We start from the raw sequence: 52,454 nt of genomic DNA on the forward strand, positions 1-52,454 counted from the left end.
ACACCTGTGCAAGATACTCGAACATTTTCCAGAAATGGGAGCAGTGGAGTTTAGTACCACCGCTCCCAACACCTAATGAGCACATTAGGACTTTGCCACCTGCTCAAAGAACTTGCTTTTGAATCCCTTGTGGACCTCCATGTGATCACCCTTCTCTCCTCCAGCCAGTTTCTCCACCAGCCCTTGGCTCTTGGCATGTGCTGTAATAATCTCCCAATTTTTCCACAGCAGCTCCAGATACAGAGATGTGTCTGCCAACAGTTTTTTACCCTCAGTGAGGTTCCTTATTTTGGGGAAGAAGGAACCCCATCTCCTGGTGGAGTTTAGGGAGATGCTGTCCCCTGGAAGCCCTGGACTAGGATGCTGGGGACCCAAGCTCTTGTGTTCTCGTGGGAGTCAGGAACAGGTACAAGCTGCAGAAGGATGATACCAAGACTCCAGGCATGTCTGAGCATCTCCCTGCTGGATGATGTGAGGCTGTAAGGGCTCTGTGGCCCCAAATCCAGCACCTGGAGCCACAGTGTGGCAGAGGGTGCACACAACAATACTGAGGATGGATTGCATACAGGGCAGTGCTGCATCTGACACATGCCAGATCACAAAAACATGGAGGTAATCCGGGTGCAGCTCCAGGGATGCCCATCTGTGCATCCTGGGGTGCTGCAGATCATGGGGGGCTGTGCTTCCTGTCCACTGCCCCAAGGTCAGGGTGGGTTGACTACAACTGTAGTCTGGCTGATGAGTTGTTTCAAACCTGCTCAGGACTGCCAAACCAGAAGGTTTCCAGGTACTCCATGGCCCTTTGGATGCCACGGAGATCTAAATAAAGCCTTTAAGACCCACTCTGCAAAATGCTCATGTCCAGCTCCAGGAAACTGGGCTGCTTTTTATGGCATCTAAATCAGCAGTTTCCTGCTGATGCCAGCACTGCATTTCTGCGTGTGTCTAATTGTGTGAAACAACAGAGCTTGGCACAGCCACGCCAGCTAGGGAGGAGCTGGGTTTCACACTGAAGTTTTTTCTCTCTTTTTCCCTTTTCCTTCTTAAATAACCCCATTTGGGCCTCCAATAAAAAAAACAAAACATCTGGTGCTGGGTATTTGGCTGCTGGGAAGCAGCTCCTGCTGAGCTGAAAAGCACAGCAGCAATGCAGGGATTCCTGGTATGGGTCAGTAACACTTAATGTTGAATTCAGGCATTATCCCTGTCCCTCCTGGCCTTTGAATATATGGACTGAGGACACTGAGGGAGCTGTGATGCTCTGTGCCAGCACGCAGGTAAATCATGCAAGTCAGTAAAAAGGCAATTTAATCAGTAAAAGGTCCTTCAAGACTAATTTATTGATGCTCTCATGTGAGATCTCAGCAGTGTAAGATGCTGCTGTGAGAAAGAGATAAATCAGTATATCACAGGAGCATGGTGGGCCCTTTGGCAGGGCCACTCCAAGCCCTGGATGAGCCCCCAGCATGACTCAGGGCTGTTCCCCTTCCCTAGGCCAGTGGTGAGGCCAAGTCTCTGCCCACCCAGCCTGCTAGGTCTGCATGAAGAGGTGGAAGTTGGTCCTGGTAAACTCCTGGTGGATGCTGTCGAGTAATTTGTCTGAGTCCTGGGGAACATCTGAAAGGACCTGCTGCCCTGGGATGCAGCTCTGCTCCGGGGTGTAGGTAAAAGTGAACGAGCTGGAGTAGATGAGGCCATCGTCCCTGATCAGCAGGAGTGGGACAGTGATGGGATATCGCAGCCACCTCCAGTCACTGCCGAAGGCAGAGACATCAGGGACGACACACACAAGGGACTTGGGGCTCCTGGCAACAATGCAGGAGAGGAAAATGTGCATTAACCGAGGAAGGTCCTATGCAGGAGCAGCCAGCAGTGAGTGACTGCAGTTCTCCTCCATCCTGGAGCTCAGTGTGAAGCCTCCAGCCAGCTTCCTCTCTCCTCCCAGTCTTTCATTCCTCTCTGCCAGGGTTGCTTGGTTGTTTGCAGTTCCCTGAAATCCCCGTTGTCCCCCACCCATGGCTATCCCCAGACAGCAGCCAGGGCAGAGAGCAGACACCAGACTCATCCCTGCCTCTGCTTGCAGTGTTTGTGCCTGCTCCTGCAGGATGGGCAGTGCAAGTGTCCTTGTCCCAAGGTCTGCAGCCACATCCTTCCCAGATGTGCCCAGCACACCCCACACCTGCTGCTCCCTGCCTTCTGCCCAGCTCCCTCATCCACGTTACCTGTACATCGTCTCTGCTTCCACATCTCCGAACCAGACCTTGAGGTGTGCATGGAAATACTCCCCCTGCACCTCCAGCATGGCCACATCCCCACCGCCCGTGATCTGTGATGGGCAGAGAGCGTGGCAGGGTTCTGTGGTGGAGCGAGCCAGACTCCTTCTCCCACCCCTCTCTGCCTGTGCTTCTCATTCCCACAGCATCCCAAAACTGGGAGATGCCACAGGGGAGAGAGGGCTCAGGAGCAGGGGCCAGGCAGGTGACAGAGGGGCACAGTCGGAGGCTGTGCCTACCTGCAGGGCAGCGATGAGTGGCACGGGGCTGACGGGCTCACGGACACAGGCCAGGCTCTCACTGAAGGTGTATTCCACCGTCTCCGTGCTGATGATGGTCCAGCACGAGCCGTCGTTCAGCAGCTCCCGGTTGGCTTCCTTCGGGCAGGGAGATGCCTGTGGAGAGTGTCAGAGCTCCAAACACACTGCAGTGGAGGTGGTATGAATGGGGCTGGGATGCCTGGCTTCTGCCCTCAGTGTCTAGGCTCCAGCAAGTGACTGCTCTGCTCATGGGGAAACGGCGAATGGGATTCCTTTCCAAAGACCTCAGTTTCAGTGTTCCCACCAAAGCTTTGCTTTGATTCTGGCCTTAGTTTGGATGCAAGACCCCTCCCAGTGACACACTCCCCAGCCTGCACAACCCAGGAGTTTGGACCGATGACAGCAAACACCCTGGGGTCCCCACCTGCTCCCGAGCTGCCATACCTGGAACTGGATCACTTTGTCTGTGGAGAGACACAGGTACATGCGGTCACTGCCTTGGAGCTGGAAGGCACACTTGTGGAGCTGGGAGATGGGCTCATCCACGTCCAGCATGGCATACTGCTTCATCACCTTCCGGATGATCTGGGGGGACGGAGCATTCCCGGCATGGCACCGCCGCTCGGAGCCGTGGGGCGGCCAGGTCCGTGTCCCTGACATCGTGGGGATGGAGCTTACCAGGGGTGGCAGGGTGACGCCGGTGGCCGTGCAGACCAGCTGGACCACGGAGCCATAGCGGATGTACCCTTCCCGCAGGGGGAACTCGCTCCGCGGGCAGCGCTCGTCAGCTGGCCGGGAAGGAGAGAGGCAGAGTCACCTCCAGGGGAGCAGGGTAACCTTGCCAGGCACAGGTCTGGCCGTGCTCCCGCTGCTTTCTTACTGCTTTCTCTGTTTGGAGAGACCACCATTCCCTGGGAGCCCAGCATGGGAGAGCAGGACGGGGATGCAGTACCTTGCAGGGACACTGCTGGAAGCAGTGTGGACAGGAATACTGTTGGGCTCTGGCTTTTTCCAGGCAAGTCACTTACTTGGATTTGTAAGCTTCCAGACCAGTACAGCTCTTGCTGGCCTGGTCACAGCCCCTGTGCCCTCAAAGCCAGTGGGAAACATCCAGAGACACACCAAGAAACGCGGACAGAGGTAAGTCTGAGCCACATTGCTGCATCCCCAGGCTAATTCCCGTACCTTTTGCCCCCAAGAATTGGCTTTGCAGGATGAGAGAGTCAGGGCTGGAGGAAGGCAGCCCCGGGCGTGGTGGCATCAGTGTCCCCTGAGGGTCCTTACCCAGGTGGAGGGTGAAGGCTGCCCACTGCCTGGCACTGGCGATGAAGGCTCCCCCCTCCACAGACAGGTACCGGGTGCTGACGGTCTGGGAGCGCAGGCGGTTGAACAGGGACACTTTGGAGCCTGAGGAGATGCAGACTGTGGGGAGAGGTGGCTGGGTTAGTGCTTGCCAGGACTGAATGATGGCTCTGTCAAGCCCTGGCTCCTGGAGTACCCAGCCTGGCAGCAGCCAACACCATCCCCACTGCTTTCCTCTCTGTGTGAGTGCAGGTGGGGCCCAGAGTGTGGGTACACTGGCATCAGGGCATTACACCTCGTGATGGACGAACCGTTTGGAAATGAGACATCATTGTGTCAGATACATCCTCTTTTGGGAGTTCCCATGGGCTTTGGGTCCAGCCTGGACCACTCCAGAGGCAAGCTGTGAGCAGAGAGCATCCCATCCTGGGCTGGCACCCACCTCCCTCCCCACAGAGCCATTCCCGTACTCACGGTCCGTGTTCTTCAGCGACTGCTTCTTCTGCGAGGGCTTGGAGATGACCTTGATGAGTTTGCTGTGGAAGGTGCCGATCTCCTGCCCGTTGCTGAAGAAGAGCTTCAGGACCAGGCGGAAATGCTTGCGCTTGTCCGTGTCTGAGATGTACAGGGCCTTGGCACAGCTGAACCCCTGCCAAGGGCACAGAGGGGCTGCCAGCAGCTCCAGCCCAGCCCCACCAGCTGTCCTCATCCTCCTCACCGCCCCACGAGGACATAATAGCGCCCTTTCAACCAGCCCCGAGTTCATGTAAAGGGAGAAACGACCAGAGATGTTATTACAGGTGGAATGAAGAGCTGGGGATCGGCAGAGGCTTTATTTACACTGGGGGCAGAGTATTCCTTGTGGAAATGAGTGTTCATGTGTGATTTATCCCACATAACATGAGAAATCACCCTGGGTTTATGGTTTCCCTCATCCTGGCTGATATGCTGTGCCTCAGCAGCAAGGCAAGCTCTGTGGACAAAGGCTCTTTCTGTGAGGTTCCTGGCCTGCTCAGACCCCGTGCTCTTCAGGGACTCCAGATAATGCTTTTTCTCTTTTTTTCCCCCCCTCCAATCAAAAGATGCAAGAACTCTGCTGAAGCTTTGAACTTTGGGATCAACTGGGGCTTTTTTTAAAAGCTGTTTATCTGTACATGAAGGACCAGGCTTTCATTTTATGATAAGCAGCAGTGCTGCCCATCAGGAGAAGCCAGGGCTGAGGGAGCTGAGCAGATTTTGGCAGCCACAGGGCTGTCGACCTGAAAAGATGGTTCCAGAGAAAGAAGGGGATCTTTGGGTTGCCTGGATTGCTGCACATGCCACAACAGGCTGGCAGAGTGGGAGTGGGGAGTTATGGCTAGGAAGAAAGAACTGTGACGTCCCAGGGTGTGGGGTGATGCTGGTGACAGCCCAGCCCTGCATGAGGGGGATCCCCACAGCCCCAAGGAGCCGTGGGCTTTACCTTCGCGTCTGGCTGCTCCTCAAAGCTGAGCTTCTGGGTCTCCATGAGGCTGCTACCCATGCTGTCCAGCCCCATGTACCCACACACCCGAAATCCAGCCTCTCCCAGGCCCCTGGCTGGAAGAAACAAAGAGAAGCACCCTCCAGTCCCCTGAACAGACTCAGCTTCTCCAGGAGTAGAGCATGGCCAAGCTCCAGCCCTCCCTGGGTCTGGATTTCAGGGAGCTCAGGCTTGAGCAGGAAAGGAACAAAACAACATAAACAGACTCATTGTCCCCTTAGCAGAGGCAGAGGGCAGCTCTCCATATTGCAGGAAGGGAGGGAGGAGAGGTCCAGGGCTGCTGCCCAGTGCTCACCTTTTATCTGCTCCTGCTTTAACTTCCATCCTGGCCCACTCAGGTAAACACAAGGTGGGGGGCAGAAAAACCTGCAGAGACAAGAGGGCATTTTCTCACTGCCCTTTAGCACCCTGAAAAGGTGCTCAGGAGTGGCTGGATGGCTGTTCTGGGAGCAGAGACCTTCACTGGGGATCACCAGCACTGGGGGCAACCCTGCAGCCCGGGAGGCATGTGGAGCTCAGTGAGGGGCTGGGGTCCCTCTGTCCTGCACTGCCTCCACAGCCTGGTTCCAGCTTCAACAGCTGCCACAACTGGTGGTGCCACTGGTGGCTGTGATCCTGCCAGTGACAGGATGGCCCTGGGATGGGAGGACAGGGATCCTGGCACCTGCACCTCCAGCTCCCCCAAAGACAGGGATCCATCAGACCCTGCCTCTGTCTGACTGCCACGTTGGACTTTCAGCAGGCTGGGAACAGGGTTTGCATTCACAATCAGTTTTGGAGCCCAGTGCAAATAAATCTATAGCCAGGAGTTTGGAAACGCATTTTCCTGTGTTTTATTTGTGTTTCCACTGTCTTTGCACTTGTGTGAATGATGTAAATTCGTCTTCTATTGATACTGGGTAAAGCACTAGCAGAGAAAATACCAGTGCAGTGGGTTGGATATTTTGGAGCCCTAAAGTTCTGGATACAGGTTTATTTAAACAACTTCTCCACCGCACAGGCCCCTGACTCCCACTGTAAAGGAAAATGGCAGCAGCACCTTCAAACTTTAACGTGGGAACTCCATGCAGGTTTTCTCTCTTTCTCAGGCCTGGCATGTGATTTTCATGCTCATCACTTGCACGGGGTCAGGAGCAGAGGAAAGAGGCTGTGATGAGAGGTCTCCCTCCAGGCTGAAAGATTCAGTCCTGAAATAACTTTTTTACCTGTGGACCAGCAGCCCCTGTCAGGAAACTGGATGTGGTGAGAACTTTGTAGGCACAGCCAGCCCATCCCAGAGCTGTCTCCTGGGGTCGCTGGGGTCTGGGTGGTTACGCCTTGGAGGCTGAGCTTGTCACCTCATAGCTATTCCATAGTCAGTAATAACGGAGGAGTATTTATATCACAAGGATTAATGGAGGATTAATTACATTGCAGTGCCGCAGTCTGATGTCACTGCCAGGGAGTGGCAATTTTGGAGATTCAAGCCAGAACCTCAAGGTGTTTTTGCAGTGTGGAAGGATTTTCAAAAATAGCAGCTTTTTGGAGACCACTGGCATTGACGGAAATGCCCCAGTCCCTGCTGTGGCCATGCAGATTTTAAGACAAGAGTTACAGGGCAGTTAAACCACTAGGATCTCCTTCTTGGGTGGGGGGGGGAGGGGTGTTGAGATTTGAATAGAATCTTGACTTCTTTTACTTTGTCTTTCTCTACTGCTTCATGGAAAGAACGTAGCCACTGGGGATGTCTAACTGAGATGGATACAGGTTGGAGTTAATACCTGTAATGTGACAAATACCTTTCTTGTGTTATTCAATTCATGGAGACTAAACAGTGGCTTTGGATGCAAAGGTATCATTAGTGAATGCAGAGGGGATATGTTAAATAATTTGCTTCACCACCTTAGATCAGCGAAATCCAGCAAGGCTGAAATCAAGCTTTAGGTAGCTGGGTTTAGAAATGACCATCGGGGAAGCCGGAGCTATCTCCCACCTTTTTTCGTTGCCGTAGGATTTCTGTGCGACTTTGGCATGTAGGATCAGCACGGTCTGGTCTGCTGGCAGCTGCAGGTACCTCCGCACACTGTCCTGGAGCAGGCTGGCTTGGTATGGGTTGGATCTGCAAGACAGAATTCCTCTGGCACTGTGGCACCAGGGCCAGCTCCTGCCCAGCCCTGCAGGGAACAAGGAGCTCCCTCCAAATCCAGCCTAATGGGGTGGGAAGGTAGAAACCTTTCCCATCAGAAAGCACTGCAGCTCAGCTGCTCTAAGAATGGGGCTGGCATTGAAAAAAAAATGAATTTGGATAATGGAATAACAGTTTAGTCAGTTGCCACCGAACACACACAGGGCATTTCTAAGACTTCCAGCCCCATACAATGGTGACTGTGCTCTAACTGATTATTGATTAGTTTTTCCACCTGATATGCTTGTTGCTGTATGGGTTTTTATGGCTTTTGGCTCAGCAATGCTGCTGAGCTGTGAGTGCAGCTGGGGAGCTGTCCTGCGAGGTGGAGCCACTCGTTGGTTTTTTCAAGGGATGTTGGATGAAAATAGCTGCATTTTTCTCTGATACCTAAGAAGTAGGTGGTTCTGCTGATTGTTTCTGCTCTATTAACTAGAAGGAGTTCCCAAGCACCTGGCATTTAACTCTGCTAACTTGGTAGGTTGGGTGTTAACCAGCTGGAGAGAGATGAGGTAGGTCTGAGATGCCCTGCTCTGCCACGTGGGACATGTGTGCAAGGACTGGGGAGTACAAGGGGGGAGAGGTCTGGGATGTCAGCTGTGGAGGCCTTCTCTGGTGCTGGCTTGCCATCAGAGGAGGTGAGACCACTCATTGAACAACACCAGCTAATGCCCTGCTGAAAGCCTCTAAACCCCCTGAGTCTGGGACTGGAGCATTCCCTGGGTTTGGGATATTTGACTGGATAAGATGAAATCAGAGAAGAAGGAAGAGGAGATGCCTGTGTAGGAGTCTCTCCTTGGCACATCTGTCAATGTGGCCCCTGGGAGCACTGCTCCTACCGAGGGGACCCAACCTGGCTGGTGATGACTTTCCTATCAGAGACAGAGGTGGCCAGAGAAGGCTGCTAAGCCCCAGCCACAGCAGAAATCACATTGCAGAGTAACTGTGAGAGAGCATCTGGGGGCTGTGGGCAGCACTGGGGGATGACTCAGAGGAGAAGGGGTGACAGTAGGGGCATCAGCCACGGCCAGCCAAGGAGGAACTTGCAAGAGGTATGCAGGGGAGCATTCCCATTAAACACAGTCTCTCTTCCTCTTAAATGGGCTACGAATGGAGTAAAGTTGAGAGCATATGTGATCAGATGTGTGAAGAGAGGTAAGTCTGGTCCTGCCATCACCCCAAGGCAGGCTCCTTGTGGTGAGCTCCTCTGGGCTCAGAGGCCAGAGCAAGCTCCCAGGGAGAAAAGCTGCAGCCATTGCAAGCAACCTTCTAGAAGAGTTTGCCTGTCAACTCTCTTCTTCCCAGTGCAGTACTTTTAAAAGGTCTGTGCCCCTTACAGCTTTTAGCACCCAGGTTGCAATTCACTGTAAACACATATCACTTCAGTTCCAGCTTTCTCACCTTTGGATGGAGCTGATGCTCTGCTGTTGTATGAGGAAGAAAAACACATGTCCCATACAAGTAAATATTTACCCAGTGTTTTCTCTGAGCAGTGCCATGGGGACCTGACACTTTTCACTGCACAGATGTGCTCTATTTGGTTACCAGAGGGCAATATAATCTCCTGCCCTCCTTGTCCCCAGTTCTTTATCCTAGACGTGTTAGCTGGATCACTAGTAAACATAAATCAACAGAGCCTTGCCAAAATCAGATTTACAGCCAGGGCCAGTGTCAGTGTCACCCACAGCATTAACTGCTACTCTGTGCCTGGAAAATTAATGTTTTATGGCCATTCCTGACTGCAGAGCACAGTCTGCCACCAGGCTCTGCTCTTGTGGCAGCCCTGGAGCTGCTGCCATCACAGGGCTCTGTGCTTAGCCCTGGCTCACCCCACAGCACTCATGGCAAGGCAGGAGGAGCTCCTTTGCCAAGGCTGTACCTGTCCCCTCCATCGTGGTGCTGGGAGATTCCTGCTCCAGCACGCTGAAGCAGATCTTTATCAACCAGTATCCCACCAGCAGCTGCTCCTGGGTGGGTCACTTATCCTTGCTGAAAAGTTTCACTCCACTCTCTAGCCAATGAATAGTTTATATCTTTGCACAGCCAAAGAAATCCCATAAGAAAGTTATTTAATCTTTTTCCATAATGGCAATCTGCAGCTGTTTCACTCCTCTTCTGCCAAGCAATGGTGTGATTTCAGCTTTGATCCGCCTTTCCTATTTTTCTCTTCATATAAAAGCACTATTTGGGAATCTCTCAGCAAAATGCTGAGTTGTTTTTTCTTTTTTTTTTTTTTTTTTTGGTTGGTTGGTGGTTTTTGTGTTTGTTTGTTATTTTTTTCCCCCAGACAATTGATTATGATGGGGATAAATGTGGAAATGTATCAAGGAAATTGGCCTGACCCTGGATACTCTTTTACACTAATGCAACACAGTGTTAAATGAGTAGGGAACCTTGCTGGCTCCGTTCAGTAGCATTTCACTCTCAGTTTGTCAGAGACAACGGGCACACAGCAGGGAAGAACCAGGCTGGGTGTGTGAATTTTTTCCTGGTGAGTCTCATCGTTCAGTGTGCTGTGCAAAATTAGGAGTATGGCTTTTTGTCCTTGTGTCTCAGCTGCAGAGTCACATGCTTCATCCCTGTTAGTGTCACCAATGCAGTCACCAGTGCCCATCCATATAGCTTGGGGTCTCCCTGTGGGGCTCCTCTGCCATTAACTCCTTGGCAAAGTATGAAACAGCCTGGTATGGAGGCCAGGCAGTGGCAGGGAGTGTTCAGGAGCTAATTGCCAAAACCTGTGTATTAAGACATGTGCAGACAGCGTGGGCAGCAGCAATGCCTGCTCTGCAGAGCCTCCTGTAGCACTGGCTCAGGGCAGGGCCAGGCTTGTACAGGTATCACTGCTCCCTGCCATCCGTACATAATTCCAGAGGCACGTGGATCACTGCCTGGAGCTTATTAAAGAGCCTTCTGGAACAATTACCCACATGCTACTTACTGCTTGAAGTGGGAATATGCATGCCAAAGGCAGGTAGACAGGCAGTAGCTCTTTAGATTTGATGTCCAGCTGGAGGAACAACTACCTAGAAACTTGGCTTTCTTCTCTTTGTCCGTTCTCTGCAACCCTTGCCTTCCAAATTTTGGGGCTAAATTGTGTCAGTGACGCACTTCTGAACAGCGCTTGCCATTCTGCCCACAGAGGCGACCACCCAGCATCCATCAGCTGGTTTAAATTTATCTTCAGAGAGTCAAAGGGCTATTGCTAAAGCAGCTCAGTATGCCCACTTGGCTCCTTTTGGCACCTACAGCCTCCTCAGGGTTACAGAGAATTATTCACTCCTTCTGACATTTATTATATTAAATTATTAAAATGCTTTGGTTGTAGTGCAGTGTTAGTTCAGTGTCATGTTAGCAGCACCACACGGGTCGGGCTCTTACAGCTCTCACTAAAAGCTGCCTTTTCAGAGCCTGAGCTCTTGGCTGGGGCTCAGCTGCTCTCCACACAGTTGGGCATTATGTAGAAGAAGAGGGGGGGGAGCAAGGGGGAATCCACCACCTTTCTCCCACACTGACTTCTGTAAGCCTTTCCCCTTCCCTGCTCAGCCTGGCACCACTTACCAAGGCTTTTCCTTTGCTTTAGGTCAGGATGTGCCTCAGGAGAGGGTGTGAGTGCATTTGTGGTGCATCTCTAGGGTGTCTCTGCCCTGGTGGTTGAGGTGGGAGTGACCCAGGGTACCTTGGGGGATTTGCAAGCCCTGGCTGGGTTGCTGTGCCCTCTCCCATGGGAAATGATGCAGAAAAGGAAGAATGCTCTATGTGCTTTCCACAGGAGACACACAGCTGTACCACCTTGCAAAGGCTGTTTCATGTGGGCACACAGGGAGCCCAGGCAGGCGCCGAGAGGCTTTGGTAGGGTTGGACCCCACAGTCCCATTGCTGATTTTAGGAGAACTGATGTTTAACACCACCGTTGAAAATTATCCCTCTTCCTCCACTGAAAATTATCCCTCTTCCTCCCAACAGAATGTGTTTAGGGGCATCACTGAATGCCTTATCCTGCCTCCAGCTGGGGAGTGATGCTCCCTGTGTTGAACATGCCCTGGTCCACACATTACCTTCTGTGTGTGCACCCTTGGCCCATTGCAGGAGAAGAAAAAGCCCTTTACAAACACTGGGAGAAGCAAACTGCCCTCTGCCCTGCTCCCTTTCAGTTCAATGAGCTTCACCAGCTCAGTCTGCTGAGGAAGAGATCTGATATATTTGGTCCCCAGGGAATGAAAGTACCTGACTCTGGAGACCAAAATACAATCCTGGCAGCTATTGTTTAGAAACTGTGTTTTCAAATCACCTCTTTATACAAGAACTGTAAATCGCAGTAACAGTGTCCCCAAGCGCAGGTAGCACTGAATTGAAGTGCAAAGACTTAATTTGCTGTTTTTCTCCCCCCCAGAAGCCACTGTGGTTTGCCTCGTTCAGGACACAGCTGCCCTGAAGCTTTCTGGGGACTTGCTGCCACAGAGGGCAATTGTTCTTCCCTCAGTTTAGGGAAACCAAACATCCTAACAAAAATTACCCATTTTAGAGGTCTGGGTTATATTTTGTGCAGATCAGGGGAGAAAATGCCTGCAGTGCTCTTGGGTATGGAGTCAACGCAATGTTTATGCAAAAGGAAAAGCCATTAGAAATCACAGAAATGAGAAGCCTGCAGTTTCTGGCTTCCCTCATTTTTCAATACCTCCTTTAATCCAGACCAACCCAACCCACAGCCCTTGTATATGCATGGGTATTTATAAATCATGTATTTTCCTCACTGCACACACAAGTGAAATTCAGCCTTTTCTAGGCCCGGGGGATTTATCGACCACACCAAGGGCAAACAGCGGCCGAGAGCAGGAAGCACAAAAAGCCTGTGGCAGTGAGCTCTGCAGGGAGCAGGGGCCAGCTGGGGTGGGCACCCCAGCAGCACCAACACCCCCAAAACCCCAACATTTCATTAAGCAGTATTGGCACATCTGCTAGAAAATCCAGACAGTGGGGGTGATTTACCGGAGTCTCCTTTCTGTGTTCCTCGTGCGCAAAGAGGAAGGGAAGTGCTGTTATAGCACCACAACACAGCCCCATAAAGCACTAAAGCTGCCACCACCACACTGATCTAAGTGCTGGGAGAGCTGGAGGACTGGGAAGGTCTATTCCAGGCTTTCTAAGAAACCTCTGCCGATGATCTCCAAAGCACATCAGTTGACCTTCTTTATGGAAGCTTAACTTGAGGCTCTACAGTCCTCCAAGCTCTGGTCTGCAGTTTCCTGGTTCAAACTCACCTCCCCACACTACAGCCACTACCTGCTGATATTCCTAAACTTCCAGGACACTGTAGGTCAAATGGATATTAAGCTTAAACGACTCTCCTTTTTCTATGAACTTTTGATTTATGGGGCTCCCAGGTGCACTCCCCCAGCAGGAGAAGAGACAATAAAAGGGTTAAAAAAATATAAAGCAAAGAAGAAAAGCAAAAGGAGAAAAAATAGATAAAAGAAAAAATATAAAAAGATAAAAAGAACAATAAAATAAAGAAAAAAGAGAAATAAAAATTAAGAAAAAGAAAGGGGTAAAAAGGGATAAAACAGAGAAAAAATAAAGAAAAATGAAAATAAACGACTGAAGGCAGCAGGGCCCTCCACGCCGGTGAGTCCCGGGCCGCGCACCCTCCGGTGCCGATGCCACCTGCGCGCAGCTCCCGCGGGCACGGGGCAGGTGGGACCCCCGGGTCCCCCCGCGCCGGCACAGGCGGCTGGACCCCCCCCCCCCCGCTCCCAGCGCTGCTCCGGGGCCGGGCCGTGCCCGCCCCGCTGCCTCCCCCGCTCCCCCGCCCCGTTAAATACCGGCGGGGCCCCGCCGCTGCCGCCCCGCACCGCCCGCACCGCGTACCTGAGCCAGCAGCGCGGCGGGGAGCGGCTCCGCGGCCGGCACGGGTGAGTGAGGGGCTCCGCCGGCACCGCCGCCCCTGCGGGAAGGGAGACGAGAGGAGGAGGGTGAGGAGGGTGCGGGTGAGCCCGGTCCCGGTCCCGATCCCGATCCCGATCCCGATCCCGGCTGTGCGCAGCGCCGAGCGCTGCCGCGGGGACTGGCCGCCTCCGAGGGGGCTTTTCCTTGGAGCGGGGCTGGCAGGAAGGGGAGCGGCGATCCTGGGCGTCAGGAGCAGAAAGCAAAGCCGGGAACAGAGGAAGAGCGTAAGCTTTGCCCCAAAGGATTTTTCCTCCGGTCTGTGGGCTGGAGCCATCCCGACCCTCGGCCGCACGGGCTTGGCCCCCGCGGCGGTGCCGGGGTTTGCTCGGTGGGACAGCGGGGCATGGTACCCGCTCGGTCCCTCGGTGCTGTGTGACGCGTGTGAACTCCTCCACGCTGTCGGGATGGCTCAGGCTGCCTACCCTGCTCACCTTTTGCCTACCTGTCGGGCAGGTCCCTGCTTATACAACTGAGGATCTCTTAGCAGAGAATAATAAGGTCTGGTACACCTGGGCAAGGCATACTGAGCAACAGGAGATCGAGATCCTGCAAAAAGATAAGCTCAGAAGTGTACCCTAAGTTTGTTTTGCGCTGTTTCTGCACGACTGGAAATTGGGGTATGTGTATACTCGTTTGCACGAGCAATCGCACACCTTTGGCTTATCATTCCAACTGTTCCACGGGACAAAAATTAGCTTTGGGCACTTCTGTTCCAAGCACTTAAATGGGAAAACTTGTTTGGAAAACCAGATTATTCTGCATTCATCGTGTTTATGTGGACACGCACTCGTGTGAGCCAGGTGGAGCTGAGCAGATACACGGTATGGTAGAGTGTGCTCTGCTGGGGTTTTGCTCCTCGTTCTGCAGGGACAACCTTTGCTCTGGTGCAGAGAGGTGCTGAATCCATTCAGGAGGCTGCTGAGTGGGACCTGGTGTGGCTGAGGAGGAAACGGGACTGTCCCCTGTCAATGGAAGCCACCGTATGTGTGCAGTGAGACTGAGGGGAGCAGGGGTCCATGAGAGGGTCTTGTTCTCAGCCCAAACTCTTAAGATGAGACACAGGGCTTTGTTTCTTTTGCTTAAACACACTGGATTTTTGCTTCACTAAGACCCGGCTTATTTATAAAATTGTTATGAAGTTCTTCCTTTGGGACCCCTCCCTGTGGGGCCCTCTGTAGCATCTCTTGATAGTAAAGGTTGTTTTTATTTTTTTAAGGACAGGAGCAATTAATCCCAGGCAGAGAGTGTGCAGGTTCTCAATAACACGTAGAAACTGCATTTCACAGGAAGATTCTTGCGATTTCTGCAGGAATTCATTAGGTTACTGTTGATATCAGCAAAAAGCTGTGTGTGGAGAAATCTCTTAGATTTCAGCCCTGATATTTGCCACCAGGATATGGATAAATTCGGCCTCATCCGAAATGCAAATTTCCATCTGGAAGGCACGTGGCAGATCTCGGTGTTTGCAGTAAAACAACACTTTTCATCGAAGCACACAGGGTATTGCTGCATCCAACAGGAAAAAGCTGTTGTTGATTTTTGGGGAAGTTGTAACTTTCATTTGTTGTTGAAGAATTAAAGAAACCATATGTGCTCAGTACAAGATTGGGCTCGGGAGCTGCTCTGGTTGGCGGCTGTAGCAAACAGGAGCTGTGGCCAACAAGGCAGCCCGTTGTAGGCAATCTGTGGTCACAGAAGATGTTTGTGCTCCAATTGCTCATAACATAGCGTTTCCCTTGAGGTTGGCATTAGGGGTTAAAGGTTTTCAAGAGAAGTCTTTGTTAAAACATCTTTAAAGTTTCCAATAGGGGCCCCTTTGTTCACTCTGGAGCAGCGTGCCTGCCTTGTTAAAAACTCAGGACTCATAAAATGCCATTTGCAAATGCCTGATGAATAGAGCTGAAACATGGAGGGGAGATAAGTAGCGTTTGTATCTACACACACACGGGACTTACAGACAAACCCTACCATGACTGAATAAATGGGACCTAGGAAAAAAAATGGCAAAAAAAAAATAGATGGAGTTATGCTTATAAAGAAACTTATAAAAGTCAGCTACCCCCCCCTGCACCACTTGGGCCCTTTCATGCCAAGTCTCCTCTAGCCAAGCCAGAAGGCTGAGTGGCTCCTGACACTTGTCATTACCTCTCAGTATTCATGCTTTCTCCACTTTGGGCCCAAACAGTAGGAAATTGAGCGCTTGGGCTCCATCAGGAGCTCATGCAGCTGCCTTAAGGGCTCCACTGATCTGCTGGGTACGGGGGTCCTGACTCAGTGCTCTCCATTACCTGCTGTGGGCTGGTGAGCATTGCCCCACCTGTAGGCACTCACAGCACAGATATACCTTTAGGTGCCAGGTAACGTTTTCAGCTCTTAGAAGGCTTTGGTTCTCTCCTGTCTTGGTGAAATAGGGTTTTAAACCAGCTCTGTCAAAGCAGAAGAGGGTAGAGGTGTGTGCTCAGGAGACTCCAGACACTGGTTCACAATGATGGCAGTGTTTCTATGTGGGGTGCTCCAAACTCCTGTGTCTTATCCTGTGTCTGAATCTTTCATGGTTCTCACACAGCTTGTCCTTCCTGGTGTTTTTTACTGGAGTCAGAATCCATCTTCCCCTACAATATTCTGTCTTTGCCTGTCTATCTGCAAGTTTCTGATCCTCTAGCCTTGCAACCTCCTGCTTGCCCACATGAGTCCCTAGCCTGGTCCCTCTGGTAACCCTCAGGGAAATCCATAGGGCCCATCTGTTGTCCCTCACAGAGAAGTGGAAGTACATTGGTTTCTCTCCTTCTTCAGCTTTTCTGTCTCTGGGCTGTGTTGTGCTTTGCCAGTGTTTAAGTTCAGGAGTTTTTGAGTGTAGTCATGGACCCATGGGAGTCCATGGTCTGTGGGAGGAACCAGTGGGAGCAGATGTGTTGACAGCAGAGATAACCCCCTGCACAAGAGTCTCTGAGCTGGAAAATCAGGCAAGCTCCACACGTGGAAAAACATTCCCTTTAGGAATTCAGAGCTCGTACACCTGCAGCTGGACTTGGAAGGCTTCCCCTGCTTTTCAGCCTGGGCAGAAGGGAGGCCACAGCCCACTGTGCTGCTGGTGAAGCTCTTCTTTGGTGCATCCTCTAAGGGGTGACAGCATCTCAGTCCCAGGACAGCAGATATCCTTCTTCCAGAGGAACTTGGAAGCTGTGAAGTTAGGTGTGAGACATTTCCTGTGCTACCTTTGAGGTTCTCCCTGTGAAAATTATCTACCCAAAGCTTGGTTTTCTGTTCTGAGGAGGGACAGAAAGTCCCTGCATGCCTTTCTGTAGCTGCCAAGCACTCCTCACTTTCTGCTATTTCAATTAAACACATAGCAGGATGGTTAGGATAAAGGGGAGAGGCACAAGAATATTCTCCTGGCGTGTTTTCTTATGCCAACACATTGAGTCACATCTCTAGAGTGAGAAATATGATATAAAGATTTAGAGAAGGAGGTCAGGCAATGAATCTATGATTGCTGGTCTGGAATAGCAGGCAGTCCTGTGGTTGTCTGTGCCGTGTAAACTTCCTGGAGGTCAGCTGGGGATAGTGGTCCCAGCAGATTTGGGAGACAGATGTCCTGCTAGTAACTATCAATCTCATACCAGCTCTGCTGCATCAGGAGCTCAGCTGACAGACTCTGCACCAGTCCTGTAGCTGATCTAGGCCATGACTCTTTTCCTTTGTGGTTGAACATGCATATTTCGGGGGGGAAAATTGCTCTCTAACACCTTCCTCCCAAAACAAGTACTTGGGCTTGCTTCTTCAGCTTCTGGATGGCCAGGACATCCTTCTCTCCTAAGTTTGAAGTCTCGTGGCCCAGCTCAGCTGTCCTCCAAGGACCTGTTTGCAGAAGATAATTTGCTTTTGAAAGAGAGTTAGTAAAGTGTATCCGTCACCTGTTGATCGCTCTTAATCAAAATCAGAGTATCCCAGCTTTGCTGAATATAGCACTTAGCAAGTGTAGCCTAAAGGTCTTGAGAGGGACAGAGAGGAACAGAGAAATGGCACCAGCAGTCCTGAAACAGGAGCCATCTCTGACATGATTAGTTGAACAAGGAGACTTGGCAGATGCGTTTTCCTCTAGCTGTGTTTTCCTCTTGGCTAGATCGTTAACATTTTAATTTGCAAGTGAATGTGGCTTTTATTCGTGGCAGCTGTTACCAAAGCAGCCCAGGTACACCTTGTTTCAGTGAAGGGCTGTTTGGGCAAGAGGCTGTTCACCTGCTCTGCCAGGTCAGTGGCAGAGCACTGGGAGGTCTTTCAGAGACAGACTGATGGCAGAGAAAAACCCCATGTGCTGTTGTGGAGAACATCTAGAAGGGGATGCTTTGTCCATCGCTACACCTAGCATTTCCTTTCCAAGGGGACTTCAAATGTCATGTCACAGTATAAACCTGCCAGGACTTTGAGTCCATGAGCTGTGAGTCAAAGACATCTGTTACTGCAAAAAGACCTGGTCAAGAAACCCATCTTCCTCCTGCCCTCCCTGTGAATATACAGGAGTGGGTCCCATAAAATGGGGAATAGGGTTTTATGGGGAGCAAGCAGAGCAAAAGAGAAGTTCCTTCTGCATCCAGCAAGGTTTTCCTGTTACAGCACTCCTGCTGATTTGCTGCTTGGGTTTGGAGCCTTGATGTGCTGTTGGAGAAATACAGCCTTGTTTGTCAAGCAATGAGTCCTTCCAGGTGGCACTTGGCCCAGTAAAGCTGCCATAGAGTTGTAACTGGAGACCTCTGCGATGTCCTGGAAAGAGTTTGCTCTGGTTCTCCCACATGTGTTTGGGAAAAACCAAGGACACATCAGTCCTTAAACAGAAGCAGAAAGAACCCTTTTGGGTTGGAAATTCATGCTATTTCCATGGTCTTGATGTGCTTGTGGTCCCTGAGTCTTCTTTTCTCTAAAAGCTGCATGGCTGTCCTCTCTGGTGGGATTTGCCTTTCATCATCCTGTGATGCTGTGTGTGCTGAGATTTTGGATCTGTGATTGAGTGTAAGGTCAATACTGCCTGTAAAATGGTTCTGAGGGTGGATTCAGTGCTTGTAGCACGGAGAGCTGGGCATCTGCAAGCAGAGAACACCTTGAGATTGGGGATTATGTTGGGAGAAACCAACCTTTGGGCAACTCTCCAGGATAGGGTGGATCCAGCTCCAGGGCTATCCTGGGCCTCATCCTTTCACACTGCTTGCAGGTCTTGCAAATACATGGACAATGTGCCAGCAATTAATCCATGTTTCTACAACAAATTTTGGCATCAAGAGGTGCCTCCAGGATGATATAAGTTGTCTGCATCTCTCCAGGTGGCTCTGGTTGCTTTGTTGTCCCCTGGGGCAAGACACACATCTGTCTTCCTCCCTTGATCCCACGTGCATTTTTGAGCAGCCTTTCCCTCAGGCATGGACTGGAAGGATGAGGACTTGCTGTCCTGCTGGAGACATCACAATTTTTCTCCCCATCTTCCAGCTTGAGAGTGCTCTTGCTGTCTTTCTGCTGTTGTCCTGGCAGAACTCGGGTGTCCTAAGTGAAAGGACTCAGGGTTGGGACTCCTTGCCATATTTTGATTGGGTTTTTTGAGACTTCCATCAAGTAACACTGATGGAATTGAATTTCTCAAAACTGTCTGGTTGGGTCTCTGCAAAGAAAAGCTCTGCAGAGCAAAGGAGGGTGCATGGAGAAGCAGATGAGGAGGGTGAATCTCAGCAACATCATGTCTAGGGCTGCTCTACCATTGGCCAAGGCTTCCAGCACAGGATAGGTGCTGTTAGCTGGTAGGACATGTGGCCTCAGTGCCCTGCACTCTGCCACGTGTGCCTGGACCTGCTGTGTGTGCCTCCTCCTGTTCACAGCCCTGCTGTATGTGACATCCTTCTGGCTTGGCTGGTGCTTGCTCACAGGCTCCCAGCTCTCCCCCACTCATTGAAACTCGTGGTGATCCCTTGTCCTGGCTTCTTGCAGGGTCTGGAGCCAGCACAGCTCTGTAGCATGGGTCCACTATCTGCTTTCCTCCTTGTGACGCTATGGTCAGGGCTTTTCCTGGGCTGTGAATGCATTGCCACCTCTCCCTGTTCCATCTGCTTCAACCCCTCTACAGTTCAGGACAGAAAGCCTCCATCCCTTTAACAGCAAGGAGGGCAGGGAGATGGCAGCAGTCCTCACCCTGCTACCTGCCATGCCCAAGGCAAGGTGCACCCAGGTCCAACCTGCCACCATCTGGATGAATCGGAAGGGGAATATTCAGAGTATTTCTGTTAACCTGTAGCCAGGAGAGAGCTGCCAAGGAGCCCACGCTGAAACCTGAAGCGGCTGTTTTTCCTGAGACTCAGCATTTGGCAGGGAGAGCAGACGGACAAGTGGTGGAGCAGGGAGGGAAGCAATTGCCCTGGGGAGCAGCATTGCTGGTGGAGGTGCCCAGGGCAAGTGTGCCGGCTTACCTGTTTGTCTCTGGGGATCCATCTCCATGTCCTCCTTGGCTGAGATCACGTGCAGAGTCAAGAGGAGGTGACCCTTCTGTCCTTATACCTGGCTCTCCCCTTGGTCACCCTCCTTGCAACGCGTACTGAGCATCTCCTTCAGCAGTGAGAAGCAAAAGCTGTTTCACCCATTGCGTTTCTCAGAAGTGACAGGAGTGGTCCAAGCGTCCCTCTCAGCTCATCTGCAGGGTTTGGCTGAGCCAGCCCAGGCAGCAGCACTCACCTTGCCTGGACCTTTTTTCCTTTATAACTCGGTGTTATCTCAAGGTCTGTGGCGTTGCAGCCGGCGCCGTGTTTGCCTGGCCTCGCAGCACCTGCCTGCCAGCCGCTCGCTTCCCACCCAACTCCCTCCCACTCCTGCACGGGCTTGGAGGGGTGCTGTGATCCCTCAGGGTGTGAGGAGTCCCTCCATAGGGAGGGACTTCCCTCAGGGAAGTGAGGGTAGAGGGAAATTGTCAAGTGTGGGATGGTGGGAGAGATACTGGGGGACATCGGTCCCACCGACTTTGCTTCCCCATCCCTTTGCTGTCGGTGCAGTACTGGGCATTAAACTGAATCAGGGACCAGGACACTGTCCCAGCCTGGTCTTTGCTGCCAGGACCAGCATATGACTGAGCTGCCATGCCCTGCCCTGTCCAGGCAGCATCAGCCCTTCCAGCCTTGGGGAGAGCCAAGACTTCATCCAAAAGCTGAGATGCTGTTAAAAATAGATCACTCGTGAACTGGTTTTCTCCTTCTTGGCTCCTGGCTGACAGCTCATTCCTCCCTCTGGGCTGTCTTTGAAGCTCTCTGGATGCTGTGAGACACAGGCTCCGTAGCAGCCTGCCACTGCAGGGAGGTGTGGAGAGAAGAGAGCTGCAGAAATGTTCTAGCTGTCCCAAAAATATTTAGTGGTTTGTGAGTGCTTTCTCCCAGGACAGAAGCAGTGCTGGCAAAAGAATCTGCTACGTAAATGGGGAAACAAAGCTGGGGGAGGAGCACTGTTTGCCTCTCTGCTTGCGTGTGGTGAGGGGACACAGGTATCTGAGCAATCCTGGCCACAAAGCAAAGGTCACCTCTGTCCCCTGGAAAAGCTGTCAGGCTTCTGTCCCTGCTGATCCCCTCAGCCAGAGCGATCCCACCGGTCCCTACCCTGCATGGTTCTGCAGGAGCTCCTGGCAGCGCTGTGCAGTCACTGTGTCCTGGGCTGGTACTCAGCTCACCTCCAGGAAAGGCCACGTCTCTCACTTTGAGACAGCTGTTCTGGATCCCAGTATTCTCTTGTACCCCTTTTCTATCCTCCCAATTCTTTAATATAGTTTTCCAGGTGTGAACACTGAGTCTCGAGACTGTTTCAAGATGCAGCTGTGAAACCTATTATCAGTGTCCCTGCTATCAAAGACGTGGTGTTCAGGGCTGCACGTAACCACTGAGCAATTAAACAGCAACCCTGGTGATGAATTACAACTGAGACCTCCTGGGGCTAAATAAATACTGGCTGATAACTACCAATAAAATGAATTTTTGTGTATTTTTTTCTTAAAGCACCCTTCCAGTATCTGTGCCAAGTCCTGGCACTGCACATCTCCTGGGGAGAGTTACAGTATCTGTGGTATTTCCATCCCTAGCACCTTGGGTTTCCAACCAGAGCTGGAATAAAAATAAACTAAATAAATCCACATCCCTGCAGGAGCCAGGAAAGGCAAGGCAAGACAACATAGAGGTAGGTGGGGAGGGAGAGAAGTGAGAAGCTGAGGTTTTGGGTAACAAGTTTAAATACCTTTTTCTTCAACGACCCTACCCTAAAGACATGAAAAAAACTGTTGAGGTGCAGAGTATCCCTTGTAAAAACCTTTATGCCAGGGAGAGCTGCAGAGTCCTGGTGGCAGAATGGTGAGGACCTCGAGGTGATGTGAAGGAGAGCAGCAGGGTCGCAGAGTTCACCCAGCACCTGCCCGGGGGGAGAGGTGGGAGCCCACCTGCACAGGCACCCTTCCACCCTCTGCCTGCAGAGGCTTCTGCTCTCCTAAGGAAGTTTGGAAACAGGCAGCGAATGGAACTTCTTGGAAAAATGATCTTTGCCAGTGACTTTGAGAGATTTCTGAGTAAGTTTTGTCTGTGGTGCTATTTCATCTGGGGGCTTCTCTTCCTGTGCAGGAGTATCAGGAGGGCTAGTGGTCTGCATCCCTGCGTGCAGCTTTCCTACTTTTCACTGGCTGCAGAGATCAGCCACACAGTCAGGGAACAAGCATTTGGCTGAACATTCCATCTGCCTGGTTTGCAAGTGAAAATAAGGCTTGTCCAATAGCCAGCTCCACCCAGAGCAGAAAATCAGACCCTTTGGCTGAGTGTTGCTACTGTAATGAAATTGAGCTGTGCTGAGACTGCCAATCCTTGGAACAGGAAAGATTCCGTGTGGGTTCAGAGAAGTTTGGGGATGGATCTGTCAAAACTGCTGCAGTTTAGGGGTTTTGTCACTCCCTGGGGACAGCCGTGACAGGAGAGTGCTGCCCTGTGGCTGAGCTCACCCTCAGCACTGATCACACCTCATGTTCTCCCTCCAGAACATCCTTCCAGCACTGGAACTGTGTGGTCTCGCAGAGCCAGGATGAATCTCCTGCCTGTTTCCCCTCTCCTCCTGCTTCTTCTGACAACACTGGAAGCCAGACCAAAACCTGCAGGTGAGCCTTGGCTGGTGGGGAGTCCATGGAGGGAAGAGAAGTGAGAACGTGGGGCAGTGGAGCCCTCGGAGGACAGTTTGCTGTGTGATGTGGGGGGACATGATGCCTCTTCTTTGGGAGTATCCCCACGAGGGTGGAGGATCCCCTCAGTGGTGGGACACAAACTTCCTGGCCCCAGCATGATGGCTCTGCTGCTGCTTGCTCTAGGCACCTCCTGAGCTGGGACACAGCCTGCAGGCCATGGGCTGTGACCTTGGCAGGAGGCACTGCTGTGAGGAGAAGCATCCTCCCTGCTTGACTCTCCAGGTGCAGGGGACAAAGTAAACCCAGAGGTACCAGCCTCTCTCTTCCCAGGACAGAGGGATCTCAATCAATTTTACTTTAAAAACAGTGAAGGCACCAAATGGAGAAAGGAGTGTGTATGTCTGAGACCTTCAGAGCAATTGAGATTGGCTTCATCCCAAAGGGACTCAAACTGTTTCCTTATGATTAGGGCCCAATTCTCCCAGGCTTGAGTGCACACAAGCCAAGCAAAATATGTTCATTGGCATTTCACTTGCTGAACACTCTCCCAGTTTGCACTGGAAGTAGCATCCTTATGCTCAAGAGAAGCTCTTTGCCAAATGTATGCCCTTAGCTTTGCTTTTTACTGTCTCATTTTCTGCCCTTAAAAAACTCAACCACAACAACCCAGAGTCAGGGGATGTCTCCCCAGCCTGTTGACCCTGCTTTCGCTCTGCCACCACCTTCTGTGGATTGAGTGGGCAGTGGAAAGGTGCCAGTCTGTGGGGGCTGCCCAAACCTGCTCTCTCCTCCCCTCATGAACATCCCTCAGCCAGCAGGCAGAGATCTCTGTGCTTCCTGCAGACAGCCACAGGATCGAGCCTTCTCCTTGCCTTCTCCTTAGCACCGAAGTGCAGGACAGGTCCCCTGGACATCGTGTTTGTGATCGACAGCTCCCGCAGCGTGCGCCCCTTCGAGTTCGAGACCATGCGGCGGTTCATGATGGACATCATCGGCAATCTGGACGTGGGCCCCAACGCCACGCGGGTGGGGGTGATCCAGTACTCCAGCCAGGTGCAGAACATCTTCTCCCTCAAGACCTTCTTCACGCGGGCAGACATGGAGAGGGCCATCAACAGCATCATCCCGCTGGCCCAGGGCACCATGACGGGGCTGGCCATCCAGTACGCCATGAACGTGGCCTTCAGCACGCAGGAGGGCGCGCGCCCTCTGCACAAGAGGATCCCCCGCATCGCCGTCATCGTGACGGACGGGCGGCCCCAGGACCGTGTCACCGAGGTGGCCGCCCAGGCCCGGAACGCTGGCATCGAGATCTACGCCGTGGGAATCCAGAGGGCAGACATGAACTCTCTGCGGGCCATGGCCTCCCCACCGCTGGAGGAGCACGTCTTCCTGGTGGAGTCCTTTGAGCTCATCCAGCAGTTTGCCAAGCAGTTCCAGGACAAGCTTTGTGGTGGGTGAGAGTTGCTGCTGCAAAGTGGCAAGGGGGGCCCCGGTGTCTGCTCCTCACCCAGGACAGAAGGTGACCTTCAAAGGGGCGTTTGGGGGTGGCTGCCCGTGCCAGAAGCAGGGAAGATGGGGCAGCAACCTCCCCAGTGAGGTTGCAGGACAGGGCACTGCACAGTGTCTGTTGGTGCATTGGAGATCAGTGGGTGAGCACTGGGGCTGGCAGGGCTGGGGCTGTGTGGTTTGTCACTGGCTTCTGCTGCAGGGACAGGGCATATTCCAGAGCCAGGGTTCCCATGTGTCTGGTGTGCCCGTGGGCCACTCTGATGCCTGCTCTGTCTTGCAGGGGTGGACATGTGTGTGGAGCAGGAGCATGGCTGCCAGCAGAGCTGCATCAGCATCCCTGGCTCCTTCTACTGCGAGTGCAACCCAGGCTACAGGCTCAACGTGGATGGAAAGACCTGCTCCCGTAAAAACCCTTTTCATTATCTGAACTTTCATAGGGAGCTTGTAGTTATGGGTCCCATGGAGGGAAGCTGGAACTCAGCAGAGGATTCCAGGAGGCCAGCAGCAGCCTGGGTGCTCTGGGCTCTCTGCCTCCCGGGTCTGTAATGACTGCAGACATTCATCCTTGCTAAATCCTGGCCACCTCTCTGAGATGGGACACTCGTGACTTATGTGGGCACAACCAGCTGCCTGTCAGCTAAGGGGGTCTGGGCAGTGAGTACCTGAGGATTCACATCCCAGCACCAAAGCGAGCAGTGTTTTTTCCCTGAATTTTAGTGCAAAGCCATGTTGGTTTGGTCTGGTCACACCAGGACTTTTCCTTCTTGTTTCATGGTGTTGGGAGCTGCTTCGAAGCTCTGGAGCAGTCCTGCCCAGCTGCCCCAGGGAGGCTGGGACAGGAGGGTGATGGGTGTCCTGTTCCCTGCAGCCATCGATGCGTGTGCAGATGGGAGGCACGGCTGCCAGCACCACTGTGTCAGCGTGCGGGGCTCGTACTCGTGCCGCTGCCGGGCAGGTTACTACCTCAGCCACAACAAGAGGAGCTGCACTAGTAAGTGACTTGTCTCCCTCCCTGGTCCTTCTTTGTTTGCTTCCCATTCTCTCTCTGTTCTTGTCTTTTCCTTTCTGCCATCACTCTCCTTGTCTCCTCAGTGATTGATTACTGCAGCTTCGGAAACCACAGCTGCCAGCACGAGTGCGTGAGCATCCCCAATGGGCACTACTGCCGCTGCCGCAGCGGCTTCACGCTCCAGCCCGACAGCAAGTCCTGCAGGGGTAGGTCCTGCTGTCTGCACAGCACAGGCTGTGTGTATAACACCTGCCTTTATGTCCTGCCCAGCCTCAAGGGAAGGGCTGTTCCCAGACCACCCTGAATGGAAATAAGAAATAACTCCATGCCCCCGGCTTGTCTTCCAGCCACCGACCTCTGCAACGGGGTGGATCACGGCTGTGAGTTCAAGTGCGTGAGCACAGAGGGCTCCTACCACTGTGTGTGCCCTGAGGGCCAGCAGCTCCAGCCTGATGGCAAGACATGCAGCAGTGAGTACTGGGACACAGCCCTTGACATTCTCCTTATCTGGGCTCTGTGCTCCTGGAAAGAGCTCACCTGAAACTGGGCTGGGAGTCTCTGTCTTCACTTGGGACTCTAGGTTAGGCTGGAAGAGGATGGAAACTGGCTGTGGTTGGGGAAGTACCCTGGCTGCTGTGGGGATGGGTGCTTGTGTCCTCAGAGACATGGCCCAGAAGATGCAACAGCTCTAAGGAAAGGTTCTGGAAAAGAGAAACCTAGGAAAGACTTTCAGGGAGTGTTGGGGTGTCACTGGAGGTTTTTGGGCTGCATGTCTTGGGCATAGTCTGCTCACCTTCCCAGCTGCAGTTCCAGGGTGTTCCTACAGTGTCCTGAAGCCCCCAAGCTCAGCCCCAGCCCCAGGCTCCTCCACTCTGACGGTGGCCATGGCCAGGCTGCTCATCTCTTACCTTCCCCTGTGCCTGCAGAGTGTGGAGCTGGCCATGTCGACCTTGTGATGGTGATCGATGGTTCCAAGAGTGTCCGGCCCCAGAACTTTGAGCTGGTGAAGCAGTTTGTGAACCGTATCGTGGACCTGCTGGAGGTGTCCCCCCACGGCACACGGGTGGGGCTGGTGCAGTACTCCAGCCATGTGCGCACTGAGTTCCCCCTCAACAAGTACCACAGTGCAGATGAGATCAAGAAGGCGGTGATGGATGTGGAGTACATGGAGAAAGGCACCATGACAGGCCTTGCCCTCAAGCACATGGTGGAGCACAGCTTCTCTGAGCTGGAAGGTGCCAGGCCTCTCTCCCACAACATCCCCAGAATCGGGCTGGTCTTCACAGATGGGCGCTCCCAGGATGACATCTCTGAATGGGCCAGGAGAGCAAAGGAATCAGGTGCAGAGGGTGTTGGAAACCTCAAATTGCAGTGTTTTGGGCATCCTGGGATGGTTCTTTGGGGTGGCTGTCTCAGGGAAAAGCTGCAGCATCCAGCCTTGGGGAGCTGCATCCCACGGCAGACGTGCTCTGTTGCAGCCACAGGGTGCTCTGAGCAGCATCCTTCATGCAGCAGCCTGCACCACCACAGTGCTGCCATGCTCCTGCCTGTCCTTCCCAAATTCCTGCTGTATATTTGGGAAGTCCAGAGAAAATCCTGCATCCTTGGCTTTGCTCTCTCTGAGCTTGGGGCTGCTCGCTGGTGGCAAGTGCAGCGCTCAGGATGTGTCCTTGCCACTCAGGGATTGTCATGTTTGCCGTGGGTGTTGGAAAAGCTGTGGAAGAAGAGCTGAGAGCAATTGCCTCCGAGCCAGTGGAGCAGCACTTCTCCTATTCAGCAGACTTCACCACCATGACCCACCTTGTGGAGAGCTTCTCCCTGAATATCTGCCCAGGTGGGTGTTCTGGCCACACCAGGGGACTTGATCCCAAGCCAGGGAAGGCCCTTCTGTCCCCACAGAGCCAGTGGGGTGGTTTGTTTATCTGTCACCCTGTGTCAAGTCCCCCAAGGCTGAGCTGGGTTGGTGTGAGTCTAGGATGTCTCAGAATCTCTCTGGGCTTTTGTGGGTGTAGATGTGGGTCTCTGGGAGGGATTTGGAAGAGGAAAAGGTGAAGCTGGGGGGATAAATTAAAAACCAGGAGGGGTTAATATAAATGTATTAATGTAAGCAACCACCCCTGTGCCATTGCATGGGCAGAATTTGGGAGTGGCACCCTGCCTTGTGGGATGCTCTGAAGGTGTCCTGTGTACCTTGTTCAGACCTGTGGTGCTGCTGCTGGGTGCAGGGTTACTGTGAGGGTCTCCCTGCCCTGGGACAGGCTGGGGTGCCCCAGTGCCCTTGAGACCCCCACAGGGCTGCAGGTGTGGAGTCAACATGCCCCCTGCCACCCCAGCTTGAAGGCAAAGTGTAGCTCGTTACTGGCTGTCCTTGGCACACTGCGACCACACGTGTGACAGCTCTGTGTGATGCCTGGCAGAGAGCTTGCTGGATCAGCAGGGCAGCCTGACAGAAAGCAGAGAGACTGAAAAGACAGGGCCAAATGGTGGGGAGAGCCCTGGTGGGTGGCTGCAGGGACAAGGGACCTGTCCAAGCAAGGGAGAGCAGGCAATGTGGGGCCGTGGTCTGACAGCAGCCAAACCCCCACTGTCACAGAGGAGGGCAAAGGGGAGACCGAGATCCGCAGCCCATGTGAGTGCGAGGCGCTGGTGCAGTTCCAGACGAACACCGTGGCCATCCTGCAGAGCCTGACTGAGAAAAATATCCTTTGGGGTGATGCCTGGGCTTGTCAGGGTGCAGATCAGCTGAGCACAGAGCACACATGGGGGAGGGAGGGATAGATAAATGGGAGCGGGGAAAATTTTAGGCTCTTTCAAGGGGCTAAAGCTATTTTCCCAGCAGACTGTCTGGCTCACGCTGTTTCCTTAGCACATTCACTTGCTCAGATGACAGCCAGACTTGAAGACTTGGAAAAGCAGATTGCCAACAAGAAGTGATCCTGGCAGAGGGCTGCAGTGCTCGGCGGGACACGGGGATGGATGTACAATAGCTACATGACATTGTTATTGCTAGGTTATCATAAAGCATCACTGTTTGTTCTTGTATTGCAAAATCCCCACGGGGATGTGGACTGTATTTAAAAATCCTAAAAACACAACAGAAGGAACTTGAACAAAGCCTCTGCTGCAAAGCCAAGGGGTTCAGTTGTTGTTCCTTAGTAGGTCTGGGATGAGGGGGAGCAACTATGTGGGCAGGCTGGTCATTGGATAGACACGACACCTGGTGTCCCCCAGAGACTGGGATGGCACAGTCCCCCTGGACCATGGCAGGCTGCTTTGAAGGAGAAAAAACCTACAGTGGTGTCACCCTGAGAGCTTCTGTTGTCTCAGCATCTGCTGCCAAGTGGTGGGGCAAGGACAGCTGGGTGGTGCAGGCAGCACAGGGGACACCTGATGCCCACCTGGCTCCCAGTGTGGTGCCCAGGTGGGCTCCTGTGGGAAGGTGGGTGGCAGGAGTTCTTAGATCCCTTGCCCTGGTTTGGCAGAATAGTTTGGAAATTGGTATTAATCTTGTTTGGGTTTATAATCACATAGCAAAATGGTAATTATTCTTTCTATCAATATCAATGTTTGTGTGTGTATATATATGTATATTTAATTCTGAGAGCAGGGTAGTGCTATTTTTAAACTCTTGTTTTATATAAAGGAATTTCTGTTCTGACAATAAACACCCTGAAGATTTGTATGACATGTCCCTCTCCTTTCAGCTGGGCCGCTGGGGTGACACTTCTCTGTGCCCGAAGTGGGGTTTCTGGCTTTTGCAGCAGCTTCTGTCCCCAGGATCCAGAAATCCTTCGGGAAAATCTTTGTTGTGTGCCACCCCAGGGTGCTGCAGACCTGGCCTCAGCTGGAGGGAGCCAGTGCGGCACGGCTGCTGTGTCCCCATGGGCAGGGTTTGCTTTGGAGCCTCTGCTTGAAGGAGCACAGGGAGCTGAGAGCTGAGCTGGGCACGGATCCCCAGCCTGGCCAAGGTGCCCACTGCAGCTGCTCTGGGGTGGGTGCTGAGGCAAAGGGACACTGATGGATCCCTGCAGACTTCACAAAGGACCGCCGCTGACAGCAGGACTCTGCCCAGGGCAGTCTCCATTCTCTTGATTTTATCCCTCAGCACCAGAGTGCATTTAGTTCCTTTCAGGGGATAACACAAAATTCCCCTCTGTTCCCCATGAAGCTGCAGCCCCCCCAGGACCCATCCGTGCCTCCAGCTCTGGGGTTCTGAGCACAGGAAGGACCTGGAGTTCTTGGAGTGAGGGCAGAGGAAGCCGTGGGAGTACTGCAAAGGCTGGAGCCTCTCTGCTCTGAGGAAAGGCTGAAAGAGCTGGGGATGCTCTGCCTGGAGAAGAGAAGGCCATGGGGGGGGTGGGTGGGGGGGCCTCACTGCAGTCATGCAGGGCTTGAAGGGTCCCATAGGAAAGATGGGGACAGAGTGTTCAACAGGGTCTGGTGGGAGGAGAAGGGGGAGATGGATTTCGACTGCAGGAGGTTGATTTGGGTTAAAAGGGAGCTGGTTTTTTACACTGAAGGTGGTGAGGCACAGGCCCAGGCTGGGCAGAAGCTGTGGATGCCCCATCTGTGGGAGCATGCAAGGGCAGAGGGGACAGGACTCTGAGCAACCTGGTCTGGTGGGAGGTAGCTCAGGTTTGAATAAGATGATCTTCAGGGTCCATTCCAAGAAAAAACTTCCAGGGTGACCCACATCTCACACAGGAAATGAGTTATCACTGAATTCCTATGTTCTTCACAGGAAGCGCTCCAGATGAAACTTCCTTCTCCCATCAAAAAGCACTTCAGCCCTTTTGTTGCCCCACCCTGCACCCTGCTCTGAGAGCATCCCTGTCACCCTGCTTGTCACCAGGTCCCTGACATTGTTGTCAGTCTTGAACAGTCCCTCTTGCCTGGATCTTGCCATCCATCCCTGCAGGATGCTCACTTTTGTCCCAATGAAGGTACAGTGGCATTCCATGGAGGAGGGCTGGAGCTCTGTGGGGGATGCTGTGGGACAGGGACCCCACTGAGGTTTTGCTCCCTATGCAGGCTGTCACAGACACTGAGGAGAAGATGGAGGTGGACATTAAGATTGATATGGATGAAAACATTGAAGCAGGTGTAGAAGACTATGGAGAAGAAGAGGTGGAGGTGGATGTGCAGGTGGATGTGGATGTGGGGGAGGAGATGGAAGTGAATGTGAAAGAGATGGAGGTGGAAATGGAGGATTGTGTTGAAGACATGGAAGTGGATGAGAAAGGTGAGTGGGAGGACATTGTCCCGGGATGGACACCAGCCCCAGGCAGGCGCTGGCCATGCCCTGCCCACAGGCAGAGCGGGTCCCCTGCTGCCAGGCTGGGGCTGGGCTGGGTGACCCCGCTCAGGGACAGGGTGCCCAGGGGAACCCCTGGGTTCTGGTGGCACAAGCACCACCCTCAGCCTGCCCTGTGCTTGCTTTGGGCCATGCTTTGGGTCCCAATGCCTGGGGGCAGCCCCCAGCCCCAGCCAGGCTCAGTGCTGGCAGCAGAAGTGCCAGCCTGGGGGCACAGGGAACAGCCCTCTGTGCCTGACCCCACTGACCGTGTCACTTGCTTTTCTTCCAGGATTGATGGAAACGCCAGGCAGGGATGCCACACTTCTGGATTTATGTAGAGTGTTCTTCAGTAGTCTTCTGTATATACTTAGAGAGTGTTGTCTTTTGTACATATGTTTCATACATTATTACATAGGTCTTACATAAATACGTTTTATAGTTTATTTTTTTTGTAGGGATTTTTACTATTTAAATACGTGGTGCAGTTCACTGTTGTTTCTGTAAATAAACAATCTTTATTTTTCACACCCCAGCTCTTTTTCCATTTGCTTTGGGCACAGGCACCATGTGCAGAGTTGTGGTTTCCTCCTTCTCCAGGTTCCCCGGACTGGAGATGTCTGGGAGTGTGGGGTTGGGGGTCCCTGTGCACAGAGCACGTCCCACTTAGGAGGTCTGTACACACCTGGTAGAGGCAGATCCCAAAGGCCCCTTTCCCGTGAGATTACATCTGGGAGCGGGGCTGAGCCTGCGTGGTCCTGCAGAGCCTCCTCAATGGCACTTCACTAGGTGGCACCAGACACCAGCGCTAGGAGGGCGAGGCTGAGCTGCGGGCACCCCCTTCTCTTCTGCCGGGCACCCCGAGCTGCTGGAGCCGGCCCGGAGCTAGGGGGAGCTTCCTGAGCCAGGAGCCGAGCAGGGATGGATGGATGGATGGATGGATGGATGGATGGATGGATGGATGGATGGATGGATGGATGGATGGATGGATGGATGGATGGATGGATGGATGGAGCTCATCAGCAGACTGAAATCTTTGCTCATCACCTGGTGGGGGACTAGGGCTGCTTGGCAGGGCACAAGCTGTTCGTGGGGTGCTTTGTGTAGCTGGGTAAGGCTGGGGAGTCAGGGGCTACTGGTCTCCCTCCTTTCCTTTCCCAGGGAATACCAACTGCAGAGCCTTGCTGTGGCTGGGAATCTGCATCTGCTACAATACCCTCAAGCATCACACAACTGAGTCCTTGCAGCTTCGGAAGGAGGGACACAAAGTGGTTTTCATGGAGAAGAGCATGAGCCATGTGGGATGGGGACTGTTCTGAGGGATGCTAGGGTGTTGGGTGCTGCACAGGTAAAAGAATGCAAGATGAGGACTGCAGGCAATCCTACGGCCAGAAATGCTGGGTCCTGGTTATTTCATGACTTTGTGACAAAAAGAGTTCACACTCTCCCCCCTGCTATGAATAAAAATGTTCTCCAGGTGGATTTCTTTCCCCACTCCTCCCATCTCCCCCCCCTTCCCCGTCCCCCCATCTTCTCTTCAGCTTAATCTAAGCCTTGCTCCTTGATCTTTTCTCATGCCTTGGAGGCATAGGTCCAAGCACTACCTCAGCCAGATTCTGGCACCAGCTGGGAGCACAGCATTGTCCTCTCCAGCCCCAGTAGAAGCTGAATGGCAATGGATTGCTTAAAAATTATTCCAGTGCTTGTATTTCTCATTAAAAGCTCTACATTGTTGGTGCACAGCCCAAGAAATCTTTTTGGGTTGGCTATATTTTCTGCACATTACTTAATAAATGACTTCACAAAGAGCTAAATGCAGCCACAGAGTCAACAGGAAATGGGACAATAATTAACAGATACCGGCTTAGTTGAGGTCCAGTTAATGGGCAGTGTTGCAACTTGAGAATGGAGGTCTGAGCAGGAAAGGGCACAGTGAAGGGCCCACCATGTCCTGGATGGAAAGTGGAAGCTCCAGGGGCTGGATCAGTGCAGTTCTGGGGGCTCAGGGACTGCACAGAGCATGTAGAGGTGATACTGGGCTTTTGCTGCTCTTTGTCCCTGCCTGGTTGCAAGATCAGGGGCTGCTCTTTTCAAGACTGGGGGAGATTGGCTGTGGGAGCTTTCCCCTCCCCAGGCATTCCCAGAACCTGTTTTCAGGACAGCCTGGGCCCCTGCCAGCCACAGAAGTCCCACAGAAATATTTCAGGAACCTCTTACACAAGCTGAGTGAGATATTGACCAATTGGTGGGAAATGGAGTAACTTCCCATCACTCAAGGGCAACTAAAGGAAACAGATTAACCTGGAGGCCAGGGCAGGGTTACATTTTCCTTGGGAGGGAGGAACTGGTTGAGGTTAGAAAAGTGGTGGGACCTTTTCCATCCAAACAAGGAATACAGCCCCTAATCCCTGCAGCTAACAAGAGTTAGGGCTCAGTGGAGTTGTCCTTGGGCTGCGTCATGGCTGATGAAAGGTCTGTAAGGAGTTGATTATCCTATCCCAGAGAGCTTAGCCACTGTCTTCCAGCATCAACCTGTTTCTTATATGACAGAAGCCATGCAGGGAAGACACTGGGTTCAGAGCTTGAGAAAGACTTATCCTTGACTAAACCAAAGCTGTTTTCCCTACACCAACTTATACTCCTGGTTGGGCAGGAGTAAGGAGGATTTGTAAGGGGCAAGTTACCTCTGAGAAAAAACTTGAAGGATTATCCCTAGGAAGACACAGGCAGCCTCATGCTGATTTTGGATCATGTTGTATGGTTTGTTTTGCAGGACCATGTGCAAGCAAAGTACAGATGAAAACTCATAACAGACCCTCAGAAGGGAATATGATCACCACAAGGGTTTCTACTGAAAAAGGATGCCTGGAGAAGATACCTGCCCAGGAGAAAGCAGCTTCACTGCCTCCAGCCTGTCGGGCTTGACAATGCCCTGGCTCATCTCCCCTTGGCATGTCCCTCAGCCCCATGTGCGGCTGCAGGGGTCAGTTGTGCAATGGAATAACTGCTTTTTGAGCAATTGAAAAATCCCCTGTGTATCTTGCGCAAAAGGCGCTTCTGGAAAACAAAATGAAACAGGCAGAGGAAAAAGGTAAAAACATTGGCACATGCCCAGCCCTGTTCCCCACCCCATCCTCGCCGAGGGTTTAAATGTTGGTGTCCCCCACCTCTCACGCTCGCACCTCTCGGGGACACGGCAGCATGAAGGCGGCGGCCGCCCTCCTCCTGGTGGGGATGCTGATCCTCTGGGCAGAGCTGCCAACAGGTAGGCGATGTCCTGGGATAAGGCACAGGGGGGAAAAGCTCAGGTGCTGGGAAGGAGCCGTGTTTACATGGATCCTCGAGGAGGGAAGGGAGAGGGGAGAGGGATGTTTGTCGGGAGCATCTCCCCAGTGCCCCTCAGCTGCCCTGGAGCAAACCAGTCCCTCCTCTGGCAGGCAGCGCCTGGTCCTGTCCCCCCGTGCGCTTCACCTGCGCTCTGCACAACCCGCGGAACCAGTGCCTCGTCGACCGGCACTGCCCCCGCGGCAAGAAATGCTGCCGGTCCTTCTGCGGGAAGAAGTGCCTCTCCAAGCCGCCTGCCATCCCCATCTCCTACGGTAGGAGCTCGGGAGCCCCGCCTGCTCCCGGAGCAGAGCGGGGTATGACGAGGGGGCTCTGGGCAGGGAGCCGTGTCCAGCTGCCACAGCCCCCGGTCAGGCTGCTGGGGTGGCTGGGAGCAAACTTGTGTGCTGGGGTGAACACCAGAACCAACCTCTTTCTTACTTGTCTCTCTTCCAGTGTGAGCTCCGGCTTCCAGGATAGACTGAGGGTCATCTCAGCGCTCCCATCCCACCTCAGCTGCAGGATCACTCTGCGACAGCTGCTGCACAGTGCTCTGTGCTGCCGGCTTCCCTTCTCCCTCTGCTTCCCCATCGCTCTTCTAACAAATAAAACAGGCTTTTCCCAAAGGTGTTTGTGATGTGTGACTCCTTTCCCCACCTGCTCCCTCCCCTCCTCTCCATCCAGAGGTACACAGTTCCATTGCTGCTTTCACCCAGAATTTCTGCCAGGGGAAGAGGATGAAAACAGTCTGGCTACACACCTGCAATGTGCTTAGGGGCTGGCTTTGGGAAAAAAATCTATCCAGCGGCACACAACTTCCAGGAGGAGAGAACAGTGGGAAGGGACTGGAACAAAACATGACAGGTTGCTTCAGGAAGGCTGGAAGGGGCCCTGGAGAGCAGTGTGTCCTCAAGGCCCTTCCAGCTGTGGAAGGGGACTGACCCTGCCTGCCCAGGGGGATACAGAAGGCAGAGCCTACCTATGAATACCCTGCTTTGGGCACATCTAGAGAGCAGACAAGGGGGTTACACAGACCCAAACCCCAAGTGGTGCTGGACCCCTCACTGAGCCTGAGCTGGTAAGGAAAATTCAGCTGAAGAATCTTGCCTGGAGAAGCCTCAGCCAGGGCAATAAAATCATAGCTCAAAGGGGTTCTTGTAATTTTTTTACAGCTGAGTGCCAGGGACAAAAACTCAGGAAATGCCAAGAAACAACAGCAGAAGAGAGTGTGTGCAGCCTGAGGGACCTGCTTGCCTCTGTGCGGTGGCAGAAACAGACACTGCCACCATCCACTGCAGAGGCAGAGCATCACCCAGCCTCATGCCCAAAGAGGGCCTGCCAGCCTTCCTCAGCCCACTGCTGATGCCAGGCTCGCTGAGAATGTCCCATTCTCAACAACCAGTCCCAGCCCAGACTGGGGGAGGAGGTTGGTCTATGAGCTGATGATCCCCACGGCCAGGCACGAGCAAATCAACCTGGAGAGCAGCACCAGCTGGCCAGATTTTAAACTGCCCACAAACACAGCAGGATGAAGACTCTGGCTGTGGGGATGACACCTTGCATGGCTCATGGGAGATGGTGGAAGTTTCCTGGCCGAGTCTGGGGAGAATATCTGCTGGAGCGAGTCTCCTTCTATGGTCACATTTATATAGGTGACCTCTTCTCTGTGGAGGAACACAAGGGGGAAAATACTCAGAAATTACTTTGAATGAGAAGGAAGAAGTCCTATGGTGAAAAAAGAAACAACCCTCTTTGCTTAGCCTGGCCACGGGAGGGCATAGAGAACTTGAGAGCTCATGCAGCGCTGGGGAGGCTGAAAATGCCAGGTGATCCGGCAAGGACAGGAAAAAAAGAACTGGGAGCTCATCAGGCAAACTCAGTGTAAAACCAGACATTGCTTCTGCCCGGCGTAGTGTCCTTGCAGGGGAAGGCTGCCCAGCCCTCTGCGCAGGGAGAGCTGTGCCACACAAGCTGCGGGGTTAGAGAGGCTGAGCCCCAGCGCTCCCGCAGCCATCCCCGCATCCCGGCACGGGGCTGGGCAGCCAGGGCAGAGCAGCCTGATCGCACCTCCCGCGGTCATTAGTCACAGATCACAGCCCTCCTCCTCCATCAGCACCAGCTATTATCAGCATTTAAGTAGGCATTTCCATACAGCTGGCTAATTTGATAATGCTGTAATTATCTTGGTTTGTTAACAAGATTAAATTGCTAATTGGTTTGATTAAACACAGAGCTCCAGGCACGGGTTGCCTCTCAGCTGGCCCTGCATAACCCGGTGGATGCCATGCCCAGGGTAGCAGCTCCTCTGCAGAGACAAGGAAATGGCAGAAAGGGTTCATCCTCCCAAAACCTGCTGTCTGAAGCCTCCAGATCTCCCTGCGAGAGGTCCCTCTTCCTGCTCTGAGACAGCTTTGCTCGTGTCACCACTGTCACCCAGCTGCTGGCCCAGGAAGGCAGAAGGAGGTGGCTTTGGGCCAGCGGATGCTCTGGGGACATCTAGTCTGTCTCAGTCCTGCTGCTTTCTGTTTTGGAGTCCTTCAAGTCAGAAATCCCTGAGGCAATGCACCAACTGTGCCTCCACCTGCTCTGTGTCAACAAATCCTCTGCCTTTCTCTTCCCAGGCACAGGTCCTTGTCTCCTGTGCACAGCTATCATCAGCTGTGCTGGGGAGCCTGGGGAGCTTCCAGCACTGGATTAGACTCACATCTATCCCTTCCATCATGCAGCACCCACCTAGGAAGAGCTGTGCGGTTCACAAAACACACAGGTCGGAATCACTGATTGTTGTAAGCTCCTGGCAGTGTGAATTGACTGAAATCCTTTGATTCAGGTCTCTGGGGAGGAAGGGAATTTCCTTCTTTGTCCTAGGTAGGTGCCAGCAAGACAATGGGAAAAGCAGTGAGTGCTGTGTCAGAGAGATTCTTCCCACGTCACCTGTTTCCCCAAGGCCAGAGCAGCTTGGAGATGAAGGTGTTAATTTCCTCTGCAAGGGAGTCAGGATTCAACATTTCTGCTACAAGGCCCAAGAGGTCTGGTGCTTCGAATTGTGGGCAAAGGCTGCACTTAAGGACCCAGCTTTGAGTCAGAAACATCCATCATGGCGTGCCAGAGCAGCAGCACCACTGCAGGGCAAGCAGCAGGTCTGGCTTGCTTCATCTTCCCTCAAAGCAAAGGTTTTCAAGCCAATCACTTTTGAACAATTCCCAAAGGAAGCATCCAACACTCCAGGGGATGGGATTCAGAGTGTCTCCCCAGGGATCCATCAGCACCACAGAGCATCCTTGCTTCACACAATTTCCTTTGTTCCACTCTGAAATTACACAGGGCAGAGGATGGAGAAGTCAGGTCTCACCCACAGCACTGCAGAACATCTTTTAATATTTTCTTGGAGCCTCTCCCCGCATACGTTATGGTCCGGCTTGGAAGACTGCGTGGTTGGGGTCTGAATACAGAACAGTTTGGTGCTCAACAGTGGTGTGAGACCTTTTCAAGAGATGATTCAAACCAGCCTAATAAGAATTGCTACAGCTTTGACAGCCTTTGAAAGGGAGGGTTATTTAGCTAACCTAGCCTAGGAGTGGGAATCTGTAGTCTCAGCAGGACCTCAGCAATCACATCAGTTCCAGAGGAGAAAATACCCTGGGCAGAAGAGATCCACTCAGCAACAGCTCTGCCCATGGTCAGGAGCTATGCACAGCCTTCATAATTCCTGCTGAGGAACAGCAATATTCCAGGAGGGAAAAGGAGTCAACGGCATTTTGTTCCCCACCATAAAAGAATACACACCTCTGCAGAAAAACAAACCATCCTCACAGTTAAAGGTCAACAAATGTAGGAATTCATTCTATGCTTTGATCTGTGGGATGGTTTGTACAGACTCAGCTCCTCACCTAGACTCAGACCCTCTCCAGTGGCAGGGAGGGAATGGTCTGGGCCAGAGCTGTCTCACATCAGTTGATGCCCTCCAGCATTTTCTTTCTGAAGACAAAAGGGTGCTTCGTCTTACATGGCCAGGATACACCAGTGATCTTTCCCAATGCCCTCCCACCCTCACCAGTGAGCAGCAACACAGGACACCAGCTCCCACCATGCTAGGAGGGCAGAGGGGAATCCTGGAATTACGTGGTGGAGGGAGGCAGCCTCTGCCACCGGGACAGATTTGAGAGCAGGGATGGAAGCTGTCCCTTCTGCCTGGCTCTGGCACATCACCCCAGCTGTGCACTGCCCCCAGTCCCCTGCATGGTGGGGAGGCCCAGAGTGCTGGGGGCTGGCAGGGGATGGAACCATGGCTGAGGGATGCCAGAGCAGCCCGTTGTGATTTCTCTGCTGCCTAAAGTGCTGCCAATGCTCACAAGCTGCTTGTGACGAAGGCCTTCAATCTGGCAGGGAACAGCTCTGCCTGCCCCAGCCAAGAGGCAGCAGAGCTGTGCTGAGCTGCTTGGCTCCATCCCCCTCCATCCCACCAGGAATCCTCCAGGCTGCTCTTTGCTGCAGCTGCACAAGGTTGTGCACACCCAGGAAGCCTTTCAGATGCTGGCAGGACTTCCCTGAGCCATGGAGCCAAAAGGAAGGAAAACAGATGAGGCACTGACAGCATCCTGTAGCTGAGGGAGATCCCTACATGCCAGCAATCCTTTTCCCCATGCAGAAAGACAGGAAAGGAGACATCTCTTTCCTCTGCAGTAAGCCATGCTGCATGAAGACATGTGAGAGCTCAGCAGTAAGCTGCCAGTGACACAGGCAGGGCAGCTGGACCTCCTTGTGTCCCATGGCAGGTAGGGCAGCTGGGTCCATCATCCCTGTCCTTTCTGTAGCCCCATCTCTCAGCAGGGCACTCCCTCCGCAGTCCCTCAGAGAGGCTGATGTCTGTGTTCAGCCAAACAGCTGGGATGTTCCACAAATAACAGCTCTGGCAAAGGCTGGTGATGCACTCGGAGACATCACATGAAGCAGTTTGCAGGGAGGAAAGCAGCTCCCATAGATGCCGGCCCTGCACCAGCCCCTGCTCATGTACCAAACTGCAGCACAGATCTCACCTTGCAGCCCACACACTGACGGTCATAAACTCACCATCACTCCCAAATCCACCAGCACAGGAACAAAGGTACCTGCACACCCATTGCAAATGGGGCTGCTCACCGGCAGAGAGCCCCTCCCAGCTGAAACCAATGCCTCCCTGCAGCAAAGTGCTCTGAAAGAGGAGGGTGAGCTGTTTATGCTATAGGGCAGCCCAAGGAGCTTCTCTCTCCCCCCAGTTCCAGCTGCGGAGGGGAAGCCATTTCCCAGTTCTTTCAGGTCCCACCAGCAGCATTGCATGGGGGAATTCCAGTCTCTTCAGCCCTGCCTGTGCCAAGGCACACACAGATGCTCCTTTCCCTGACATTATGTAGGTTAATAGCATGCAATGTGATGGCAAGACACAGGGAACTGCAACGCGATGTCAACATTTAGCTTTTACACATTTGGCTAATTAGGAAGCAACCTGTGATTCCCTGAGAAGGAGGCAGGGCTGCTTTGCCCCACTCCCTCCCCTTCTGTATCCCATCCCTGTTCAGATGGGATAAACGTCAGCTCCCTATTTCTGGAGTTTGCTGGTCGCAAACGGTCTGTCCCAAAATGCTATTCCCAGGCAGTGGATGTCAGAAATCATTATACTAAATAAAGCTTCATGAATGATTCATGAGGCTGGATTTCACATTAATCAGGGAGAGATGGGCAAAAGCAGAAGAGCATCGCAGACCGCCCTGCCGCGTTCCTGCGCAGCCGGGCAAATGGGGAGCTTTGGACCTTCAAGGCACAGATCAGAGATCTGGTGCCAATCAGAGGAGCACCCTGGTCCCAGCATGATTAGAGCCTGACCCAGCAGAGACCGAAAGAGGCAGTGGAGTGCTGCCCAAATACCTTTCTGCTTCAGGAACTCCTGTGACTCGATCGTGTTAATGAGTGCCAGGGCTGCTGCATCCCAAGATTCATGACTGCTTTCTGCAAGAGATTGGGAATCCTGTACTAACTCCTTGGCTCTGTGCATGGTGGCCTCTAAAAATAGAAAAAAACTTTCCTGAAATGTCATCAGGAGGCTCTTTCCAGGGCTCAGGCAAACAGGGTTTCTGCCTGAATGCCATGCTGCATCCCAGCAAACAGACAGACATCTTCTTGGGACACAAATACTACTTCTACTGCTCCAAGAGTTTGGAAAGAAGGTAGATGTGTCCTCTCTTGGTACCTGAATGTGCCTAAAAAGGCAAGCCCTGAACTCCCTCAGGACGAATGAAAGAATGAGGGGTACCCTCAGCATTGCAGCTGGTGGAAGGAGGTAATGAAACATGGGATCCTGTGTGCATTTTGCATGAGCAAGTGCCTGTGTCTCCCCCAGCCATCCAGACTCAGCCAGAAAGCTATCATCCACCTGTATTCTGCATCCTGCATCCTTGGCTTCTCCTCTGCTGCTTGCTCAAAGATTCCTGGTAAAAACCCCTCAAAACTACAAAAACCTAGTGACAAGCAGCCAGGATGGCTGTACAGCAGGGAAAAATCCATAGCCAGCATAGCAAACCTGGGCTCTGACATGGAGACAGGAGTGATTCTCCATGCAGCAGCAGAGGAATATCTATCAGGAGACTCAGGAGATGTCAGACACCCCTGCTTCCCCCTGCTGTGGCTCTGCAGCCTTCCCAGGGCTGGCAATGAGTCACCAGCCCTGAACCACAGAACCACAGCACGGCTGATCTGCTGCCAAGGGCACATGGGGTCTTAGGGGGTCCTATGCCAGTCTGCCCCCCCAGAGCCAGCTTGCAGCCCTGGGTGTCATGTCACCCCCTTTCCAGCACTCCAGCATCTCCAGCCCCACATCCTCCTCTTTGGACTGAGGTGTTCTGCCCATGCTGGGATGATGTCTAAGTGGGGGAGCGGCAGAGATAGGATGGAGGGAGCCAGCAAGTCCTTGGCATCCTTCAGAGCCTCAAGACCTGAAGACACTCTTGCAGCAGAGCTCTCTCACCACCCCAAGCACTGCCTGAACCTTCTGCAGAGACAGGAGAGCAGACTCTTCCCTGCACCCAAGCATCTCTAGCTGCAGTTGTCCCTTCATGTTCATCCCTGTTAGCACAGAGGCAGCTGGAGGCAGAGCTGGAATGGGAGCAGGGTGCTCACTCGGAGCCTCAAACCACCAGGACACTTCCACCTGCAAAACTACCACAGTGATAATTCACCAGCAATTTATAGTTTTGAAATTCTCAGCTGTGTCATCATAGCTGGGCAAAGACTGAAGAGCTCCAAACCCAGGGGCCACTCTCTGTCTCCAGCTCTGGTGGAGAGGCAGAGCCTCAATGCAGGTTTGCTGCCCTTGCTTCCACCATGCCAGGCCCTCAGCTGGGTTTACTGTGGGATGAAATTATCTACAGGACCAGATAAATCTCAAGGAAATCACCCTTTAACTTGAACCCCTTACTGCATGAAAAGACTGATGTCCAATTTGCCTCATTGTATCATTTCTAAAGACTAATTTATAAGGCGTTTCCACGTGCAGCACAGCACAGGGGCAGGTGATGGATCTCCCTGCTCCACCCAGCCTGGCCTTGCTGGCAGGAATCAGAGGCCAGCTCTGGCTCCCTCCATGGACACGGCCTCAGCTGTGCACAGCTATCAAAAGCAAAATGCAGGGCAGGTGTCCTCACTGCACGAGCCTGCAGAGAGTCAAAGCTCCGCTGCACTCTTGGTGACTTGCATCATTCGACCTGCAGTACTGTAAAATTCAATTACAGTTAAAGTTGTGCTTCCATCTTCACCTGTCTCACTCCTGGCAGAGAATCCTAGAAGTGGGCTCATGCTGCCTGTGCAAGTATGGGTGTGATGATTGGGTTTTGTGGCTTTCTCTGTTCTGGTAAATGAAGTGTGACTGGACTGACCCCAAGACCTAAGATGGGTGTCGGGGAACAGAGCAAGTCCTGCCATTGACCCCTCCTCTGACACCACGCTGCCCTTCTGCCAGCATCTCTGCCTGTGGCAGCTCCTAGCCCTGCTGGGAATGGCCTGGAGAGGGCTTGGCCCATGGGAAGCCCTGGCCCAAGATGCTCCAACAGGTTAATGATGAACCTGGGAATAGCCTTTATTTTTGATTAGTTCAATTTTGGTAACGTGTCCTGGGTGTTGGAGGTTGGGTGAGACAACCTGGAGCAGTGACAGAGAGGATGGAGGGGATGCAGCAGATGGAGATTGCAGGTTGCTGTAAGATGGAGGCAATCCATATGCTCAAGGCATGTGGGAACTCGCCAGATTGTAAATCAGTGCTCTGAAATGGCTGACCTTACACTGCAGCATCTCCCTGCTCCCTGGCTGGAGGCTCTCCATCTATATAAAAAATAGCTGCTGCTTTGGTGCAACTCTCTAGATTTTCTCATGTTTCCTGTTAGAGTTTCGGAGTCCAGACACAAGTCAAGGTCTGCAGCAAGTTCAGTGGATGTCCATTAATCTTTCCTGGCTCAGGCACCCAGTAAGCTCAGTAAAACTCAAGTCCAGAAAAGTTCCAGGCTGTCAGAGGGATGGACTGTTGCAGACCATACTGAGACCCTGTCCCAGGCCTGCTGCAGGTAGAGTCCAACAAATCACCTTTCTGCAGGGGGCTGGGTATGCAGGTGTATCCAAGGGCTCCAGAGACTGAATGAAGCTGGTTAATTAATTTCCAGCATGGAGCAGGCTGATGTCCCTCTGTCAATAGCATGTACAGACACCCTGTGGCTCTGGGAGGTTGTAGGGATAGAATCCCGTGGAGTTTGTGTCCCCGCTTTTCTCCTCCTGCTCAGAGGAGAAAGCTCACTTTCTCTCCCTCCACCTCATGAACTGGCTCCAGGGAGAGGCAAGGAAACTGGGACAGTTGATGGCACAGGGATGGGAACAGCCAATGGGATGGGAAGGAAAAGCCCAAACCCCTCTGGCTGGAGCAACCCCCTCCCATAGCTTGGGGAACAAACACACCAGTGAGCACAGAAAGCACCAGGAAATAACAGTATTAAGGAAAGCCCATGTATTTAGCATTAAGTCTTTGCCACTGAGAAACACAAGACCAGGCTTTTGCGCCTGCCCTAATTTAGCTCTTTCCCTCTGGAAAGGACTATTTGTGAAAAGCTTTGTGCTCATGTCCCCAGCATTAATCAGCCCCTGTCAGCCACCAGCTCCGTGGATCCCCCTGCACTCACAGGTGCGCTGCTCTATCCCACCCTCTCACGTGGCAGTGGCTCCAGCCTTCCACAACAGATATCCAAGGGGCTCAAAAGTGCTTGAAGATTTTTCTTTTAATTAGAGGAGCTCTGGAGACATGCTATATTTGTATATATTTCCTTCTATTTTTTTAATTTATTGCCACATCAGCTATTAAAAAAAAAAAAAGGCAAAAATAAGAAAGGAAGGGAGCTGCCACAAGCTGAGCGCCTTTTGGGATGACTCACTGCAGCACTGAAATGGCTGCTGGCTTCAGACTCACCCTGCCTCTGCGATTTGCTTCCAGACTGCAGAAGAGACCACGGCAAGAGGTTTTGCCCCCCGTGCCTGCGTGGAGGATTTGCCATGTGGTTATCGACATAATCCGCTCCGGTCTTGGGCAGGCAGAGACTTGCCTTCCTCAAGAGAGGAAGATGGGGGGAGACATAAAAGGAAGAGATGGCGAGGCATTTCCAGCTGACCTGATTTTCTGCTTGTTCCTATCTCCACGTCACTGCCAGTTAGCTCAGGAGTGGCAGCGGGGGGCACGGGGCCGGCCCGTGCAGTGGGGAGCTGAGCCTTGCCAGGGGCATCACAAACACAGCTGTGCCAAGGAACAGCCCTTACACCTCAATTTGATGGAAAACAGCCTTAAAATGGGAGTCTCCCTTTCCTGCTACAGCTTGCCAGTGTCAGTGTGAAGGCAGGCCAACAAGCTCTGGTTGGCTCGCAGCAGCGTCAGGCCTTTTGCCTCTGAATTTGTGGAGAAAAGGGAAAATTCACCTCAAGTGCCATTGATGCAGCAGCCAAGTCCCCTCTGAAGGATGCCATGATGCCAGCACAAACCTGCACGGGGCCTCTGCAGCCTGGGAAGCGAACTTCCCTTCTCTGCAGTTGCTTCCAGCCAGAGCCTTGAGCTGCAGCAGGAAACATGGAGGTATCTCCTCTCCATCTCTCCTCTCCGTGTCTCCCCAGCCCCTTTCCAGGGTCCTCCCTCCAGTCTGGGGGCAATAAGCCCTGGCAACTCCCCTCCTACTCACAGTTCAACTCCTACACATGGTCCAGGGGCACTTAGCAAACCTCCTTGTACTGGGAGAGCTGATTTTGGGGGGACAGGGCTGAGTTCTACTCTGTAGTAGAGCATAAACAGGGCTCTGGTGCAGACACAAAGTGCCAGATGGAGTGGGCGCCCTTGCAGCGCCAGGCACAGCTCCTTCCCTGAAAAATGGCTGGATGAGAACTATTTTCAGAAGGGAAAAGAAAATTCACCCTGATCACCATATGTCAGTGACAGGCAGAGAAAACCCCACGTGGGAGCCAGCCCTCCTCCTGCCCCGTGGGCTGCACCCCTCTAGGGCTCAGCACCCACCATCAGCCAGGCTCGCAGCTGCCTGGAGCAGACAAAGATGGGCATGTTTATCTTGCAGCTTCCAGGGATGCTCAGCCATCTCTAATTGCCATAAAAATAAATGCTTTTTGCTTCATATCACAGAACAGAGGAATTTCCCTCAGGTTTTTTTCTTTTTCTTTTTCTTTTTCTTTTTCTTTTTCTTTTTCTTTTTCTTTTTTTTTTCTTTTTCCCTCTTTTCTGAGGCCTCCCTCAAAGTCATCCCTTCCTCCTCCCTCCGCTGCCTCCTTGCCATGTAAACAAGCGCAGGCACACGCAGTCTGACACATCACACACATGGAGACACGCTGATGGCCCTGCAGCGGCCAGCGCTGCCTGGCACAGGGACAGGACTGGCAGAGCACGCGGGAGGCGGGCGTGCGGGCAGGGGGAAGGATGCTCGCCACCAAAAAGAGCTCTCGGTCCGCCTCGTGCAAGCTTGGAGAAGGCTGAGAGCCCTCAGGCTCCAGCCCCTCGGACTGCAATCAGCCAGCCGATGGAAGGGATGCAGGGGGTGCTGTGAAGTCTCGCCCCGTGTCTGTCTGACACGGCTGCTCAGCGCTGGCTGCCGGAGCAATGAGCCATCGCTGCGGGGACATGCGGCCCCGGCCGTCACCCTGGGAAGGTCCCTTTCCCACCCTCTCCTCCCCACCCCTCTGCTTCAGCAGCTGATTTCCGGGGCTGTTGGTGCCCTCGCAGTGCTCCCCGGGCTGTCTGGGGATGGCCCCGGGCGGCGGCGGCAGCTCGCTGACCTGAAACCCAGCGTGTGCCATGCCCGGGACTCGCTGCCTTCACCCACCTCCCAGTGAGCCTTTAAAGAGACACCGAGGAGCTCAGCGAGCCAGGGGAGCGCTTCCCCGCGGGGCTGCCCCGGTGCCCTGCACACCCCCAGTTCCAAGGAGCAAGATGGAGATGGATCGCATGGAGGGTGACAGCGAGGGCAGAGGAGCATCCTGTGCCCGGCGCAGGGCGGCACCGCTGCCGGGGCCCTGCTCGGCCTGAACGGGCACGGCCCGGGACAGCCCGGCACTGCCAGTTCCGGGGGCTCAGCCCCAAGGGCAGCGCTTGCCACCCGGGCAGCTTCGCAAAGACCTGGGGTAGCCCAGGACCGGGTGAGACGGGTACCCCCAACGCGGCTGCCGCAGCCATCCTGTGAGCTCGCCCGCCTTCCAAGGGACTTCTAGCAGGTAAGTCTTCAGGGAAGCCAGGGGTACCCTCGCCTGGTCCAGATTCCCGGCTCGGATCCGCGTGACAGCTGTGGTGGTGCCTTCGCAGGAGACGCCGCCAGCCTCGCACGGAGCTGTGCCGACCTGTCAGCCAAAATCAGGTCCCTGGTCTTGCCCGGTGGGCTGCCCCCGGGGCATCCTTAGCCCTGTCCCTTATACAGAGCTCGGGAGGGGCTAGTAGGAGGCAGAGGCAGCCAGGAACCGGGCACCGGCGCTCTGGAACCGGGGACTGGGGAACCGGGAATCGGGATCCGGGCTCTCCCCGACTGTTCCCGCTCCGCGGCGCCGGCGGGCGGGCGGAGGGCGGCACCGGGAGGGGAGCGGGCGGGGACCCCCCGGCCCCGCGGAGCTGCCGCCGCCGCCGGCCCCGCAGGGCTCACGGCTCCGCGCCGGGCGCGCTCGCTGCGGTGGGGGCGGCGCCGAGGCAGGTGAGCGGCGGCGCGGGGCCGGGCTCCGCCACCGGGGTGCTGCGGGCACCGGCAGCGAGGGAACCGCGGCACCGGCACCCGGGGCGGGCGGGGACGAGGGCAGCGGCATCCCGGGGCGGGGTGGGGACCCTCGGCATCGGCATCCCGGGGAGCTGCAGGCACCGACATCCCGGGGACCCGCGGCACTGGCATCCCGGGGCGCGGCGAGGACCTTAAGATCGGTAACACAGGGACCGGGGCACCTGCGACCCGGGTACCCGGGGTACAGGAACCACCGGGCATTGCAGGGGTCAGCACCCTGGGGTGCGTCGGGGGCCCGGGGCATCGGCATCCCGGGGTGAGAGGGCAACCGGAGCAGCGGCGTGCAGGGATGAGCGGGGAAGCGGGGCACCGACATCCCGGGGTAAGAGGAGAGCCGCCGTGCCGGCATCCGCACCCCGGGATGCTGCTGGGTGCCGGGGCGCAGGGACACTCCACCCCGTCCCTCTGCGGGCGGGTGTAGGGGAGTCCCTCGCCCCGGAGCCTGCCTCTCCGGGGGCTGCATTCCCCCTCCCCGGGTAACGGAGCACGGAGGTCCCTCTGGAGAGCTGTGCACGCACAGCGTGAGACCTGGGAGCGGAGGCTGGCACAGCACTGGGGTCTCGGTTATCACCCTCCTGCACCCGAGGCGAGCAGGGAGTCCCCCGTCATCTCCATTTCCAGCCCTGAGCGTTTCGGTGGCCTTTCAGCGTACAGCAGCAGCTTGTGCTCTGCCTGCAGGGAGCAGCCAGTAGTGGGAATCCCCCTCCCATTCTCCCCACTGCCTGCCTGGCAAACCCCCCCCCCCCCCCCGCCGCCCAAGGCAGGGCTTGGTCCTAAGCATCTTCAAGGCGATGAGCACAGAGACGTTAAGCAATGGGCCTCTGCAGGGGCAGTTTTGGATGAACAGAAAGCAGATGTCTCCCTAGTCCTGTCCCAGCATATGGGGACACCACCCTGCAGGAGCTGGGACACCACCCAGCCCCACTGGCCCCCGCAAGTACGCAGCAGGGGACCCCCAGTCCTACCCCAGTCCCATGGGTATCCTGCATAGGATCTCAGTGGTTTGCAGCCACCACTCCTGCACACCTGGGACATGCACAGTCACAAAGCCCCGGGTGACACAGGGCGTTTAAGTCTAGGCTACAGGCAAAGGATAAGAGTTCCTCCTTCTCTACGCATTTCTAATGGCTCCTTTGAGACAAGCCACACGACTCCCTGCTGGGAAGCCTCGCTGAAGCTGTAAGTACAGGGCTTTTTATTTGGACTGTTAATCTAAATCCATTGTACCTGGTTGGAAAAGACCCTGTGTGCAATGCTCCCTGCACTTGCTGCATCCTCACTTGAATGTCTATTAGCACCTTGCTTCCCACTCCCTTGAGTTCCCTCTGCCAGGTAGAATAAATATACATAACTTCCATTTGAAAGCCTTTGAGCTTTCAAAAAAAAAAAAATGTTGTCAAGGGAAATTCTTCTGGCATTTCTTATAGACACGCTTGATCTGTTTTATATTTTATTTTTACTGTCATAAATGCATATATCAGGGATTTTTTTCTCCACAAGATAGATATTAATTTGAACGCCCAACACCCAGCTCACACTGGGCTTGTGTAATTCTGACGGTTGTCTCAAAATAGCTTACAATGTATTTCAACATTTATCAGGAAGAGACTGGCTTTATCTGTTCCCCTTTTCCAATCACTCATGGAAATTTTGGGTCAACTAAAGGAAAATTTTGCAAATTCACTTTATCCCAGACAGACACATTTGTATTCTCTGTCCATTGTGCTTTTAAATAAAAATCACTCAAGCTTCCCAAAGTAAGCTTCTGTTTCCCAGCTGATTTCTCTGCAAATCTGAATGGGGTGCATGCTTTGATGGTCCAGCAGGGGAGATCACACTGGGTCTCAGTTCAAAGCCCAGTTTTTTTCTAAAGCTGAGCTTAGCTATTTGTGAAACAAATAGGCAAGAGAATTATGAAACTATTAATTGCTGCTTCATATTCCTAGATGAAAGCTGTATGTGGACAGAAATTATTTGGTTTATTCATAGGCGAACATCAGAGAGGAACATCTCTGGCAGCTCATGACCCTTCTCCTCACTCTGCTTCCAGTGCAGGAGGGATGGAAGGATACTCCTGGGGTAAAAAATTTCCGGGGTCCTGACATCCACCTTTTAATTTTGAGCTGGGAGAGAGGTAGAAGCCATCTCCCTTCTGGTTGTCAGGGTTTGGCGTGTCTCACCCAGAGCTACAGCCGTGCACTGGGGATGGTCTGGCTGAGCTGGAGCAATGCTTCAGGCTTGTCCTGCCATCCTGGGCTGTCCTGTGTCCCAGCCCAGCCCCCAAACCACCTTGCCTTTGATTTTGGTGGCATTTGGCCTGACTTTTCAGAGAAGTTGCTCTACAGGGAGGGTGCAGAGAGAGTCTGAGGCTGGTTTTGGGATAAGCTGGATCCCACAGAAGCACCTCCAGGGCCCCCCCGTCTGTGTGTGTGCTTATAGCCTGAATGCATGAGCATCCTTCTGGAAGGAACCTGGATTAGTCATCCCTACCCCACAGATGGGCTGTGTGATGTCTTCTCTGGAAAAGCTAATCTGACACTGAAATTCCAATTTATCCCTGAAAGAAGTGTTTACACTCCTTCTCCTTCTTCCCTCCCCTTTGAAAGGCAAGACAATGAGCCCATTAAGCCCTGAGGTTTATCACGAGCCGGTTGCCTCCTCCAGAGTGGTGTAATGGAATGGTTGTGGTGCAAAGCTGTGTCTGTAAGGAGCCCTGGCCTGGAGATGCAGTGGAGTTCGCAGATGCCTTTGCCAGGCTGTTTCACACAAATCTGGCATTTCCTGCACCCACAGCCCTGCTCGGTTTAAAAAACACGCCGGGGCTTAACCATGGCTCCATTGCCTGTTCCTCTGCAGCTCTGCTCTCACCTACAGATTTAGATGTGACCGTGTCCCCCAGGTCCCTCCCTGTCTGACAGATCTTTTCACAGAGTTTCTCAGACTGGAAAAGAGGTAGAGCCCTGGTGTTTGCCCCATAACTCCTGTGAGATGGCTGGTGAGGGAGAACTCACGGGACTCCCTCCCACCTGGTGTCACTGACCTGCCCTTGGTCCTCAGTGGCTGCTGTGGGACCAGGCTGGTCTGTGTGGGGTCTGCTGGCACCTCAGCATCACTGCAGGGGCTGCAGCCTTTTTTCCCTTGGCTCCTGCTGCCTGTCTGTGCCCTCTGTCCCTGCAGCTCCTAAAAGCTTGGGAAATTCCGTGGGTGGCAAAAAACAGGAAAAAATGTAATTCTTCAAACAAGAGAGCAAAGCAGTGTCCCTCAAACCCCACCACTCTGTGCCAGGAGCAGGGGGATCCCGTGAGTACAGGGCTGCTCCATGTGTCCTCTGGTTGTTTTGATGAAAAAGGTAGGTGGAAAAATCTGATTTCAAGGTGATGCATAAAGATCACAATGCTTGTTATTGGCCTTTTTGCTCTAAATTTGTGGTCAAGACAGGTAAACGCATCTGAAGGTGTGGGAATGCTTCTCTTTATTTGACACTTCAACTGTTTCTCATTAGAAAATAGAATTTCTGCTGCATGAAAAAGCCCAGCTCCCTGAAACTTATAAATTCCTAAAACACACAGAAAACAAAACTCTGGGTTTTTATTTCCCCATTGACATACAGATTTTATTCAGTCATCAATGATCCTGAATCATGTTTTCATTATGTCTCAATATAATCAAAATAATCTTAATATTTTACATGGCAGAACACACAAGAGGAAACAAAACAGGCAGATGAATTGTTTTGACACATCTTCCTCTCAAATTCTCCTTAAAATTGACACCTTCTGTGACAATACTTTGATTTTGGCAAAACTGCCCGTTCTGCTGGAAAGATTGCACCATCTAAGGACTTTTTGACCAGGTCTAATTAGCAGTGGAGGTAGTGGGGCTACAGAGCACTTTGGCAGAATCACAGCAGTGGTGATTTGACAAGAACTAATTTTTCCTCCGGGAGACTCTTTGGGGAATAAATCTTCTCTTCAGTGACTAATTACCTGATTGAAGAAGGAGAACCCCATGGGTGAGGTGATGGAGGTGCATTAAACTGCCTTCCTTAGGCCATTAACAACCTGCAAAGGGAGAAACTTTAGGAGGTAAAACAGCAAGCAATGGGAAAATCATTGGCTTTTCTGTTTTAGCTTCCATACCAAAGGAGAACAACTGTCTGAAGCTGTTTCTCTCCCCTTCTCTCTCCTTGGTCCTCACTTCCCAAAATGCAGATATCCCTCCCCACTCCCCAGGGTGCTTCTGGCCAGCCCTCACCCAGGAGCACCCGGATCTGGGGGAGCCCTGCGTCCCCTCCAGCTCCGCTGTCTCATCCACAGGTGGAACTCGCTCCTGCTCTGCTGATCATGGTCAACAAGACCTTAAACTACTGGGGTCCCAGTTTTGAGGAGGACGTTATCAACATCAATGTGGGGGGTCTGAGGAGGCGGCTCAGCTCCAGCGCCCTCTCCAAGTTCCCCGACACCCGCCTGGGACGGCTGCTGTCCTGCGACTCGGAGGAGTCCATCCTGCAGCTCTGCGATGACTACGACGTGAGCGCCAGGGAGTTCTACTTCGACAGAAACCCCGGGTTCTTCCTGTACGTCCTCCACTTCTACCAGACGGGGAAGCTGCATGTCATGGAGGAGCTGTGCGTCTTCTCCTTCTGCCAGGAGATCGAGTACTGGGGCATCAATGAGTTCTTCCTGGACTCCTGCTGCAGCTACCGCTACCACGAGCGCAAGCTGGAGAGCCGGCATCACAACTGGGACGAGGAGAGCGAGGTGAGCAGCGTGGACACGTCCCCTGATGAGATCTCAGACATCAACCACGACCTGCTGCGCTACAGCACCCTGCGCTGCGGTAACGTGCGCAAGCGCCTCTGGCTCACCATGGAGAACCCCGGCTACTCCATCCCCAGCAAACTCTTCAGCTTTGTGTCCATCAGCGTGGTGCTGGTGTCCATAGCCACCATGTGCATCCACAGCATGCCCGAGTACCAGGAGGTGGATGAGAATGGCACCGTGCTCGATGAACCCATCCTGCACAAGCTGGAGTATTTCTGCATCTCCTGGTTCACTTTCGAAGTATCTGCCCGCCTCCTGCTCTCACCCAACCCCAGGAAATTCTTCAAGCACCCTCTGAATCTGATTGACATTGTCTCGGTGTTGCCCTTCTACTTCACCCTCCTGGTGGACGTGACCATGGGCAGTGACTCGGAGCTGGGCAACCTGGGCAAGGTGGTGCAGGTGTTTCGGCTCATGAGGATATTCCGGGTGCTGAAGCTGGCTCGGCACTCCACTGGACTGAGGTCGCTGGGGGCCACCTTGAAGGTAAACTGGCTCTCTATCTCCTTATCTACTCCTTTAGTCTGTGGGCAAGAAGGAGATCCCTGGCATGGCTGGGGGATGTGGAAGCCCCTATTTGCAGTGAGCTCCCAGCTCTGGGGGGTGCCTGGCGAGCTTGCTTGTGGTGTTGGGTTGGGCTGTTGGTTGTCTGCTAAAGCAGACTGTTGTGAGGAGCACTGACTGCATGAGTGCTCTGTGCACACACAGCACAAATCCACCCTGCTTTGCCTCCTGCAGCACTGGTGCTTCCAGGGTCTCAGCCATCCCACTGTGGTATGAAAGCCTCATTGCACAGCATTGGAATAGACTCAGCCATGCATGGGCATGTCCCACCAGAAGCGAGTCAGTGCCTAGTAGGGTGGAGAGTGACCTGCTGAGCAGGTAGCAGGCCAGCCAGCAGCCGCTGGGTCTGCCAGCATCAGTGTGTATGGCTCAGGGCTGCTCCTGTTCCCATTCTGGGACAAGAGGAACCCTCCTAAGGGCATGCTGCCAGCTGACCAGAGGCCAGTGTCCAACCCCTGGTGTCTGCCCATTTAGGGAAACGTAGAAATCCTGGTCCAGCTGAGTTGATACTTGAATGCTTCAGGATACAGTGAGGTTGGGACTGGCACAAAGCAGCAATAGAAAAGCAAAGGGTGAGTTGTATGGTCTGGGACAACCAGCCCCAGGCAGGGTCTATGCCCTCAACAGAGCCTGGGTTGCCAGCAGCTTCCCCTCAGTGTGATGGAAAACTTGGCATGCAGGGGTAGGGGAAGTTGGTGGCCACATGTTCCTCAGGAGGAAGGTCTGGAGAAGGAAATGCTGACCAAGTGGAGGACCAGGGTTCAGGTAGTCCAGGAAGTGGGATCCCTACAGGTCAGGTGAGAGGATCCACATCCCCCATAACATGCCCCAAGGCTGTGTTTCTCCAGACCCCCATCCACAGTACCCTGGCCTCTTCAGACAGACCAAGGGCAACTTGAAATCTGTCATGCAATCCTCACTATCTCAGTGCTGCAGCCAGAGCTCCATCACTGCAGCTCAGTGGTGAAGCAGGACCAGCCTC

The 52,454-nt window shown here is 53.3% G+C and overlaps 4 protein-coding genes across 5 annotated transcripts in view; 3 read left to right on the forward strand and 1 right to left on the reverse strand.

Annotated features, from left to right (window-relative positions):
• Window positions 1-1,531: 1,531 nt before the first annotated feature.
• On the reverse strand, window positions 1,532-19,938 carry RBPJL (recombination signal binding protein for immunoglobulin kappa J region like). Of its 2 annotated transcripts, none has more exons than XM_062504986.1 (12): window positions 19,911-19,938; window positions 13,387-13,462; window positions 7,330-7,455; window positions 5,653-5,723; window positions 5,298-5,413; window positions 4,310-4,484; window positions 3,818-3,955; window positions 3,212-3,321; window positions 2,978-3,118; window positions 2,513-2,668; window positions 2,223-2,326; window positions 1,532-1,805 (listed from the first exon to the last, which is right to left on the reverse strand). In XM_062504986.1, exons 1-12 carry the CDS (start codon window positions 19,936-19,938, stop codon window positions 1,532-1,534), a joined length of 1,515 nt encoding a protein of 504 aa, XP_062360970.1. The 2 variants fall into 2 exon arrangements, with proteins under 2 accessions (XP_062360970.1, XP_062360971.1); XM_062504987.1 differs by having other exon boundaries at window positions 13,387-13,442; window positions 19,903-19,938.
• A 2,583-nt stretch (window positions 19,939-22,521) lies between these two features.
• Window positions 22,522-28,088, forward strand: MATN4 (matrilin 4). Its single transcript, XM_062505076.1, has 10 exons — window positions 22,522-22,609; window positions 23,517-24,086; window positions 24,426-24,548; window positions 25,014-25,136; window positions 25,238-25,360; window positions 25,502-25,624; window positions 26,081-26,494; window positions 26,836-26,988; window positions 27,748-27,852; window positions 28,030-28,088. The coding sequence occupies exons 1-10, from the start codon at window positions 22,537-22,539 to the stop codon at window positions 28,086-28,088; spliced, it is 1,866 nt and encodes a 621-aa protein (XP_062361060.1). The 5' UTR covers window positions 22,522-22,536.
• A 5,489-nt stretch (window positions 28,089-33,577) lies between these two features.
• LOC134051485 (veswaprin-c-like) lies at window positions 33,578-34,391 on the forward strand. Its single transcript, XM_062505242.1, has 3 exons — window positions 33,578-33,712; window positions 33,885-34,046; window positions 34,228-34,391. Exons 1-3 carry the CDS (start codon window positions 33,598-33,600, stop codon window positions 34,230-34,232), a joined length of 282 nt encoding a protein of 93 aa, XP_062361226.1. The 5' UTR covers window positions 33,578-33,597; the 3' UTR covers window positions 34,233-34,391.
• Window positions 34,392-50,428: 16,037 nt separating this feature from the next.
• Window positions 50,429-52,454, forward strand: part of KCNS1 (potassium voltage-gated channel modifier subfamily S member 1) — a 6,284-nt gene continuing 4,258 nt past the window's right edge. The window contains exon 1 of the mRNA XM_062505075.1: window positions 50,429-51,394. Within this exon, the coding sequence (XP_062361059.1) occupies window positions 50,429-51,394 (966 nt within the window). The remainder of the gene's footprint in view (window positions 51,395-52,454) is intronic.

The sequence above is a fragment of the Cinclus cinclus genome, chromosome 18 (genome assembly GCF_963662255.1).
Source record: "Cinclus cinclus chromosome 18, bCinCin1.1, whole genome shotgun sequence".
In the NCBI taxonomy this organism is placed as follows: Eukaryota; Metazoa; Chordata; class Aves; order Passeriformes; family Cinclidae; genus Cinclus; species Cinclus cinclus.

Coding starts and splice junctions, on each gene's coding strand:
- RBPJL (XM_062504986.1), bottom strand. CDS start 19,938: ATGGAGATGGATCCCCAGAGACAAACAG. Junction 3,956..4,309: donor GTCGCTGAAGAACACGGACC/GTGAGTACGGGA, acceptor CTCTCCCCACAG/TCTGCATCTCCTCAGGCTCC. Junction 1,806..2,222: donor GAAGCAGAGACGATGTACAG/GTAACGTGGATG, acceptor CATTGTTGCCAG/GAGCCCCAAGTCCCTTGTGT.
- MATN4 (XM_062505076.1), top strand. CDS start 22,537: ATGAATCTCCTGCCTGTTTCCCCTCTCCTCCTGCTTCTTCTGACAACA. Junction 26,989..27,747: donor CTCCCTGAATATCTGCCCAG/GTGGGTGTTCTG, acceptor CCACTGTCACAG/AGGAGGGCAAAGGGGAGACC. Junction 27,853..28,029: donor GCAGAGCCTGACTGAGAAAA/ATATCCTTTGGG, acceptor TAGCACATTCAC/TTGCTCAGATGACAGCCAGA.
- LOC134051485 (XM_062505242.1), top strand. CDS start 33,598: ATGTTGGTGTCCCCCACCTCTCACGCTCGCACCTCTCGGGGACACGGC. Junction 33,713..33,884: donor CTGGGCAGAGCTGCCAACAG/GTAGGCGATGTC, acceptor CTCCTCTGGCAG/GCAGCGCCTGGTCCTGTCCC.